The sequence below is a fragment of the Heterocephalus glaber genome, unplaced genomic scaffold (genome assembly GCF_053883595.1).
Source record: "Heterocephalus glaber isolate CG9 unplaced genomic scaffold, H.glaber_assembly_v1.0 deba00000122, whole genome shotgun sequence".
Taxonomy (NCBI): Eukaryota; Metazoa; Chordata; class Mammalia; order Rodentia; family Bathyergidae; genus Heterocephalus; species Heterocephalus glaber.
Window position 1 is genome coordinate 58,874,985 of NW_028258138.1, and position 71,657 is coordinate 58,946,641.

General features: G+C 42.9%; 2 protein-coding genes, 1 long non-coding RNA gene and 1 pseudogene across 4 annotated transcripts in view; 2 read left to right on the forward strand and 2 right to left on the reverse strand.

Annotated features, from left to right (window-relative positions):
- The first annotated feature begins 20,713 nt into the window (after positions 1-20,713).
- LOC106009770 (uncharacterized) lies at positions 20,714-43,447 on the forward strand. The gene is made up of 3 exons (XR_001183761.3): positions 20,714-20,864; positions 32,812-32,853; positions 43,283-43,447. It is a non-coding gene; the product is annotated as an uncharacterized LOC106009770 (long non-coding RNA).
- LOC101708118 (small ribosomal subunit protein eS24 pseudogene) lies at positions 27,421-27,947 on the forward strand (annotated as a pseudogene).
- Positions 43,448-44,524: 1,077 nt separating the features above from the next.
- On the reverse strand, positions 44,525-51,332 carry Dppa2 (developmental pluripotency associated 2). The gene is made up of 6 exons (XM_087215102.1): positions 49,966-51,332; positions 48,805-48,965; positions 48,666-48,719; positions 48,078-48,333; positions 46,635-46,830; positions 44,525-44,710 (listed from the first exon to the last, which is right to left on the reverse strand). The coding sequence occupies exons 1-6, from the start codon at positions 49,988-49,990 to the stop codon at positions 44,617-44,619; spliced, it is 786 nt and encodes a 261-aa protein (XP_087071228.1). The 5' UTR covers positions 49,991-51,332; the 3' UTR covers positions 44,525-44,616.
- A 13,738-nt stretch (positions 51,333-65,070) lies between these two features.
- The window catches only part of Dppa4 (developmental pluripotency associated 4), a 12,832-nt gene continuing 6,245 nt past the window's right edge, over positions 65,071-71,657 (reverse strand). For both annotated transcript variants that reach the window (XM_013073636.3, XM_004835757.3), the window contains exons 5-7: positions 69,894-70,197; positions 68,766-68,961; positions 65,071-65,548 (exon numbers count right to left, since the gene is read on the reverse strand). In XM_013073636.3, the coding sequence (XP_012929090.1) occupies positions 65,512-65,548; positions 68,766-68,961; positions 69,894-70,197 (537 nt within the window). In that variant the 3' untranslated portion in view covers positions 65,071-65,511. The remainder of the gene's footprint in view (positions 65,549-68,765; positions 68,962-69,893; positions 70,198-71,657) is intronic.

Consider the following 71,657-nt stretch of genomic DNA (forward strand, 5'->3'; position numbering starts at 1 on the left):
ATATGTCACTCCAAGCTCTTCTTGCCTTGAGGGTTTGTGTTGAGAAGTCTGCTGTGATTCTCAAGGGCTTTCCTTTGTATGTGATTTGTTTCTTTTCTCTGACTGCTTGGAGAACTTTGTTCTTCTGTTGTGTTTCTGGAATCTTAACAATTATATGCCTATGTGTAGATTTTTTTTGATCAAGGCTATATGGAGTCCTATATGCCTCACTTATCTGTATGTGAAGCTCTTTTCCCCTGCTTGGGAAGTTTTCTGCCATTATTTCTGTGAAGAGATTTTTTATGTCATCTCCACTCTCTCCTGTTTCTTCATTGAGCCCAATCAGTCTTATGTTATTCTTCTTTGCATCGTCTAGCAGCTGCTGGATTGATTTCTCATGTTCCCTTATAATTTTGAAGCAATTTTTCTTTTCCTGGTCACTAATTGCAATCTTATCTTCTATATCTGAAATTCTGTCCTCACATTGGCTCATTCTGCTGTGTAGACTTTCAATGGAGTTTTTCATGTCCTGGAAATCTATTTGCATCTGTTTTATGGATTCCATTTGTTTCTTATGTTGGGATTTCATCATGTTGCTGAGCTCCTCTCTAGATTTATTAATCATGTCTTGCACCATGAGCAAAATCTTTGCTGTTATCTGAGTAATTATTTCTGATTTCATTTTTTCCAGATCTTCTTTTGTTGCCAGTTCATTGGGTCCAGGTGATTGAGTATCAGAGTGTTCCATCTCATTTCCCTTTGGGATTGCTGTAGGTGTTCTGAAAGTCTGATTTTGAGACTTATTTATGTGTTTTCTCATTTCGACTGGGGAGGGGGCCTGTTAGCACCTGCACAGACTACCTCCTCTGAGCTGGGAGAGGTGGGACAGGGGCCAGGAGCAGTGGTAGGGATGGTGACCCAAAAGCCCTTTTCTGTGGGCTGGGAGCAGTGGGAGTGATGGTGGCTGGGAATCCCCTTCCTCTGGACCAGGACCAGCAGGACAGAAGGTGGCCCAAAAGCCCTTTCCTCTGGGCTGGGAGCAGTGGGAGAGATGGTGACCGGGAAGCCCCTTTCTCTGGACCAGGAGCAGTAGGATGGTGGTTCAGAAGCCCCTACCTTTGGGCCAGGAGCAATGGGACTCAGTACCTTGGTCTGGTGGTCTGGTGTCCTCTGCATCTTTGTAGTGTGGAACCAGGTGGCTTCCTGTTTGTAGCAGGGTGATTTGGCATGTTCTGTTCAACTCAGAACCTCAGTAGGGCATGCCTGTCCCTCTGTTGTTGAATCCAGGCTTTTCCTCCTGTGACCTCTCTGATGTAAACTTTGTCTGTGTCCAGTCTTGTCCCCAAGGGTCAGCTGCACATTCAGATTCTAGAGGAGACACCCAGTGCCTTGCTGTACAGTGTTTCTCCTTGTCTCTGTAAGAACAATACGGGCCATTTTTCTCTCCTCCAAAGCCCCTGTTCCCAGTCAGCCATTATAGAATCAGTTTTTGTCTCAAAGATTTCACAGTCCCCCATCCCAGCACCCACACAAGTTCTGCTGGCTGCCCCGGGGACTGTGAGTGGCTGGTAGACTTGGAGGCTATGGCCAACCTCACACAGAACCCTCCTGCTGTCCTCAAATGGAGCAGAAAGTCACCAGTTACAGCCACCCAGATTTTTATTTTATTTTTAGTGAACACATAGTAACTGTACAGGTGTGCAGGTTACCAATGTACTTGGTCGTTGTATTGTGGTACTGTGGAAGGAGCCTAGATCATTCATACTGAGCTGAATCATCAGCTTGTGTTGTTTTATTTTGGCACAGCATCTTGTTTAGTTGCCCCTACTAGTCTCATACATTTGCAATCCTCCTGCCTCAGCCTCCAGAGTAGCTGGGATTATAGGATTGTACCACTGTACCCAACTCATATATATACCTTTTTTTTCTTTGAGACAGGGTCTTGATATGTAGTGCAGGCTGGTCTTAAACTCACTGCTGGCCTCAAAGTCATGGCAATCCTCCTGCCTCAGCCTCCCAAGTGCTGGGATTACAGGTGTGTGCCACCACACCTGCCTTACATGTATACTTTTTAATATATATTTTCTATGGCATTTGACACAGCATCAGACAAAAACGAGATACACATTAAGTTATCTGTTGACTGATGAACATAATCTTAGTTCTCAGAATTTCTGACAATTGATCTACCCTGGATACTGCAAAATTTTCTTGGTGTAAAATTGCCTCTCCTCCCTCTTGCTCTAACTGGGCTAATTTTATTCTTCCTCAAAGCTCAGGACTGAGTTATTACTGGAAAAAAACTCATGGGAAAAAAACAAAAATGAGGTCAAAATTGCTTTCTGGGTCAGTTCCATTTTAAGAGTCTGTGGGGCACAATTTATCCTTGTGTCAGAGAGTTCATCCATTTAAATACTCAGAGGCAGGTTCTGTACGTCCATTAAAGCAGAGTTTCAACACAGTGCCTCCAAAAGAAAGAATGACATGGATAACTGGATGATTGTAAAGATGAGGAGGAAAAGAAACTGCAAATACAGATTTTGAGATCAACAAATGAATATGCCTGTGATTATTGGATGCTGATACATGTAGGCTAGGCTTTAATTGGCTATCCTTGTAGGCTATTCAACTCCCCATCCCCACAGTTCTCTGGAGCAGTAAGTGGTCAACATGCTTGGAATGATGTATCATAAAACTTTTGTATCATAACCCTTACGAATTTCACCTCAAACTGGAATTTATCTGTTAAGGTAGAATAGCAGAGTGTCTGGCTTGGCTTTATGCTTGAAGAAAGAGCTAATTAGGCTAAAGAGCTTAATAGTATCATTTACTATCAATGACTTTTATGTGCCTTTTAATTTTCTATAGTAACCAGGAAAGGACAGAATCAAACATTTATAAAAATCCACTCATTAGCCAGTCCCAGCACCCAGAAGGAAACTCCCTGCCTCCATCCCAGGCTCCTAGGGCAGTGAAGCTCAGCCAGTCCCAGCACCCAGAAGGAAGCTCCCCTGCCTCCATCCCAGGCTCCTAGGACAGAGAAGCTCAGCCGATCCAGCACCCTGAAGGAAGCTCCCCTACCTCCATCCCAAGCTCCTAGGGCAGAGAAGCTGAGCCAGTCCCAGCACCTGGAAGGAAGCTCCTCTGCTGCAATCCCAAGCTCCTAGGGCAGAGAAGGTGAGCCACCACGTGGGTGCCAGAAGCACCCACCCCACCTCCGTGGAAATGAGAAAACACATAAACAAGCCTCAAAAACAGACTTCCAGACCACCTACAGCAACCCCAAAGGGAAATGACATGGAACAATCTGATATTCAACCACCTGGACTCTCTGAACTGGCAACAAAAGAGGATCTGGGAAAAATGAAATCAGAAATAATTACTCAGATAACAGCAAAGATTTTGCTCATGGTGCAAGACATGATTAATAAATCTAGAGAGGACACAGATAAAAAAATAGAGGATCTGAGGAACATGATGGAATCCCAACATAGGAAACAAATGGAATCCATAAAACAGATACAGACAGATATCCAAGAGATTGAAAGCTCCATCGAAAGTCTGCACAGCAGGATGAACCAATGTGAAGATAGAATTTCACATATAGAAGACAAGATTGCAATTAGTGAGGAAGAAAAGAAAAATTGCTTTAAAATTGTAAGGGAACATGAGAAATCAATCCAGCAGCTGCGAGACGATGCAAAGAAGAATAACATAAGACTGATTGGAGTCAATGAAGAAAGAGGAGACAGTGCAGATGATGTAAAAAAAAACTCTTCACAGAAGTGATGGCAGAAAACTTCCCAAGGAGGGGAAAAGAACTTGACATACAGATAAGTGAGGCATATAGGACTCCAGCTAGCCTTAATCAAAAACAATCTACACATAGGCATATAATAGTTAGGATTCCAGAAATCCAACAGAAGAAAAAAATTTTACAAGCAGTGAGAGAAAAGAAACAAATCACATACAAAGGAAAGCCCATCAGAATCACAGCAGACTTCTCAATGCAAACCCTCAAAGCAAGAAGAGCTTGGAGTGATGTATTTCAAGCCCTAAAGGAAAACAGCCTCCAACCCAGATTGATGTACCCTGAAAAACTATCTTTCCAAATTGATGGAGAAATAAGATACTTTCAAGACAAAGAACACCTCAGGAACTTCATGAATACCAAACCAGCACTCCAAAAACTTTTAGACAATACCCTAGGAAAAGACAATGAAGATCACAACCCCAGGAAACCCAGCAGAATGTCCATTGGGCCTGGCAAATTAAACTCAAACAGGGAGAATCCAACAAAAAAGAAAAGTCATGACAAGGCTTTTAAAACTTTTGACTTCATCTTCCTAATGAGTGTATAATTCAATCTTATTATTGTACTGATTAGTATTTTTCTGATTCTAGAGTCGCACACCATTCCTTGTGCTATACTGCCTATTAATCATTTTCTTATGTCTACATTTTAATTGGGTTGTCTATTAATGAGCTCTAAGTATTCTTTATGTATTCTGCTCATAGGTTATATGTACTGGAAATATGGTCTGTTTAAGGACTACTTTTCATTTTAATGATGTTATTTAAAGTTCTAAATTTTGATGGAATCTCATTTATCAATTTTTTTTCTTTTATACATCATGTTTTTTGTATCCTAGGTAGTTCTTGCCTACCCTGAATTCATAAATATTTTCTCTTATAATTTCTTCTTAAAGTTTTATACTTTTAGGCTTTGTTATTTAGGTTCATAGATCCCTTCAAGTTATTTTCATGTATGGAAGAAAAGGGTTGAGGTTAATGTTTTATATATGGATACCAGGTGTTCTAGTGCCGTTTGCTGAAGACACTATCTCTTCCTCGGCTCTTGAATCGAGTTTATATTGTATAAAATGCTAATGTTAAATAATCTTTGAAAACTCAGTGGACCATATATGTGTGGTTCTATTTCTAGATTCGATGTTTTATTCAAATGATCTATATGTCTTTCCATACACCAACACTCCCTTGATTACTGTAGCTTTAGAAGAAGTCTTAAAATTGGGTACTAAACGTCTTCCAACACTGTTTTTGTCTTTGTTTTTGGCTTTTCTGGGTCCTTTGTACTCCTACATAACTTTTAAATTTCAGTATCCAATTCCTCATTTATAACAAGTATACACAGACCTGAATTTTTATATATACCTTGTGTTTTCTAATCCTGCTAAATTTAAATACAAGTTCTAGGGGCTTCTAGAGATTTCTTAGTATTTTCTCTGTAGTGGATCATTTCATCTACATATAAAGATTTTGCTTCTGCCTTGGCAATCCTATCCTAGTTTTGTCATTTTATTGCCAGACTATTTTGGTTTAGACCTATGTTTCAAAGTCTAGTGGACAGATGAAGAGTAGGCATATATGCCCTTGTTCCCCACTTTAGGGAGAAAGCATTGTATCGTCTCCATTCATAGAAGGATTTTTTGTTGGGAGTATGGAGTACATGTCTTTGATCTGTTGAGAAGGTTCTGTTCTACTTCTAGTCTCCTGATACCTTTTACCATGAACAGCTGTAGAATTTAGTCCAATACTCTTTCTCCAACTAGTGACAGGTCATATGGCTTTTTCCTTTCCTCTGTTAAAATGATGACTTTTGGGGGTGGATCTTCCAATGCTGAACCAACACTGCCATCCCTATAATAAAACCACTTTCTACATCCTGCCAGATCTGACTTCTAAGAGTTTGTTTTGTTAAACAAATTTCTATCTGTGTTCATACTTTTTTCTTCTATTATCTTTATCCAGTTTTAGGATTAGCACAATGTTGATTTCCTAAAATGAGGGGAGAAGTGTTCTTTCTTTTATCTGCTTTAAATATTTGATATAATTTATCAGTTAAAATGTTTATGAGCCTGCTGTTGTCATATAGGTAGCTTTTCAAGCTAGGAATATACTTTCTTTAGTATGTGCTATTCAAATTTTATATTTCCTCCAGAGTTAGTTTCCTTAATTTGTCTTCTAAGTTACTTCTTAGAAGTTGTCAAATTTATTTCAAAAAAGATTTTTGTAATATGCTTTCTATATCCTTTTAAATTCTGTAAAATCTGTGGTAATGTCTCCTAGATCTTAATATTGTAATTTAAAAAATGTATATTGTGTAACAGGAAGAAAAGGTCTAAAAGAGCAGGGGATATTGTGTAACAGGAAGAAAAGGTCTAAAAGAGCAGGGGAATTGGGAGGGGTAGGGGAAGGGAAAAAAGGGAAAGGAAAAAATATGAGAAGAGGAAAAAAATGGAAACAAGGTCTTTGCAAATAGGGAAGGTTGGAAGGGGTGAAGGGAGGGCAAGGGAAGGGGAAAAAAAGAAGAACCAAGAGACTCATGTAATGGTACAAGATCCTAATGATGAATGTAACTGTATTTTATACCTAAAATGTACCAATAAAGTTAATGGGGAAAAAAATTCCACTCATTAAATTTCTTTTCTGTCTTGTCTTTATTTTTTTCTTTTTAAATGCTAGGTATTGAACCCAGAGAGTGCTGAATTGTATTCCCAATCCTTTTTATCTTATTTTGAGACAGGGTCTCCCTAAGTGGCCCAGGCTACCCTTGAAGCTGTGATCCTTCTGCTTCATCCTCCCAAGTAGCTGGGATTACAGATGGGTACCACCATAGGACACTGTTCTTGTATCTTTATCTGTGTGGCTTGTGTGAAATTAGTTGCATTATATCCTGTGGAAGCTCTTCATTGTCACCTAAACTGTTGCTTAATTTCATTCTCAGTATACATTTTGCTCACTAACTATGTGCCAGTCACCTTTCCTAGGTACTGGGAACACAAAGTGCAGACTTGGTTAATGGTTCATGATGAACTTTCAAAGAGTTTTGCATTGCCATAGAAGTGGAAAGAAAGTTCCCTGAAGAGGAGGATGCGCTCTTATACATCTTTCTGCTCCTCAAGAGGCCAAACAGTGTATTTACTCAGTGGGTACTCAATCATTGCTCAAGAACTGATTAAGTTTGAAAGCCTTTTATTTTCTCAATTAAAGTTGGCAGCCAGAACTGGGGAGGAAGAACCCCTGGCTCTATTTCTCTTTTGTGGTTTCAGGTGCAGAGAGGTGAGTCTGTAAGAGGGTGGTCACAGGGAAGGAAGGTTGGTGACAGCAACATGTATACAGCCGCTGTGGTGGTCTGGAGCCAGCAAGTCATAAAGCTGAGTGTGCCGTGCAGCTCCTCACCCGTCAGCATGACAGACGGGGAACTATTATGGGTCAGCACTGATGGATGGGATTTGCTCAAAATAGCACAACACATTAAGCTCTTTGGGGACAATGGACATTTATCACTGATGATTAATCCTTTCATGAGTCCATTTTGAGGCTAACAGGGCTCTTTTCTCGCATTCATTCTTCTTTGTGTGGCAGGCCACAGTCCTCTCGTTCAGGAAATGTCCCCTTTCTGGGGCTGTGCTCACAGATCCTGAGATTTAACCATGGAGCGGCATGGAATATGAGTCCCACCTTGGAAGCCTAACCTACAGCCCACTTTGAAGTCTGTGGCTGTCCAGTAATTTCTCCTCCCATGAGGGGTCTGTTTTGCTTGCATGGTAAGAGAACACCTAGTACAAATTTCAGCATAACACTGGAAGGAATTAATTAGACATTAATAGATATTAGTGTATTTTATAGCAGTACATTAATGTATTAATTCTCAAGGGGCAGAAACTTCAGGAAGAGTGTGCTGAGGGAGCATGGGGGAGTTGCAAGGCCCTTGGCATATATCGAGACTGTCCTGGGGGAGGCAATGCCTGGAGAAGAATGAGACCATAAGGACACTGAGACCAACTGCGATGCTTAATTGTTTTTCTGGGTTAGTCCCTTATTCTAGCAACCCCTTAAGACCAGATTGTGCACACCTTAGCATCTCAGCCACACAGCACCAAGTGTGTTTCATAGACCAAAATCATCGTCATCATCCAGGGCCTCAAAAAAGCAGAATCGCAGGCCCCACTCCAGGCACACTGAACCATGGCCTGCATCTTTAAAATTTCCAAGGGTTCCAGGAGTCACGGTGCATGCCAGTAACCCCACCATTCTAGGAGGATGAGGCAGGCGGATCCCATGTTCAAGCCCAGTCTGGGCAATTTAGCAACTTTGTCTCAAAATAAAAAATCAAGAAGCAGGGGATGTAGCTCAGGGCCAAGTCCCTGTGTTCAACCCTCAGAACCAAACAAAACAAAGTATGAGTGACTTGAACATACCAGAAACACTGCAGCACTAGCAGTTAGTGCTTAGTGACATATGCAACATAAGAGCCAATACAGAGGGCCTGGGATGCAGCTCTTTGTACAGTGCTTGTCTACTAGGCACAAGGCCTTGGGCTGAACCCCCAGCACTTAAAAAAAAAATTAATCATGTGAGCCAGGCATGGTGGCATAACACCTGTAATCCTAACATTCAGAAGGCTGAATTAGGAGGATGGTAAATTCAAGGCCAGCCTGGATTAGCAAGACTCTACATCAAAAAAAAGGGAAAGGGGACTTGAAACTATACTACAAAACTGCTGTGATAAAAACAGCATGGGACTGGCAAAGAAACAGACCCAAGGACCAGTGGAACAGATTAGAAGATGCAGAAACAACTCCAGACACACTCAGCCACCTCATCTTCAACAAAGGAACCAAACACCCTCACTGGAGGAAAGATAGCCTCTTTAATAAATAGTGCTGGAAAAATTGCCAGAGATTAAAACTAGTCTGATATCTCTCACCATGCACTAAACTAAAATTGAAATGGATCAAAGATCTAAGCATTAAAACAAAAACAATAAACCGACTGGAAGAGAGGTTAGGTAGAACTCTTGAAGACATTGGTGAGGAAAAGATTTTATGAACAAAACCTTAGTTGCACATGAACTAGCACAATCAACAAGTGGGATCTCTTCCTATTAAAAAGCTTCTGCATAGCAAGAGAAACCATCAACAGTGTGAAGAGACAACCCACAATGTGGGAAAATATCTTCACCAGCTGTTCCTCAAAGTACTCTACTATCTAGAGTATATAAAGCACTTAAAAACCTCAGACCTCCCAAATTTAAAGACCTAATCCAAAAATGGGCATCTGAAATGAACAGACATTTCTCAAAGAAGTAGAAATAGCAAATAAATATACGAAAAAATCTTCAACATCACAGGTCATTCTAGAGATCCAAATGAAAAAAATGCTGAGATTCCACCTCACCCCAGAAAGAATGGCTGCTATCATGAAATCAACCAATAACAAATGCTGCTTGAGCTGTGGAGAAAGAGGAACACTTCTCCACCGTTGGTGGGAGTGTAGACTGGTGCAATCACTGTGGCAATCTGTATGGAGATACCTCAAAGAACTAGGACTAGGGGTCCCATTTGACCCAGGTATTCCCCTGCTGGGTATCTTCCCCAAAGAATTAAAAGAATCATACCACAATGATATATGTGCACACATGTTTATAGGGGCACAGCTCATAATAGTTAAAGCTTGGAAACAGCCCAAGTGCCCATCAATTGGAAATTGGATAAAGATGTGATTTTTTTTATAAAATGGAGTACTACTCAGCCATAAAGAGTGAGAAATTAGAGGCATTTATAGCTAAATGGATGCACACTGAGGCCATACTCAAGCAAAATAAATGGGGCAAATGTATAAATACTGAATAGTTTCTCTGGTGTGAGAAACTGAAAGTGTAAATAAGGATTAAAATGAATAACTGATAATGTGAGATAGGAAGAAAATGTCTAAAGGGGTAGGGGAAGTATAAGGGGTAGGGGAAAGGAAAGAAGGGAAAGGAAAAAATATGAGAAATGGAAAAAATGGAAACAAAGTCTTTGTAAATAGGGAAGGGTGGAGGGGGTGAAGGGAGGGCAGGGGAAGGGGGAAAAATAAGAACCAAGATACATCATGTACAGGTATAAGTTCCCAATGATAAATATAAATGTATAACTAAAGTACCAATAAAAGAATTTAAGGAAAACTAAATAAATAAAATAAAATAAAATGGAATACTGCTCAGCCATTAAGAATGAGAAATTAGAGACACTTATAGCTAAATGGATGCACATTGAGGTGATACTCTTAAGTGAAATAAATAGGACACACATGTGTAAATGCCAAATAGTTTCTCTGGTGTGAGAAACTGAAAGTGTTCATAAAGACTAAAAGGTATAATAGATAATGTAAAATAGGAAAAAAATGGGCTAAGGGGAAGGGAAAGTGGGAAGGGTGGGGGAAAGGAAAGAAGGGAATGAAATTTATATGAGAAAATTAAAAAATGTAAACAAAGTCTTTGTAAATAGGGAGGGGTGGAGGGGTGGAAGGGAGGGCAGGGGAATAGGAAAAAAATAAGAACCAAGATAGATTATGTAAAGGTACAAATTTCCAATTATGAATGTCATTATATTGTATACCTAAAATGTACCGATAAAATTAATAATAAAAAGGGGAGGGTTGAAAAAGATCAAAGCATATCATGTGCATATACTGATTTGCTGATATGAAACCCATTAATCATAATCAATATGGACCAAGAGCCAGGGATATAAGTCAGTGGCACCATGCCTGCTTTGCAAGAACAAGGTCCTGAGTTCCATCCCCAGTAGCAAAAAAAAAAAAAAAAAACCTGGACTAAGAAAACACGTGATGTGATCCCCTGTGATGGCTTTTATCTAGATGTCCCCAAAGCCTCATGCAGTCATGAGTGCATTCTTCAGGGGTGGCTGGATCTGGAGTGTGATCCTGGGATCAAGGGTATGTGATTACTAAATCAGTCCACTGATTGGTTTGGCATAGTTCTGGCTAGGATTAAGGGTGTGAGTGCTCCATGCACCCTAGAGCGGGTAGTCCACAGAAGATATAAGGGACAGGAAGTGTGCTCTTGCCTGGCTACTTGCCATGGAATATTTCTCCTCTGCAATATCCCTCTGCCATGCCACCCTACCTTGGAGCCAACCAACTGGACTGAAACTTCTCCAAACTGTGAGCCAAATAAACCTTTCCTCCTTTAACTTAGGGTGTCTGGGTATTTTATCTCAGCAATGAGAAAAGTAACTAAGACATTCCCATCAAAATCAATACATGTGTTAATTACCCTCAAAATATAAAAATTTAATAATTTGCAAGTAGATCAGGTACTTATGTCTGAGAAGATGTGATCCGCTGAGAGAGAAACATGAAAAGCAGACACTACTAGGGGCTGAAGTTTAGCTCAGCGATAGAGCACATGTTCAGCATTTGTGAAGTGTTTTATCCCCAGACCATAAAACCAGAAGCAAGGGAAGAGGAAGATAAAAGGAGAGCTGGGTTGAGAGCTGCACACTGAGGGGAGAGGTCAAGCATCCCTGTGTGGAGAAGCTCTAAAGTCTTAAGACTTAGTGAAGACTCAACTGGCCAGGGATTGGGGGTTGAAGTAGTGATTAATAATATATCACACCTAGGATGTGACTGCTGTGTGAGCAGACACCTTCCAAGCACCTCACATATGAATCTTATGCAGTGAATAGATTTATTTCACCTACTTCAGAGACAGGAAAAGCAGATTAACTAGTTAGCCCAAGGCTGCACCGCTGTTAAGAAGACACACTGGTGGAACGAGCCTGTGCTCCCGGAACTGTGGGGGGCTGAGGCAAGAGGACCACAAGTTCTGGCCCAGCCTGGGCAACTTAGCAACTCAAGGAGATCCTATCTCAAAATAATAAATAAACACTTGGCTGGAGATATAGCTCAGTGTAAAGGCCATGAGTTCAATTCCAAGTACTGAAAGAAAAACAAGGGGAAGGAGGAGGAAAGGAGGAAGAAGAGGAAGCAGCAACTGAGCAAGGGCTCCAGGGCTCACGCTCAGGCCTCTGGTGACTTTCTTGTAATCATACTCCCTATGAGCTTACAAACATCACTGAGCAAGAACAATTAACATCACACAAGGCAGAAGATTGTGTAAGAAATGAAAAGTGATTTTAATTTTCTACATGATTGTGCTGTGAATGGCATATTCATAGTCATAACAATGTAAATAGTAAATGTTGACCTAACTAATACACATACAGTGATTTTAAAACACTGGAGATTTTCACACTGGAAATAGGGAGAGGGGGGAGAGCTAAATCCTGTCTTTCATGATAGAAAGTTGAAAGGTTATAACGTGAAAAATCAAGAAGTAGCCATACAAATATATTAATTATCAATATATAGAGGCTAAAATCAATAAAGTCAGCTTCAAGTATTGAAAATGTGGAGGCGGGCCGGGGATTTAGCTCAGTGGTTTTGCCGCCTGCTGCACAAGCGCAAGGACCAGAGTTCGATTCCCAGTACAAAAGAAAAAAAGAAAAACCTTGGGGTGGGGATTTAGCTCAGTGGTTTCACCGCTTGCTGCGCAAGCACAAGGACCCAAGTTCGATCCCCAGCACCAAAAACAAAAACAAAAGAAAAAAGAAAAAACCTTTTGGGGCCAGGGATTTAGCTCAGTGCTTCCAGCGCCTGCCTGAAAAGTGCAAGGTCCTAAGTTCAATCCCCAGTACCAAAAAAAAAAAAAAAAAGAAAGAAAAAAGAAAATGTGGAGGCACACTTCTGTAACCCCAGGACTGAGGAGGCTAAAGCCTGAGGATTGTTGTAAATTTGAGACCAGCCTGGGATACATATTGAGTTCAAGGCCAACCTGTACTACACAGTAAGATCCTGTCTCAAGCAAAAAGAAGAAGAAGGAGGAGGAGGAGGAGCAGGAGGAGGAGAGGAAGAGAAAGAAGAAGAAGAAGAAGAAGAAGAAGAAGAAGAACAACAACAACAACAACAACAACAACAACAACAACAAGGGTCAGGGATTTAGCTCAGTGGTTCTGCCACCTGCCTCGTAAGCAGAAGGACCCGAGTTCAATCCCTGGTACAACCTGTGAAAGAAAAGTAAGCTTTGGGCAGGGAGCTGTCAGGCTGGCAAAATCTTCCCTGGCCCAGTAGGGGGCACTAGAGCCAGGATTAGAGGAGTATGGCATGGAGGAAGTTGGCCTTCAACTTTCCCACCACCTTGGTCAGTCACTAGGAAAGCAGTGACCCAGGCTTGGTACTAGCTGCAGCCTGGCACCTAAGAGCTCTGCTGAAAGAAAGAAAGGCAGTGAGTGCTTCCTTGAAGGAAAATTTGAACTGTGCCTTCAGTGTTGGTTATAATATATATTGTTTTCTTTTTAAAATAAAAGTAGAGCTACAATGGTCAGGTAGTAATGGCCAGGTACTCGTGTACTGCTGGTTATTTTCTCCTTACCTCCATTCTAGTTTTATGTGCATATTATATTAATATGAGTGAGGTTATCATCACATTAAAATTATTTTAATACTAATTCTACAACACGTGCATATGTGTTTCATACACAAAGACTAGGCCAGGTTCCAGTGGCTCTGGACTCGTTCCAGAGGAACCACAATTGCAGTTTCACTCATATCCTTTTAGACATAACCTGTAGATTAAGTGAATCAATACATGGGAACTGTTGAGAATGTTGCTTAACTCAAGCCAAATGCCATAGAAGCATTTCCTATTAGTAAAAAATAGTAGTAGAGGTTGAGTTGTTAATGGTGATAGTAGTGATTAGTAGTCATTGTAGCATACATTTACATCAATTTTCTCTTTCTCTCTGTCTTTTTGTCTCTGTCTCTCTGTCTCCGTCTGTCTCTGTCTCTGTCTCTGCCTCTATCTCTAACTCTATCTCTAACTCTATCTCTATCTCTTTCAACAGAGTCTAGCTATGTTGCCCAGGGTGGCCTGAAACTCCTGCTTCAACTTCCCAAATAGCTGGCATTACTTGTGCACACCATCAGCCCCCGTGGCATCCATGTTTTTATTTTTGTTTGTTTTTGTTTTTATCGTACACCTGTAATCCCAGCACTTAGGAGGCTGAAGCAAGAGGATTGCTGTGAGTTCAAGGCTAGCCTGAACTACACAGTGAGACCCTGTCTCAAAAAAAAAAAATCAATAAAACTCTGCATGCCTTGAATTAGAGCACTAAAGTGAGAAATGAGAAGTCTTGTGCTAATTTGATGTTGAGAAGAGGTAGGAGTCACATAATTATTCAACCTCATCTCTAGCTAAGTGTAAGTACTAGAAACTTACACCTAAAACACTCAATTGGTAAATCCAAGTGTGTTTGTTGGCAGAGATTTTCACAGGCAGGGCCATTAAAAGAGAATTAATTAAATCAGTTTCCCTAGAAAGGTAATTGCATAAAGACTCTGCTCAAAAGATGAGGAGATAACGATTGCTTCAATATTACCGTTGTATAGTGTACATTAAATTACAGAGCCATCTTAATTTCAATAACTTGCTGGATGTTGTTTATAGTATATCCCCACTTTATGTTAGTGTAGTGTTTAAGGAAAATAACTCTGGGTCCCAGGTGCTTGGTGTTTGGAATGGTGTCCATTTATAGCTGGTGTCCTAGGGTAGATAACTTATTTAATCTGAACTTCAGCATCCTCATCAGTACAGTGGAAGTGACAATAATGACCTATTTCATTAGGCTGTCATATCAAGTAAGTTAATGTCTGTGAAGGACTACATAAGGGTTTGCTACTATTAACCATGGTATGGCATATCTTATTTTCAGATGTAATCCAATTCTTGTTATGGAACATTTTTAATGCTCAGCTATGATTAAAATGTTTTCACTTAAATAAGCCAGATGTGGTGATAACAGCTGTAATCTTAGCACTCTGGAGACTGAGGCAGGATGATAGAGTTTGAGGCCAGCTTGAGCTATAGAGCAAGATCAAAGTGGACTGGGCTACATTGTGAGATCCTGTTACAGAAGAGAACCTTATCCTGATATGTAATCTCCAGCAATTTCTGAAGCCCTGAAACTACACTTAAAACCCCAGGTCATTCCATTAACAGGAAAGTTTTAGTTTTGGTACATTTGACAATACAGCCGAAGAGCATGGCCAAACTCTTCACACTCTGGTACACCTGACACCACGCACACTCAGAAGCACCACACAGGCCGCCTGGTGGCACACGCCTATGACCCCAGCTCCTTGGGAACATGAGGCAGGAAGCTGGAAGTTTCAAGGCTGTGCTGGACAGCTTCGAGGGCTAAGTGTCACTGTAACTGGACCGGCTTGAGGGATTAGTGAAGCACACTCTTTGGCTCATGGACTCGTGACCTTAGGCTCTAGGGCTGATCCCTGTCTGGCTTTGTCCCCCTGCTCTGCTTCCCACCACCATGAGGTGAGCAGCTCTGCCCCACGACCCTCTGCTAGGACATCTCCTTGGAGCCAGGAGCTAGCTGACCATGGACTGGAAACTGAAACCATGAGCAAAAAAACTGCTCCTCCTTAAGTTGCAAGTGTCAGATATTTTGTCCAGCAATGGGAAAACTGACCAACACAGCACCTAAGTAAGACCCTGTCTCAAAATTTGAAAAAAATAAACAGAGAGGGCTGGGGATGCAGCTCAGTGGCAGGGCTCTAGCCAAGCATTCATGAGGCCCTGGGCTCAGTACGCAGTGTAGGGTGTGGGGAGCACTACAAGCATATTTCCCCGAAGAGCACATTCCTAATGCTGGTGAATAGGTAACATTCTTGGAAGCGTAGATTCATTGACTACACTGTCCTAGGGGGATGTGATGAAGTGTAGGAATAGAATCTTGGCTTTAGGGCTGGGGATTTAGCTCAGTGGTTTCGCTGCCTTCTTCCCAAGTGCAAGGATCTGAGTTCGATCTCCAGTATCAAAAAAAAAAAAAAAAAAAAGAATCTTGGCTTTAGTTGAGCCAACTTTTGAAAGCAAGAAAGTTAGACAAGGATAGGAATCAGTATGTTTCAAGGATATTATGGAAGTTTTTTTATTTAAGAAGTCATCAAGAATTATCAGACATAGTGAGATAAGGAAGAGAAAAAAAAATTACTAATTTACACTGGGGTTGCGCCATTGCTCTAAGCGGCAGGTCTTTGGTTGCCATAGAAACTGCAACAGAAATTATGCCATCCCTCAATGTTCAGGTAGTGTACTGCACGGGCCCTGAAAGCCAATTGCCCGATAGGGGGCGCTCCTGAAACATAATTGCATACAGCAAAACAATCGCTTGGAGAAAATAGTAGTTGAGGCAGAAGTAGCTGAGGAAACCATAGACCCATGTGGTTTTTGGATAAGAAAGCCCTAATTCCTTAGATGCATTATCAGAATTATCAGGGAAGGGGTAATCGGACACACAGACTTCTTTTGTAGAATTCTCTAAGGAACATGAATTACAGTTATTATCATCTTGGTTGGACACTAAGAAATATTAACAGTGCAATCACCACTTTGAGGAAATGCTCTTGGTGAAAAGACAAATGTTTTGTCTAGTGTGAAGTTAAATTATAACAAAGGCATTATAATTGGGCCTCAGGATTCATTCCAGGAGGCAGGAGCGCACACACACACACACACACACACACACACACACACATTAAAGACAACAGAGGCTCTGCCTCTTTGTATAAAATGGCATAACTGCATGTACCCCACACAAACCCTCTGCATACTTTATCACCTGTAGAAACAATGTAAATGCTGCCTGTGTTGTTGCTAAACTACTTGTTCTGGGAATAGTGACTAATAAAAAGCCCGTCCATGTCCGGTACAGATGCAATGTTTTTCCCTAAGTATCTCTGGTTCACTGTGGGTTGAGCCCCAGGATGGGAATCTCTAGATAAGTGGCCAACTGCACAGACTGTACAGTAAGATTCCCAAACAAAGCCACCTACAGTGGCTACGCCCATAATCTCAGCACTCAGGAGGCTGATGCAGGTGGATTGGAGAGTTCAAGGCCAGCATGGACTATTCAGGGAGCCCCTGTCTCAAAACAACCAACCAACAACAACAAAAAGAAGAGCACAGCTCTCAGCTCTTCCGAGGAGTGCAGAAGTGAGCAGGGTTGCAGCAGGGAAAGGAGACTGGAGAAGCGGCAGAAAGCCTAGAAGTGAAGTCTGGAAGTGGGCAAAAGGGGCTGTGGGTGCTGTGTACTGGAGGAGCACAGCTTAGTGTGACCAGGGCCCTGGTTCAGTTCCCAGCACCACTCGGGTGACCACGAGCAGGAGCAGAGTGCTGCGCTGGGAGAACTGAAAAGGTCAAAGAGCAGCAGATCAGCAGCAGCTGTGAACGTCTTCTTACAACACTGGCAGGAGGAAGAAGAGAGGTTCAAGCAGGAAACCTAATGAGGGGGAAAAGCTCAGAATTCTTTATCTGACGGGACCTTTTAGGAGAAATCGCTACAGGACAGAGGAGACGAAGAGCTGTGTCCGTGCCTGGTCAACTCTTCCTCACTTTTCAAGGTTCTTGCTTGATACTGGCACAGTTGCTCCTCATTTTCCACACATTCTCCTCAGAGTACCAGAAACAGCTTCGGTTCGTGAAGGGTCTGTGTTGCTCAAGTGTTAGAGCCTGTCTCACAGGGCACCTGGCAAGAGGCAGCACTGCATTCTCACAGCTGGTAAATGACGAGACCAGTTTGACCGAGGCTCTGTTTAACTCTAACATCGAGATCCTTTCCACTATACCTGTACAACTACAAGCAATTGAAAGCTAGGTGTGGTGGTGCACACTATAATCCCACACTCTGGAGGTTGAGGCAGGAGGATCACTACAAGTTAGAGGCCAGCCTGGGCTACATAGTGAGACCCTGTCTCAAAAAAATAAATAAACAAATAAATAAAAAATAAAAGCTGGAGGCTGGGGATTTAGCTCAGTGGTTCCACTGCCTGCCTTGCAATCGGAAGTTCCGATCTCTGGGACAAAAAAAAAAAGTTGTGCTGGCGATTTAGCTCAGTGGCACCATGTCTGCCTGGCAAGCACAAGATTTGGAGTTTGATCCCTGGCACCAAAAGAAAACAAAACAAAAATTAAAGTGGTTGAAGAAGACATGCCATAAGAGCTTCGTCTTTCTGAAATTTAACAACCTGTAGGAATACTATGAATGGCTACATTTTAATGAACACCATTATGACACCTCCTTCTTTGTTAGTCATATCTGCTAGGGGAAAATCAAGGAAGACTGAAGATTGGAGAAGGTGCCCAGAAATAGAGCACTTGCTTAGCATTTATGAGGCCCTAGGTTCAATTTCAGCACTGCAGAGTTGGGGGAGCTCAAAACCTAGATCAGAAACCTAGCCCATGTAAATATCATGGGGTTTTGTTTGTTTTTTGTTTTTTGAGACAACACTGACCTTGAACTCACTATGTAGCCCAGGCTGGCCTGGAATTCATGGTGATCCTCCTGCCTCAGCCTCCTGAGTACTAGGATTACAGGCAGGTACCACTATGCTGGGCTACTGTTATCTACTTGAAAGGAAGTTTCAGTTTTCAAAATTAGGAATAAAACTTAACTCTATGGAAAATTTAGTAATTATATTTAGAGTTTTGAAAAGTGTACTTGGTTAACAGGAAAATATCTGAGGCATTTTCAGAATGCTTCCTTTAAATATATATAAAGTAAGTAGATGGAGAAGGAAGAGGAATAAAAAGGATTAAGATGTGGTATGGACATGCACCAACTCCTCAAGATGCAAGTAATCATTATGGGCTATAAAGACATACTAATAAAATGAAAATTTAAAAAAGAGTAAGATACATTATGTATGTGTAGCTAGTCCCTAAGATTAATGTAAATATTATGTACTGAATACAGTAGTCTCTACCCCCTCATTCATCAATAGATCCCCTTTCCATTCTCAAAAGATCTACCTCCTTGTTTCCTATTATTCATCTTTTCTTTTGGTTTTTATTTTAATTATCTATACATTGGGTTTCTCATATAAGAGAAGTTATGTTTATATGATATTTAATCTTATGTGTCTGACTTATTTCACTTACCATTGCAGTCTCAAGGTACATCCATTTTCCTATAAATGACTCAAATTTATCCTTTTTTATGTCAGAAAAATATTCCACTGTGTATAAATACCACATTTTCTTTATCCATTCATCTGTTGATGGCTATACAATGCCACCTTGGTTTATAAACTTAATTCGTTCCATGATTTTATTGGCTTTTTTCTTTTGTACCGGGGATGGAACTCGGGACCTTGCGCTTGAGAGGCAGGAGGCAGTACCACTGAGCTAAATTCCTGGCTCGTTCCATGATTTTAATTGCAAAATAAATTGATTGTGGGGCCAGGGATTTAGCTCAGTTGTTCTGGTACCTGCCTCGAAAACCCAAGGTCCTGAGTTCAATCTCCGGTACCAAAAAAAGCAAAAACAAACAAACAATAAATAAATCATGAACTGAATCAAATTTCCCCATAAGGTTCAATGTCACCTGATGTGGAGTTCATGAATGGAAACAAAATTTTGCCAAATGCTTCTGTTTGTGAATCAGACTATTTGTGAAAAGAAGCATTCATGAACTGAGGTATTACTATATAAACTGCTTCTAAGTTTTAAATTATGAGTTGTATTTCTATAAACATGGATATGCTTGTATCTCTGTAATATGATGTATTTATTTCTTTTAGGAAGATATCTATAAGGAGAACACCTGGTTCAAATGGAATTCCCAGTTCTAATTTTTTGAGGAATGTCCATACTGATTTCCATAATGGTTGCACTAATTTACATTCCCACCAACAACATAGAAGGGTGACCACTCACATACACGTGCATGTGCACACTCACCAGCATTTTTTAATTTGTTTTCTTTTTTTGAGACAGGGTCTCAATATGTAGTTCAGGATGGTCTTGACTCCATTATGTAGCTCTGGCTGGCCTTGAACTCACGGCATGCTCCTGCCTCAGCCTCCCCAAGTGCTGGGTTTATGCTCATGTGCCACCATGCCTGGCTGCTAGCATTTATTACTGTTTGATTTTTTTGATGATATTCATTCTTTTTAGAGTAAGATAGAATCTCAATGTTGTTTTAATTTGCATTTCTTTGGTGGCCAGAGGTATTAGCATTTTTTCATGTATTTATCAACCATTTTTTTTTCTGTGAAGTATGTATTCATTTCAGTTGGGTATGCTTAGTATTACAGAAAAATAATATAATTCTGACATCACATTCATCTGTGGGTTACTAACAGTAATATTTTTCAATTACTTGTAAATTCATTTGTAATACTTTTCAGAAGATAGATCACATGGCATTTTGCCTTCTTTCTCCTGATTTTCTGAAAATCTGACTGGAAACTAGACTGAGAAGTGTTCTTAATCATATTTGAAAGGAAATGCATATAAAAATTTGCCAACAAACCCATAAAGCATCTGTAGAAGACCATTTTAAGAGATTCCTAGCATCCATTTCTCTCAGGAGAAGACTGGTGTGTAGAAGATACAGCTCAGAGTATCTTCACCTTTATTCACAACGTGAGCTTTGAATTAATTCTCTACTTGAGAGACAAAAATACAGACAAACAAGTTACATCTGCTGTGCTTTTCACTTCCAGACTGGTCTCCTACTAACTCAGCTTTTGACTGTGGAAAACAACAGCACTAACCTTCTGTGGTCTGGGTTCAGAAGAGTCTCAATTTCATTAAACAAAAGGAGACTTGCAGTTCATAGGAACTCAGTTTCTCAAAAATAAGTAAATAAATAAAAACCCTAAGTTTAACTAATGAGAGCAAAGAAACAGAAACTTCCACACTGTCATGGTACTAATGCTGTAGTCCTGTGTGTTAGAGGACAGAGAAAATGGCCTCCATTTGTCCCCTCCCACCCACCCCCGCCACTGTGCTTGGCTCTAGAACCAGCTGTGGCCAGTGGCATGATGGGAAATGTGACTTCTTCAGAGGCGTGAGAAGCACAAGGACATGAACACTTGCTTTTCCTTCTTACAGGGAACCTTCTGGCCCCCTGGGAAGGACCTTGGGCTGACCTGCTGGGCCCTGAAGTCCATGTGCCTGAGCCCTGCTGATGTGGGACCAGCCTCTGCCCTGAGAGGTGAGCTCCCCCAGACCCTCCTGCTGTTCATCCCCAGCCACAGCCCAAGCCAGAGGGATGATCCGGGATTCTTTCCAGGGCTGTTTTGGGGCAATTCCAAGGGCAGCAAAAGCTAACTGATAAAATCAGTGATACAGATTAAGATTCACTTATGAAATGCAGCTAAATAAATCTTGTGGAAATTCTTGAAGTTTCTCTTTCACTTAATGTGTGGCAGGTAGCTTTCTATAGTAGAATCACCTCATTCTTTCTAATAGCCTCATTACATTCTGTGGTAACGTGATTTAACGTTCACTACCTGCTGTACGTTGGTTTAATAACTTAAGAATAATACTGTATAGGGCCAGGACCGGGGATTTAGCTCAGTGGTTTCTCTGCTTGCTGCGCAAGCGCAAGGTCCCGAGTTCGATCTCCGGGACCAAAAAAAAAGAGAGAATAATACTGTATAAAATCCTCCTCTTAAATCACAAGCACCCTATACCAAATTCCTTTCTGGGATAAGGATGAGCACTGTAATTAGCTCACTCCCAGCTCCCCAAAAGACTCAGCTGGGTCTGATGGCAAAGCCCAACCGACCTCCATTGCTGCTTGACAAAGTTCCAGCTGGGGGAAAGAAAGGGTGGAACACATCGTACCCTCATGTTTTATTTTTGCTTGCCATAATGTTTATAATTGTTACTCTGATCACAAGAGTCATTGTGTTTGTGACTAACAACAAACTCTCCATGAGGCAAATTGGCAATGATATATTGAAATCTGATCTGGCTCACAAGTCCCAAATTCCAGTTTCTCTTAGTTCTATTGCCACATCCACTCCTAAAGAAACCTCTCCTAAAACCCCCTCTGTTTCCCCACTACTATGACTCCCCCTCTTATTGCTGACATTCTTTTTACTAAAGGGGTCTTATGAAGAGATTGGAAAGACAGACTTTAGATGTAAGAAATAGTGGAAAATGGGAAATAGAAAGAACGTTAAGACAGGTAAATGCATTAAGGAGACAAGTTACTCAATATTTCTCAAAGTGCTATAAATATCTCCTGCTCATGGACTATGAACCCAAATGACATTTAGTTAAGATGAATAGAGGTAAAGAAAAATAGAGAGCTAATAGCAAACTATATTAACCATTGTGCAGTTTCTCAAGGGCCAGATGGCGACCACAAGTTTGACACTTAGTTGATTAAATCTTGCTTGTACCCCCGCTGATATAAAGATTTTGATTAAGTTACTTTCTGTTCTGTTTAGGTGTGGGTTAATAAGGGGACAATTGTAATTTTTAAATATGTATTCATGATGTTCAATGAAATGAAACAGCTTAGAGGAATTGTACTTTGTTTAACAAAAAAATAACCTTTACTTCAATAGAAATTGCTAAGGCTGGGCTGGGGATTTAGCTCAGTGGTTCTGGTGCCTGCCTCGCAAGCGCAAGGTCCCAAGTTCAATCCCCAGTACCAAAAAAAAAAACAAAACAGAAATTGCTAAGGCAATTTAAAATGTAAACATGTTCCACCCAATGCCTCCCAGCTATTGCTTAAAGATATAAAAATAAATCAGACCCTGAGATTTCTCAGAGAGAACCTGGACATTGCTTGTGAAGGTTCTTTTCTCATCACCGGCCCAAGACATCTCCCCTTCCTACCCTACATCGACTGCATATTGACTGCAGCTGGTCTGCGGCAGTCTGAGTTTCTGGTCACATTTGCAAGGAATGCATTTCCCCATACTGCTCAGAAGAGTCTATCTTCTAAGTTCAGTTATTTAAGTTTGTTTTCTCTTTGAGCCCTACATTGTACTAGACTCTTTTTGTTGCTGTTGTTTACCTCAATTTACTCTCACCACTCCTGAAATAGATGTATATTCAAAAATTCAACCTCACAAGATTGCACCAAATAATCATATTCTGGCCATTGAGCCTTATGATAACTATAGAACTTAAAACAGGTGCCAGGCATGGTGGTGCACACCTATAATCATAGCACTCTGGAAGCTGAGGCAGTAGGATTGCCATGAGTTGGAGACCAGCTACAAAATTTGTTCAAGGCCAGCCCAAACTGCATAGTGAGACCTTGTCTCAAAAAACTAAACAAAAATCCCTAGTACCATAAACAAAAGTTATATATCCTATTTACCTGTATGCAAGTTAAACATTGTTTTATCTCTTACATAAAACATACTTGAATAAACGAATCTGCCTTATTTAAAAGGTTGCCACAAAGAAAGAGCTTAAACTTTGCTGATTCATGTGGTGCCAGAGACTCTTGTCACTATGAATTTTTAGATTTTTTGTTTGTTTGTTTTTTCAGACACTATCTGGTTCTATTATTCCGGCTGGCCTTGAATTCAGTATGCAGACCAGGCTGGCCTCAAACTCATAGCAATCCTCCTGCCTCAGCCTCCCAAGGGCTGGGATTAACAGGCATGGGCCACCATGCTGAGTTTCTTTTTTTTTCTTCTTTTCTCTCTTAATAAATTTTTCACTTCTAGAAATTAAACTTTACGATCATGAGGCCAAGTGTCATATTGGAAGGGACAACTCCCAACTTCATCCCTCTTTCAGAGGAAAAGGAAATGAAGCAGCAGAGAAGGAAGCTTCTCATTGCCCCTCATGCCTCCACCAGTGCTCCGTGCTAGAAAATCCCATTCTGAGGAATTGCAGATTTATTTTTACTGATAAAGAAATTTTTTTTTATTTATTTATTTTTACTTTTACTGATAAATAAATTGCTGGTTTATTTTTACTTCAGAACAGAGAAGCCCAACTAGCGTGGAAAGCACTCAAGCACGCTGACTCACTTTCTTGCAGGTCCCTTCTGTCTGCTAACTCTCACAGGGGCAGAGTAGACCCCAGAGTCAGGGCCTTCTTTCCTCCTTCAGTCTCTGCGTGATGAAAGGCTGTGCTGAGCAGTGGTTCAGACAAAGACGCCCCTGATGCTGGCACAAAATCACGGTCAACATCGGCTGGGGGTAGAAGCTATGCTTAGCACACAGGGCCCTGGATTACACCTCTACACAAAAACAATAGATGATAGACAGACAGACAGACAGATAGATGTCAACAGACTTTGGGTTTATTTAGCCAGAAATTCTCCATTAGGTAGAACCTCTGTTCTTACCAGTTCCATGGCTCTCTATGTCTCTGTTTCTCTCTCTCTGTCTCTGTCTCTCTCTAGCCCCTCCCCCCCCTTTCTCTCTCTCTCCCTCTCTCTCTCATTCAACCTCCTTTCCTCTTGAGTGTGTCACATTCAGTCAAGGCCCGAAAGTATTTCTCTCTTGGATTCCTGCCTAAATAGTTTTCTTCTACTCTTCCTCTGGTCCTTCTCCAGAAGACAAACGAAACCAGTTCCCTGGTAGAGTTGTCTTTCCTTCAGCACAAACAGCTGCATTTCCAAACCGAGGAATGCATAGAAGTTGTTCCAGGGCCCTGTTTGTATTTGCATTTTCCTAGTGAGAAGGTGTATAAAGCTCATCAGTTTATTAAAATGGGTTTAGATCCCAGGAACAATTTAAAATCCATCCCATGGGAAAATTATGACCACCTCAGCTGATCCCCTACCATTATATATCAGATTCCAATCTTCTTGGAGTTGCTAAAATGAACCACATTCTACCCACTTTTGTGCTCATGTGCACTTCTCCCCATATCAAGATACCTTCAACTTCTCTTTCCCTCACCAAACACTGCCTGGTTCCCGGAAATTTCCTTTGGGAAATTTCCTTCCTTATTCCACCTGCTACTTGAAGCTCAGTTAGTTTCTTCCCGTGGGTTCTCATAACACCTTGATTAAATAGAGAGAGAGAGTCTGAGACTGAGAGACTGAAGACAAGGATTTTATTTTGGCGAGATGGAGAGACGACATTCCCACCCAAAGACATCTTACATCCAAATCTCTGGAACCCATGAATATGTTCTTCACTTGGCCAAAGGAACTTTGCAGGTGTAATGAAGTTGAAAATACTGGAATGGGAAACATGCCCCAGATTATTCTTGTGTTTCGAATATAACCATAGCATCCTTGTAAGAAGAAAGGAGGAGGCTCAGAGTCAAAGACAGGTGGCATGAAAACAGATTGGAGCAATTCAAAACAGGGGCCAAAACTGTGTAAAGAGGACAGGAACTGACAGTCCCTGGCCTCACTACAGAATGAAGCCCTTGTTTTAGAACTCTCAGACTCCAAAATGAAGAATAAGGTTGCTTTGTTGACCAAGAGTGAAATCAGTCTAGTTGAGAACAAAGGAAATAATATTTATTTGAGGTTAATTAGGATTGCAGTTCAGGAAAACAAAGATTCAAATGACCTTGAAAATGTTCTCCTAGCCAGGCATTATATACATCGAGTCCCAGCACCAGGGAGGCTGAGGCAGGAGGATGGAGAGTTGTAGGCAAGCCTGGGCTACATAGAGAGTTTGAAGTCACCTGGACTAACCATATTGTGAGATATTGTCTCAAAGAATGAATGAATGAATGAATGATAGGAGGGAAGGAAGGAGAAGGGAAGGGAAAGGAGGAAGAGAAAAAGAGGAGGGGTGAGGGAGGAAAGCAAAGTAAAGAAAAGAAAAAAGAAAAGGTGCTCCAGGAGTCCATAAAATGATGCCTGTATTTATGGATTTGCAAAGGGGTAGTAATTACATCACTCATTAGGAATTATGATTGTTGCTACTAACAAGAGTTGCCTTGTAAGAAAAGGATTGGGTGCAGTTTCACTCCTGGGTGTTTGAGGAGAAGTTCCATTGTGCAGGCCAAAGAGGTTAAAAAACATTTAAGTTTACATAAGGGGATAAGCAGGGGAGGGGACAGGACTGCAGTTCAGTGCAGAACTTCAGCTGCAGATGAAAAGCAGTGACTTCCTGGCCAGGCGTGGTGGCCCATGCCTGTAATCCCAGCACCCAAGAGGCAGAAGGCAGGAGAGGATGAGGCAGGATCGCTCTGTGTTAGAGGCCAGCCTCGGCTATATAGTGAATTCAAGGATAGCTGAACTACATAGTAAGACCCTGTCTCAAAAAAACAAAAAATAAAAATAAATTTTTAAATAAAATTCTTTTTGATATAGGGGGAATAGATGTGTTCCCAAACCTGTTAGATATCCAAAAAATGAGTTCGTGTTCTCTAAAATCAAAAAATGAATTCTAGGAACAATGGAGGCTAGGGGTGGGAAAAATTTATTGAGAGAAAGATAGCTTCTGTCTAAGAGAGACAGAAGAGGGACCAGAAAATGGGATGCCTGCTCACCCTGCTTCTGAAAGGTGTTTTATGGGACAAATCCACGAGGTGAGGAGGGTTCAAGGTGGGACAAAACTATAGTCAACTCCTGCTGCGCAAGCGCAAGGACCCGAGTTCGATCCCTGGTACCAAAAAAAAAAAACTATAGTCAACTAGTAAGATTACAAGTACAGTCACTTAGGTAATACTGATCCAATGGGAAATCACAAGGTGGGACAAAACCATGACCAACAAATAAGATTATAACAAGAATAGTCCCTTAGTAATATTGATTACATGGGGATCCAATGGAGAAGCAAGTCACTTAGCAAGTATACCAGGACAGCAAGGGGTCAGTCAGGGATCTTTCCTGGAAGGGGTGGGTAAGATCTTGGTCCCCTACCTAGGTGACTGATACCTATTTAGAATGTCAATCACTGCTATTCATCCCTAGGGGAAGCAGGTGGGTGTAGTAATTTCTCTTCTTTTTGCAATGTTTCAGTGAATGGGTCTCAAATGTCCTCCATGTTGGCTCCTCAAGTGCCAACCCTGTCTAAATGCCTACAAGATATCTAATTAACTTACATATCTACAATATTTTGATTCCATTTAAAGTGCTTGAACCAGTGATTCTTTTCCTTGACAGTTTCAAACCACAAGGTTCTTTAAATTTATTACAGTACCAAAAAAAAAGAAATAATAATGTACTTTGTGTCTTAGTATTCTAGGTCTCTGTCAAGAGCTGAGTTTAGAATAAATAAATAAATAAATAAATAAATAAAATTCCTGGAAGAATTTCTTTCTAAAGCTGAGAATGACTAAAGCTTCAACCATGTCAATTGCTCACTTTGAGACTAAACTAGGGAAACCAAGTACGGTGGTTCAAGGTCATAATCCCAGCACTCAGGAGGCTGAAGCAGGAGGATCACCAGTTTGAGGCCAGTCTGGACTACCAAGTGAAACCCTGTCTTGAGAACCAATCAAACAAAAGAAGACTATGCTGGAGCTGAGGGTGTAACTCAATAAGTAGTAGAGCACTTGCTTAGCATGCCTTGGCTTCATTTTTAGCAATGCAAGAAAAAAATAAAAAGACTAATCTAGCCACCTTAATTGTCAAAAACAATTTAATCAAACACTCCTTCCAGACTTCTTTTGCCTAATTGAAAATAATCTATCCTAACCTCTGGCCATCTTGAAGGAGCCAAGGTAGTGTTTTAAAAAACAAATTAACAAATATCCTGAACTACAGCTCTTTTTCCAAAAGCATATTTTTTAAGGACTGAACTACAAGTAACTTTCAACTAGACAAGAGGTTAGTTAAGAAGAGTATTCTGCTCTTTTCCTCCCTGGTTGCCTGAGGATCTGTTGCCATCATGAATGACATGGTAACTATCCAGACCCGGAAGTTCATGACCAACGGACTACTTCAAAGGAAACAAATGGTCATTGATGTCCTTCATCCCAGGAAAGCAACAGTACCCAAGACAGAAATTCGGGGAAAACTCGCCAAAATGTACAAGACAACACTGGATGTCATTTGTGTGTTTGGATTCAGAACCCATTTCAGAAGTGGCAAGATAACTAGCTTCGGCATGATTTATGATTCTTTGGATTATGCAAAGAAAAATGAAGCCAAACATAGACTTGCAAGACATGGCCTGTATGAGAAGAAAAAGACATCAAGAAAGCAGCAGAAGGAACAGAATGAAGAAAGTCAGGGGCACCGCAAAGGCCAATGTTGGTTCCGGCAAAAAGAAATGAAGTGTCTGGCAGTGAGCTGGAGATCGGAGAAGAGCCAAAGGAGTAAAGATTTTGCAGTGCCTGTCTGCAGTGACTGTGGGTTTTTCACGAGAAGATTAATAAACTTTAAAAACTTCAAAAACAAAAAAAAGAAGAGTATTCTGCCCTGGGAGGGGAGAAGGCTGGTGATCAGAAAGGAAACAAAAGAAAGCCACAATAGGGGCCTGGGATTTAGCTCAGTGGTTCTGGTGCCTGCCTTGCAAGCGCAAGGTCCAGTGTTCAATACCCTGTACCAAGAAAAAAAAAAGAAAGCCACAATAGCTGGGCCAGGGACCAAGGAAGAGAGGACAAGATCTCCGAGATGCAGGGAGACCAGGCCTGTAGAGGCTCACGGAGGCAGCCACAAGGGAGGACAGTGGGAAGCCTGGAAGTGAGATAGGATATTAGGGTGTGGCAAAGCTGGCTGGGAAAGATGTGACCTGTTCGTTATAAGACTCCAAAAAAAACACCCCAAAACATACTGGAGCATGATGGTATACACACCTATAATCCCAGCACTCAGGAGGCTGAGGCACAAGGATTGCTGTGATTTGGAGGCCACCCTGTTCTACACCAAGAGACTCTGTCTCAAAAGAAACAAATGAAAAAGATCTCAGAACATATTCGCAGAACAGTTCTCAAAGCCCTGGATGCAGACTCCTGGAGAACTCAAGCAGGCTTTCAACAGGATGGCCTAGACCACACATCACCCTGAGGCATGCAATCCCAGAACCTCCCCTGATAACCCAGATGTAGAAGTTCTTGTGGGTTTCCCCGAGATTGGAATAGCACGAAAGGATATGCTGATGCCATGAAGAACTTGCTATCATGGCATTCTTCATAGTAGCCTGCACTGCTTCCTCCAGTGTGACCTTTTATTGCTTTTTCTCAGTCCAAGTTTGCTCTGAAGAGAAAGTTTCTTCCTCACTCTTCACTTTTACTTTATCGAATAAACTTGGCTTGGCCAATGCTTTTTGCTTATTTTGTTCAGTTCTTTGTAAGAGACCAGAAGAACCTGGAATCTAACTCCAGAGGGAGAAGCAAGCAACCCAGAACCTGGTTTAATTGGTAAGCCACTTTTAGAAGCAGTCTACCCCATATCAGAAGGACTATGGAAGAGGTGTGGATGGAAGTGGCAATGTTCCATTTAACTTCTGATGTTCTTATTTTGAAGCAGGTGTTGCCCAAAGGCGAGGCAAGGGGCTTCACAATTCCTGACTTGAAACTATACTACAAAGCTACTGTAATAAAAACAGCATGGTACTGGCAAAGAAACAGACCTGAGGACCAGTGGAACACATTAGAAGATAAAGAAACAACTCCAGACACACTCAGTCATCTCATCTTTGACAAAAGAGCCAACCACCTTCATTGGAGGAAAGATAGTCTCTTTAATAAATGGTGCTGGGAAAATTGGGTTTCAATGTGCCAAAGATTAAAACTAGACCTATATATCTCACCATGCACTAAACTAAGATTGAAATGGATTAAAGATCTAAATATTAAAACAGAAACGCTGAACAGGCTGGAACAGAGGTTAGGTAGAACTCTTGAAGACACTGGTGTAAGAAAAGATTTTATGAACAAAACCTCAATTGCACAGCAAATATCACAAAGAATCAACAGCTGAGATTGTTGTGGATGAACGAGTTCGAACAATAAAGATGAGCCACATTCTGTGTCAGATTTGAGCCCGTTTATTATAGCCAGGGGCTGAGGGGGGCCAGCGCCCTAAAAAGTTTCCTTGGCAATGGGAACCAGTTTGCTTCCTCCTTTTAAATCATGCTTTCAGTTGAGGAGGGCTCGGGGGAAAGCAAGAGGAATCTTACAGAAACAGAATCATTCCAGGTTAGTGGGGGCACAAGGAAGTTTCACACACAGCAGGTGAGCTACAAAACATCCTGCAACTGCAGCAAGTTTACTGCCAAGCAGGATGTGGGGGTTTTGGGTGCCTTGTCCAACCACAAGCACTTTGTCCAAGCACAGGTACAAGCTGATGTTGAGGCACAAGAAGGAGTCGGGTTGGCTATCACAGGATTTCACCTTATTAAAAAGCTTCTGCACATCAAGAGAAACCATCAAGAGTGAAAAGACAACCCACAAGGTGGGAAAAAAATATTTGCCAGCGGGTCCTCAGACAAAGGACTGACATCTAGACTATAAAAAGAACTCAGAAAAATCAGACCCTCCAAATGCAAAGACCCAATCCAAAAATGAGCATCTGAAATGAATAAACACTTCTCAGATGAAGTAGAAACAGCAAATAGATATATGAAAAAATGTTCAACATCACTGGGCATTCGAGAGATGCAAATGAAACAATACTGAGATTCCATCTTACTCCAGAAAGAATGGCTGCTATCAAGAAATCAACGAATAACAAAGGGCTAGAGATTTAGCTCAGTGATGCTGAGCCTGACTTGCAAGCACAAGGTCCTGAGTTCAATCTCCAATACTGGAAAAAAAAAAAAAATCAACCAATAACAAATGCTGACGGGGCTATGGGGAAGAAAGAACCCTTCTCCACTATTGTGGGAGTGTCGACTGGTGCAACCACTGTGGAAATCAGTGTGGAGATTCCTCAAAAAACTAAAAGTGGAGTTTCCATTTGACCCAGCTATTCTTCTGGGTATCTTCCTGAAAGAATCAAAAGCATCATGCCACAGATATATGCACAGCTATATTTATAGCAGCACCGTTTATAATAACTAAATCTTGGATGGCCCTAATGCCTGTCAACTGGCAAATCGATGAGGAAGTTGTGTTTTTTTTACATGATGGAGTACTATTCTGTTATGGATGAGCTTGAGACATTTATAGCTAAATAGATGCACTTTGAGACCGTAGTCTTAAGTGAAATAAATTGAATACATATGTGTAAATACTGCATTGTTTCTCTGGTGTGATAACCTGAAAGTGGAAATAAGGACTATAATATACAATAGACATTGGGAAATGGGAAGTGTTCAAATGAGAAGGGGAACAAGGGAGGCAGGAAGGAGGAAGGGACAAAAAAGAGAGAAAATCTAAGGAAAAAGGCAAACAAACCTTTGGTACAAAAGAGAGGGGAATGGGGAAAAGAAAAGAAGAAGCAAGATATATCATGTACTGATACAAATTCCCTATGATGAGTGTTATCATTGTGTATATCTAAAATGTACCAATAAATGCTTTACTAAAAAAAAAAACAAAACAGGGTGTTGCTGTGTACCCTACCTAGGCTGGCTTTGAACTCATTATGTATCCCAGGCTGGGATCACACTCTGCAATCCTCCTGCCTCAGCCTCACAAGTTCTGGGTTTACAAGTGTGAGCCACCATGCCCAGCAAACTATTTAATTTTTTTTTTTTTGGTACTAGGGATTGAACTTGGGTCCTTGCACTTGCGCAGCAAGCTGCGAAACCACTGAGCTAAATCCCCGGCCCAACCTATTTAATTTTTTTTTTCCAACCTATTTAATTTTTGAGAATGATTCTCTGACTTTGTCACTAGCTAGCTTGGTACCCTGCTTTTAGTAGCAATGACAATTAAAACTAAACCACAATTTTACAGGAAAAAACTTTAGTTAGAAAGTACAAGAAAATAGTAAGGGACTTTAGCTGACAGAGATCAGTCTGTCTGTCCCTCAACAGAGAAGAGTTTGTAGAAACAAAGGGAAGGACCCAGCCTGAGCAATGAGAGGGCCTCTGATGCAGGGGACCAGACTGCCCACTAGTGCAGGCAAGAGGCCAGCTTTTAGGGGTGAAGGAGTGCTGGGGTCTCACTATGCAGTCCAGGCTGGGCTTGAACTCACAGAGATCCTCCTGCATCAGCTTCCTGATTGCTGGGATTAGAGGTGTGCACCACTCTGCCTGGTTTACACAGAAATCTTAAACTCAAGAGGTATTGAAGGGGAAAGGGGGGGAATGAGATAATAAAAAGAAGCAAGATATATCATGTATAGGTACAAATTCCCTATGATGAATGTGATCACTATGTACATCTAAAATACACTAGTAAATGTTTTGCTTCAAAAAGAAAAGGTGATCTTAAACTGTTCATTTCTTGTAGGAGATGGAAAAATAGTATACTTTCTATAATTGTAAACTTTGAATACACTATATATATATATATATATATATATATATATATATATATATACACACAATCTCAACCCTTAAAAAAAAAAATTGCAGCCAGGTGTGGTAGCATGTGCCTATAATTCCAGCACTCAGGAGGCTGAGGCAGGAGGGTAGCCACTAGTTCAAGGCCAGCCTGAACTATGTAGCAAGACCCTGTCTCAAACAAACAAACAAACAAAAAGAAACAATTGAAGATGCTAAAATTTTTCATCTTAAATATTTATTTGTTTTGTGGTACTAGGATTGGACCTATGGTCTTGTACATGCTTATGAGTGTTCTATCATGGAGCTACATTCCTAGTTCCATCTTTAAATGTTATTTTGATCTTCTTTAAATGTTTACTTTTAATGGTTTTTATTTTTATTTTTGTTTTTTAAAAATAATACATTGTGAAGCTGGACATGGTGGTGCACGCCTGTAATCCTAGCACTCGAGAGGCTGAGGCAGGAGGATTCCCTAGAGTTTGAGGCCAGCCGGAGCTACATAGTGAGTTCAAGATCATCCTGAACTACATAGTGAGACCCTGTCTCAAAAAAAAAAATGGAACAAAACCTCCCCACAAAAAATAATATTTTGTAAGCTGAAATAAAGCTTTCCTCCTTTAAAAAAGTAAAATAATATGGGGCCGGGGATTTAGCTCAGTGGTTTCGCTGCCTTCTGCGCAAGCACAAGGACCCGAGTTCGATCCCCAGTACCAAAAAAAAAAAAATCTCCTATATGCAAAAAAATAAAACAATATATTCCCTCCTAATGTAACTAAAGATGTGAATATTTAACTCTAATTCTCATCCACCAATATCTTCATTCATTTGTTTTTTTTCTAATTTAAACTTTCTCATGTTTTTCAGAGATTTGAAAGCAAGCTTCTTCCTCCTTCTGGAACATTATTGGTATAGTATCTACAATGTTCTATTTTTTCACTTACAAAAAGCTAAATATTTCAAATGCATTGATTCAATAATAATCCATTAAGTACCTACTATGTATTAGATTTAAGACAGTGATATGGGCCAGGGATTTAGCTCAGCGTCACCACACCTGCCTAGCAAGCACAAGGTCCTGAGTTCGATCCCCGTACTGAAAGAAAAAAAGATGTAGTGATAAAAATACAGCCTTTGAGCCAGGCACACACACCTGTAGTCCCAGCGTTCTCAGAGGCTGAGGCAGGAGGATCATAAATTTGAGATTAGCCTGGGCAATTTAGTGAAACCCTGTCTTAAAATTAAAAATAAAAAGGGCTGGGGATGCAACTCAGTGTGAAGACCCTGGGTTCAATCCCCAGTACTGCAACAAACAAAAACTGTCCTCTGCCTCCCAGAACTTGCCGGGGAGCCACTGAATAAGTAAATTATGATTTTCAGAGTCAGGGCAATTTGATTCCAATTCTGGATCTTAAAAGTATTAGTCCTGTTTTTTAGGCAACTAGTCGCTCTGAGCCTCCCCTTTCAGTAGGGCTCCCTTTTCTTCTTTTGGTCCAGATGGGATTTAGGAAGTCTTCCTTGACAATGACCAGAGATGGGAGCTGCCCTCTGCTACTGGCGCTCACTGAGCCCCATTCTCTGCTGCTGTCTGTGCCGGGTTCTATTTGTTCCTTGTGGCATATTTGTCTTCCTTACCATGTGCAGAGCTATGTGAAGGCTGGCCCATGTCTGTTTTTCCATTGGGATCCATCAGCTCCTAACACAGTCCTGAGCACATAGAAGTTACTGGAGAAGTCTTACTCTTCACACTGAGCCTAAACACACCTGTTCACATGTCCTTTTCTCACTGGGGTCAGGAGCCTCCTGTCCTCTGTCTTTCGGCAGTGCTGCTTTTCACTTGCCTGGCTCCCCTCCCATAATGTCAGTATAGATGGTGCTTCAGCCCCTTTGCACCATCACGGACAGACTAGGTCCTTTAAGGGTCGTTAGCACACCTTGAATGAACAAATGTAAAACTTGGTGGGAGCATAGCTCAGCATGATGCTTAGCATCAGGGTTCAGTGTCCCGGACCACCTTCTACCCTACAAAAAAGAACAAAATGAGAAAGAGACCTGGGGATGTGAGTGTAGTCCATGCTTTCTTATCATGTGCTAGGTTCTGGGTTTACTCTCCAGCACCAAGTAATAAAACAAGCAAGCAAACAAGCAGATAGAAGACCAACTGCAATGCTTTATTTTAGTGTCCTTTTAGGCCCTGACAAGGGATCTCTCTGGATGGGGCCAAATCTGAATTTGTCACTGTAGAATCCTAGTCATCATGATTCTACTTTGCAGATCACAAAGATTCACTCAGATTATCTCCTTCTCCATCTTAGTTTACACAGTCTGAAAGCACATCCCTCTTTCTATAGTACCGAGGCAAAACTGGAATTATAATACAAATAAAGAGTGGCTTCTCCTGATATACATTGATTTTTGAGGTCAAGAAGGATAGGGTCTTTTGTGTGCTACTCCAGGCAAAGAAAAAACAAAACAAAACAAAAAACCCAGAAAGAACAGAACTAATGAATAGACTGAAGTGCTAGACAATAAATAACATAGAGGCAGAATGGATTTTCTTTGGATTATTGAATTATCCTTAGTTATTTCAAAAATTAATGATATCATGTATTTTAATTCTGTGCTGGACGTCAGGCCAGAGTCTTTAGGCAAGAAATGTTCACACTGAGCAACCATTTATTAGTGACACTTTTAGAAGACAGATCTCATAGTGCTGCGTCCTAACTATTTTGCCCTTCAAGCTGAACTAAGCTTTCTACCAAGAAGGCTTCCAAATGACATTTAATCCTTCTATTCTATTCTCCCTGACAGTTCAGCCTCCCTCTAAAACAGACTGACTATTAGATAATTGTTCCATTAGCTATCATTAGTCCCATTTTAATTTTACAAAACATGTTGCAGGTCACAAACAAGCATATTCTGAGGCATCTGCTACAAAGTCTCTTTTATATGGATATGCACATGTCCTACTGTACAAAAATAATTAAAGATAAAAAAAAATATATTCTGAAACTTGCAAAATTCTGAGAGAACAATAAAAGGGTGAGGGGAGAGATATAGTGCTCCCTTGAGCAAAACAGCTTCCTCATCTGCCCTTCCTCCTCCCAGGGCTCTGCAGAAAACTGAGAAATTACAGACAGTTTGGTTTTCAAAAACTGGTGTGCAGGTTTGTAAGACCTAAATCATGAAAACAGCCCAAATGCCCATCAACTGATGAATGGGTAATGATATGAGGGTTTTTTTTTTTTTAGTTTTATTCCTGGGTTGATGCTTGTAATTGTTCATGGCAAGTAGCTTTATTGCTAGTATTTAGAACCCGTAAGAAATGACTTGTTCTCAGAGGTGTCTTCCAGGCATAGCTGGCTTTTGGGTTTTGAGTCTGTTGTAAGATCCTACCTCTTCAATTTATTGAGCATGAGAAGTTGCTGCCTATTTGGCCTACCCCCTGGTTCTTCCCCACTGACTCTGACAGTATTGTTTATAACCCTCAGGCTATCTCAGTCTCGGCACACCAGGAAGAACAACCGATTAGAATAACTATGTCACTGTGGCTAAAGTAGTACAATTAGCAATAACAATAGCATCCAACACAGCCTAGAAAATGACAAACTGTGGTAAATATTAATTTGCCACCGTTAACCACATGAACTAGATTTGTGCTTATGTAACAAAATCTAAAACAAACCAAAAAACTGTATATAATAAATATGCCCACAGTATGGCGATTTTACCCTCGGGAGAAAATTTAAAAGAAGCTAAGGGGAAAAAAATAGAGAAGTAGAAGAAAAGGAAGAGATTAGAAGCAAGGCTGGATAACAAAGGAAACTGGTGAAGAAGAGGGAAAGAGAGAAGGAAAAATGAAAACAAGAACACAACGGAACATGGGCCGGGGATTTAGCTCAGTGGTTTTGCTGCCTCCTGTGCAAGTGCAAAGACCCAAGCTCAATCCCCGGTACCAAAAAAAAAAAAAAAAAAAAAAAAAAAGAACACAACAGAACAACAACAACAAAACTGGAAGCAATGTTCACACTTATATAAAAACAAGAACAAACATCTTTTTGTGAAGCCGACAGCTCAAAGAACTTCGTTTCTTTGTTTGTTTTGTTTTTGGCCTATCCTGAGTAACTGCAGTGCTTTCTTAGGGATATGACAGAGCAAAGCTATTTTTCTCTTGGCTTTGGGCTGTATTTGTGCACTAAATCTTTACTCTAAAAAAAAAATGGAAACTTTCTTTAAAAAAATAATAAAATTAAAAAATTAAAACAAAAGCAAACAATCAAGAAAAAAGAAAACAGGGCCGGGGATTTGGCTCGGTGGTTTCGCCGCCTGCTGCGCAAGCACAAGGACCCGAGTTCGATCCCTAGTACCAAAAAAAAAAAGAAAAAAGAAAACAGCTGGGTTAGGTGGTACATACCTGTAATCCCTGCACTCAGGAGGCTGAGGCAGGAAGATTGCCATGAGTTCAAGGCCAGCCTGAATTATAGAGTGAGACCCAGACTCAAAAAAGAAAAAATGATGGGGTTGAGCATTTAGCTCAGTGCCACCACACCTGCCTGGCAAGCACAAGGTCTGGAGTTTGATCCCTAGTACCAGAAAAAAAAAAAGAAAAGGAAAAAAGAAAAAAACAAAACAAAAAATAAAAACAGGAAAGAGGAAAAAAAAAGTCCACTTCAAAGTGTGTCCCTGTAGTCACTGGTAGACAAAGTGGACAGAGTCCAGATCCATGTTGATCAATCCCAACAAGCCAGCTGTAGTGGATAATCCCAGTAAGTCTGCACCTTTAGTTATGAAGCTCAGGCTGGCTTTTGGCTATGAGGCTGGAACCCACTTTGTTCAGCCTGCAACACTTTGTGTGCCTCCTGCTGGCTTGAACTTGGCTCCTTGACCTCCTGCCAGGTTGAACTTGGTTCCATCTCACCCTGATGCAGCCAGACTGCAGCTGGTCTGAGTTCTAAACTCAATTGGCCCCTCTTCAAGATGGTGAATGGCCAATCCCCCTCTCCTACTTGATGTCTGAACCCGAATAACTCACCACCTGCTGTGTCCACTGTTCTGTTCCACTGCTGCTACTTCTCCATGGAGGCCTCTGGGGCCACCAGTAGTCCCTGTATGTCTGGAGGTTTGAGTTATCCTTCCCACGAAGTGAGTCACAGCTCAGGGGGAAAGCACCACTTGGCATCTCCTTCTTGGTTGAAGTCTCTCTCTTTGTTCTCCCCGTGGGCTTCAATTCTCACTTCAGATCCTTGCTAGCTCCCATGGACCCACTTCCCTCCTTATTCTCTTCTTCATGTCACTATATTCCAGCATCTGGACACCAAATCTCAGAAAGGCTGTTTACCTGCTCATTAGTACCACACTGTCTTCCCAGAAGTCCCCTCCCTGTTTTTTGTGGGAGGTTGGGTTTTTTGGTACCAGGAATCAAACTTGGGACCTTGTGCTTGTGAGGCAGGTGGCAGAACCACTGAGCTAAATCCCTGGCCCTTGTTTTTGTTGTTGTTGTTTTTTGAGACAGGGACTCACTGCAATTCAGGCTAGCTTTGGACTCTCTATGTTGATGTGTTTTTTTTATACAATGGAGTACTACTCTGCCATAAAGAAGGATAAGCTGGAGACATTTCTAGCTAAATGGATGCACCTTGAGACCATACTCTTAAGTAAAATAAATAGGACACATATGTTTAAACACCACATTGTTTCTCTGGTGTGAGAAACTGAAAGTGTAAATAGGGACTAAAATGTATAATAGATATTGGGAAATGGGAAGAAAATGTTTAAATGGGAAGAGGAACAAGTGAGACAGGAAGGGGGAAAGGAAGGAAGGGACAAGGATAAAAATAGAAGGAGAAAAATGGAAACAAAGCTTTTGTAAATAAGGAGGGGAAGATGGGTTGAAGGGAGAGAGGAATGAGGAAAAAAAAGAATAAGATATATCACGTACAGGTACAAATTCCTTATGATGTGTTATTATGTGTATCTAAAATGTGCCAATAAATATTTTGCTTCAAAAAGAACATTTAAAAAAATGATATGCATTTTCTTAGCTATGTGAATCTGGCAAGACTCAGCCTCCCTCTGCCTCAGAATTTTCATATACATACAGGGACAGCAGGAATACCTGCTTCAGGAGGTTTGAGTATGATTAAATACATGGTGCATGACACATTAAAAAAAGTACAGCTGCTGAACGTATGATGAACATGTGTAATCCCATTTAGGAGGGTCAGAAATTCTGGTCTAGCCTGGACAATTATCAAGACCATGTTACAAAAGTAAAAAGACAGGTGTGGTGGACCACATCTGTAATCCAAGCATGGGGGTGCAGAAGGATGACAAGTTTGAGGCCACATGGGGCTACATTTTTTTTTAAAAAAAGCTTAAATAAATGAACACATGGGGTTGAAGACATAGCCAAGTGCTTTTCCAGTATGTACTAGTCTCTGGCTTCAATTCTCAAAACCATCAATCGATCAATCAATCAATCAATCAATAAAGCAAGCCAGATGGTGTGATGCCTGCCTATAATCTTAGCACTCTGGGAGGCTGAGGCAGGAGGATCACAAGTTCAAGTCTTAGGTGGGCAAATTAACAAGACTCTGTCTTAAAAAATAAAAATGGCTGGGGATGAGACTCAGTGTAAGCACCCTAGGTTCAATCCCCAGTATCACAAAACAAAGAGAAAGAAAATTGAGATGATAATCACATACTTCCTCAATACAAATCATTGCTTAAATATTTTTACCTGTGAATACCTCAATTTTTGAGGTAAACTAAATAATTTTCTTATTAAACAAAGTCTTTGTAAATAGGGAAGGGTGGAGGGGGCGAAGGGAGGGCAAGGGAAGGGGGAAAAATAAGAACTAAAATACATCATGTAAATGTACAAGATCCCAATGATGAATGTAACTGTATTTTATACCTAAAATGTACCAATAAGCTTAATGGAAAAAAATAATAATTTCATTATTAAGTAGCCTGTTCCAGAAAATAGAAAAGATAACATTTCTAAACTTGTTTGCAGTACTGGGGATTGAACCTAGGGCTTTGTGCATGCTAGGTAAGTACTGTAGTCTGAGCTACAGTCCTAGTCCTTTAATTTTTTTTTAATTAAAAAAAAATTTGGGTACCGGGATCAAACTCAGGACCTTGGCACTTGGGCGCCACTGAGCTAAATCACTGGCCCTGCTAGCCTTATTTTAAAACAGGGTCTCACTGAATTGCCCAGGCTGAGCTTGAATTTATAATCCTCCTGTCTCAGCCTCCAGAGTAGCAAGCACCACTGCACCTCGCTTCTAGACTTTCTTACACTAGTAAAACTATTTATAGGTGGGCATGGTGGTACTTGGCTGCAGTCCTAGCAACTTGAGAGGCTGAGACAGGAGGATCACCAGTTTGAGGCCAGAGGAGACAAATGCAATAGCAAGACTCTGTCTCAATTTTTTTTAATTAATCTAAACATCTTTCATTTTAAAATCTTTTGAGGGGGCAAGGAGAAGGTGTGTAGCTCCGTGGCAGTAAGTTTGTTAGCATGTGCAAGGTCCTGTGTTTGATCTCCAGCACAACAAAACAAAACAAAGCAAAACTCAAAACTTTATTAATCTGTGAGGCTATAATGATACTCAGAAAGGACAAAGGATGAGGAAGCCTTGTTCCAGTAAAGGGTAGTGAATACAGGAATGAGGATCAATGGGAATTTGCAACCCTCAATGTGGTAATTGATTCAGACACCAACGACGTTGGAGACTCAGATCTTCCATTGAGGACAAGATGGTCACAAGGTGTTGACGAGTCACCCACAGCAGTTACAGATTCCAACGAGGGCACTCCAGTATCCACTATGGAATCTGGTGGTGACTGCTTTAACAGCATAAAGCATTTTGAATATATGAGAATCTGAGTTTTCCAACTCCTGATCCAAGGTGAAGCTCTGTATCCCGTGTGTGACCTGTTCCTCCCAACAGTATTAAACTGGGCTTCTCCTCTTAATTTCTAGTTTATGGGAAATATAGAAAATTAGCCAGCCCGGCATAGTGGTGCACACCTGTAATCCCAGCACTTGGGAGGCTGAGGCAGGAGGAGTGCTGAGTTCGTGAGACCAGCCTGAGCGACATTGTGAGTTCAAGGCCAGCCTGAACTACATAGTAAAACCCTATCTTAAAAAAAAAGAAAAAGAAAAATAGCCAAAGGACTCCATGAAGAAATAGACAGTCCAGATTGGCACAAGAAAAAAACCGAACTTTCTCTTCAAAAGGTCAATATTAAAAAAAGTCAATATCATTTTTTAAAAAATATTTTTGATTAAAAGTAAATAAAATAGAATCCCTGAAATTCAGTTGGACAGAGAATTTTTTTTCTCACTGTGTTCTGGGAGGCCTTGAACTCACTGGTAGCCCAGGCTGGCCTGGGAGGCTGAGGCAAGAGGGTCACCTTGAATTCCAGGCTGATATTGAGTCTGTGATAGCCAACCCCACTCCATGTTGGGCCTCAATGTCATTTTGTACCTGTGCTGGAACAAAGTGCTTGCACATGAACAAAGCACCCAAAACCCCCACATCCTGCTTGGCAGTAAACTTGCTACAGTTTCAGGATATTTTGTAGCTCACCTGGTGTGTGTGAAACTTCCTTGTACCCCCCACTAACCTGGAATGATTCTGTTTCTGTAAGATTTCGCTTGCTCTCCCCTGAGCCCTCCCCAACTGAAAGCCTGATTTAAAAGAAATCAAGGGCGGGGGATTTAGCTCAGTGGTTCCACCACCTGCCTCGCAAGCAGAAGGTCCCGAGTTTGATGCCTGGTACCAATAAATAAATAAATAAATAAAAGAAGAAATCAAAGTGCTTCCCATTGCCGAGGAACCTTTCTAGGGCGCTAGCCCTCCTCAGCCGCCAGCTATAATAAATGGGCATGAATCTAGCAGTGTGGCGCATCTCTGTTGTCCGAACTCACTCGTACCAGTTCAGAACTGGTTTGAATTGCATAACAAAATCCTGTCTCAAATAAGTAGATAATAACGAATCCAGCTGGGGTCATAGCTCAGTGGCAGAGCACCTGTGTGTTTAGTATTGGTTGTATTGTTTTCAATCTGTGTGTGTGTGTGGTGCTGTGGATGGAACACAGCCTTCACACTGAGCTACATCCTGGCACCAACCTCCCTTGTTTATAGATTTTGAGATGGTGTTGTACTAAGTCACTAAGTTGCCCAGGCTGTGCTTGCAATCCTCCTGCCTCAGCCTCCCAGAGTGTAGGGATTACAAACATGCACCACCCCACTCAGGTTCGATTCTTCTGGTTTAATATTCTCAGAAAGAAATGCAAGAGAGCTGTCAAGTGGAGACAAGTAGATTCCCATGAACACCTCAAAGTGGGCCTTCTAGGCAGTGTGGTCCTGAAAGTGATCAGCTTATTTAAGGTGCCCTAGTACATTCATAAAAATAGCCAGGCGTGGAGGAGCATGCCTGTAATGCCAGCGCTCAGGAGGCTGAGGCAGGAGGATTGCTTCGAGTTGTAGATTATACAGTGAGTTCAGGGCTAGCCTGGACTATATAGTGAGATCCTGTTTCAAACCAAATAAATAAAAATAAGGAGCTGGGGACATCAGTCAATGGTAGTCACAGGCTCAGCGTGTGCGGGGATCTGGGTTCCACCCCCAGTAATATTGGGAAGAAGCTGGCTATGGTGCCTCTCCTATAATCCCAGCACGGTGGAGGATCACATGTCAAGGCCAGCCTGGGCTACACAGTGAAATCAGAAGCCTGGGCTACAGATCTAAACCAGCAGAAAAAATTTAAAAATGAAATAAAGTAACTGGGATGCAGTTCTGTGGTAGAACACTAGCCCTCGCATACAAGAGACCCTGGGTTCGACCCACAGAGCAAGGGGAAAAAGAAAAAAAAAAGTGGGAAAGACCTGATGGATGCCTCACCTAGATATGGATGGCAGATAAGCATATGAAAATTGCTCCCATGTATGTCATTAGAAAACTGCAACTAAAACAATGACATGGGTACGAGAATGGCTCACATCACAAACACTGGCAGCAACAAATGCAGACCAGGATGTGGAGCTGAAGGAACCTTTTTTTGTGGTGTCTGGGATCAAACCTGGGGCCTGGCACTGTTAGGCAAGTGCTCTGCTGCTGAGCCACACCCCAAGCCCCTGGAGTCACTTTGCCAGACAATTTGACTGATTCCTGACAAAGATAAATGTACTTCCATCATGTAATCCAGCAACCTGTGCTCTTGACATTCACTCAAGTGAAGTTTATATGCCCCCCCGCCATAAAAAACAGGCACATGGATCTTTATAGCAGTTTTTGCTTTTTTTTTTTTTATTAATTTTGCGTTTTTTTGTTTTGTTTTTTTTTGAGACAGGGTCTCATTACATAGCCCAGGCTGGCCTTGAACTCGTGGCTATCCTCCTGCCTCGGCCTCCCAACTTTAAAGTTTTATTCATAATTCCCAAAATACGGAAGCAACCAAAGTGTCCTTCAGTAGTAAGTGAATATATAAACTGGAACATCCTTACAATGCAATATTATTCAGAACTAAAAATAATTGCTTTATGGAAAGGCAAAGAAACTTTACCAAGTGTGGAGGTGCACACCTGTAACCCCAGCACTCAGGAGGCAGAGGTTGAGGGATCAAAAGTTCAAGGCTACTCTGGACTCAGTCTTAACAACAAAAACAAAATCTTAAATGAATATTGTTGGGTACAAGCTGTTGAAAAGCCCCATGTTGTATGATTCTAATATTTGGCATCATCAAAAAACAAAGCCATGGAGATGGTCAGAGCTATGCTTCCCCTATTCTTCCCAGTGAATGAGGGGAGTAGACAAAGAATCAGGGAGTTTTAGGGCAATGAAACTCTTTTGTATGATACTATGTTGGGTGCACGTCGTCAAACATTTGTCAAAATCCACAGAATGGCTGGGCTTGTGGTGATCGCCTGTAATCCTAGCTACTTGGGAGGCTGCAGCAAGAGGATCACAGGTTCAAAGGCAGTCTAGTCTTAGCTACTCAATGAGATGCTGTCTCAAAAAATAATAATTTAAAAAGGGCCTACATACGCAGTAGGGTGGCCCTGGGCTTAGTCCCTCATACTGTAAACAACACACTAAGAATGAAACCTGATGTGAACCACACGCTTTTCTGCTCAACTTTTCCGTACATCTACACTGCTTTAAAATCTACTAATTACAGTGATGTTGAACATTTTTTCATATATTTATTTGCTGTTTTTATTTCTTTGTCTGAGAAATGTCTGTTCATTTCGGATGCCCATTTTTGAATTGGGTCTTTGAATTTGGGGGGGGTCTGATTTTTTTCAATTCTTTATATATTCTAGATAGTAGACCTTTGTCTGAGGTACAGCTGCTAAGAATTTCTTCTAGATGAAAACAACACTGAGATTCCACCTCATCCCAGAAAGAATGGCTGCTATCAAGAAATCAACCGATAACAAATGCTGGCGGGGTGTGGAGAGAAAGGAACCCTTCTCCATTGTTTCTGGGAGTGCAGACTGGTGCAACCACTGTGGAAATCCGTATGGAGATACCTCAAAGAACTAGGACTAGAGGTCCCATTTGACCCAGCTATTCCCCTACTGGGTATCTTCCCCAAAGAGTTAAAAGAATCATACCACAGCAATATATGTGCACCTATGTTTATAGCTGCACAATTTGTAATAGCTAAGGTTTGGAAATAACCCAAGTGCCCCTCAATTGGAAACTGGATAAAGATGTGGGGTTTTTTTATAAAATGGAGTACTACTCAGCCATAAAGAATGAGAAACTACAGTCATTTATAGCTAAATGGATGCATATTGAGGCCATACTCTTAAGTGAAATAAATAGGACACACATGTGTAAATATCAAATAGTATCTCTAGTGTGAGAAACTGAAAGTGTAAATAAGGATGAAAATGATTAAAATGAATAATTGATAATTTGAAATACGAAAAGGTCCAAAGGTGGAGGGGTGGCGGGAGGGGAAGGGGAAAGGGAAGAAAGGAAAGGAAAAATTATGAGAAAGAAAAAAAAAAAGAAATGGAAACAAAGTCTATGTAAATAGGGAAGGCTGGCGGGGGTGAAGGGCACATAGGTAATGGGGAAAAAAATAAGAACCAAGATACATCATGTTCAGGTACAAACACCCAATGATAAATGTAAACGAATTGCATGTAAAATGTACCAATAAAATGTACCAATAAAATTTTTTTAAAAATCTACTAATTACAAACCAGAGCCAGGCATGGTGGCACAAGCCTGAAATCCCAGCACTAGAGAGGCTGAGGCAAGAGGATCACTGCAAGTTTGAGGCCAGCTCCGGCTACATAGTGAGTTCATGACTACCCAGAACTACGTAGTGAGACCCTGTCTCAAAGAAAGAAAAAAATATACATATATATATTAATTACAACAAAACCAAAGCAAATTGCTTCTATATGGGTAAGTACTTAATAAGTCTGATGCTGGACACAAGGACAGATTCACACAGCGCAGTTGTCTAGAAGGCTCTGATTACCTTTGGGCTCTACCATGGACCCTGTAGAGACGAAGAGACATGAGTATGCGTATGCTTATGTTCTGTTTTGGACAAGAATGGGAAGGCAGAACACTTTTCTTTGCCTGCCTGCTTCTTCTCTGTTGCCTTCAGATCGGAGTGATACTTTAGCACTGATTAAGGAGGCATGTTTTGGGGTGATGTATTCTGGTCTCCTACAAGATGTTTCATTTTCTCTTCCATAATTAATTTTGTCATTATCTTCTTATTCCTATGAGACAAATAAAAATAAATGTAAAAAACTACTAGAACGTGATAAGCCATTCCACACCAAATCCTTTGAAAATCACATAAAATGAGGAGTCTATTTCCGAGTTCTTAAGCAGCTTTTCAACACCTACGGTTTGAATAAAAAGGAATTCATAGTAAACAAAGGAACACGACTGCACATTTATTCTCAGGCCTCAATCCCAGCACTCTGGCAAACTAAGGCAGGAGGATCACAAGTTTCAGGCAGGCCTAGGGCAACTTACACTCAGCAAGATCCTCTCTCAAAAATACAAAATACAATCGAGAGGCTGAGGCAGGAGGGTCACCATTTGTTCAAGGCCAGCCTGGGCTACACAACAAAACCTTGTCTCAAAAAAAAAAGTATATACATATATACATATACATATATATATGTATATATGTATATGCATATATGTGTGTGTGTGTATATATATATATATATATATTGAAAAAAATGTAGAAAGGGATGGACATGCTCAGCACCAAGGCCGTGTTCAATCCCCAATACAACAAAATGAAATACAGGGGTGGGGGGACAGATTCAGAGAGGGAGAAGGGAAAGGCGAGTCCCTTAAAAACTGCCTCAGGGCTGGGGATTTAGGTCAGTGGTTCTGGCGCCTGCCGTGCAAGCACCAAGTCCTGAGTTCGATCCCCGGTACCAAAAAAGGAACAACAACAAAAAAGAACTGCCTCAGCACACTGCTGTTGCCTCCTTCCTGGCCCAACAAGTGCAATTATCCAAAAGCCCTGTTTGTAAGGTCTCCACATGCTCAATTCCAACCTAACTACAGTCATACTTTTACTTCTATTGTCCCTTGCTGCCTACGCTCAAAGGCCACCAGTAGCCAGGCCTAGTGGCACACGCCTGTAATCACAGCACTTGGGGAGGCTGACACAGGAGGATCTCGATCTCAGGTTCAAGGCCAGCCTCGGCTACATAATGAGACCCTGTCTCAAGCAACAATGACAAAGGCACACAGGACAAGCTACAAGAGCTGTCCTGTCAGTCTCAACAGCATGGTCACCATCGGGCCAGACTGGTCCCCAGGAAGCTCTCTGGCCTCAGTGCTCACCATGGCAACCATCCACGCCCACCGCTTTCCTTGGTTGCTGAGCTCCCAGCCTCTGCGGTTCCTGTCTGCATTGCCACTTTCCACGGAAAAGCTGATTCTCAGTAGGGTTCTTCAGTATCAGTTCTTCACTCTTACCCACAATTTATATGCTAACGAGCCTCAGAGGTGCTCATCTCTGATCCAGGCTTTGCTCAGGATTCTAAACTCTCCCGGATGTCATGTTCTCCACTCACCCTTTCTCTACTTTGACAATACTGCATCCTTTATATGTGCATCTCCTAAGACTTGCCTCATTCCTCTAATTTTCTTCTTTTGCTTCCCTATTGTCTGTGTAAAACTGAAAACTGCTTTGTGCACAAGGGCAGTGTATGGTGTAAGTTCTCTTGGGAGCTATGTTGTCATTATTATATTCCCTAAGTGACAGACAGGAAAACAATGCCCTTTATATAAGCACAGACCCTTCCCTGTTCTGCTTCCCCCTCCCAGCACTCATTTGTCAATGCAAATATCAAGCATATTCACCTGTCTATGGTTTCTTTTTTCCTACTATCTTTTTTTTTTTTGCAGTACCAGGGATCAAACTCAGAAGACCTTACGCTTTGAAGGCAGGCGTGGCATCACTGAGCTAAATTTCCAGCCCCTTTTGGATTTTTCTTTTTTTTTTTTTTGAGGCAAGGTCTCACCTCCTAGTTCAGTGTGGCCTAGAACTCAAGACAATCCTCCTGCCTCAGCCTCCTGAGTGCTGGGGTTACAGGAGTTAAGTGTGCCCCCACAGCTGGCTGATTAGACATCTTTGCTGTGTGACCTGATGAGGAAGAGCTGAGGCATTACCTTTGCACACATTCAGGGCACAACATGTTATCTTCTGTTCCTGGGGATGGGAAGATACAGGCTGGTAACAAGAAAAGGGAGATCATCCTCCTGGGAGTGCTGGGGACCCAGGCGTGGCCCCCGCAGAACTGCAGACGCACCCAGCCCGCCATATTTGCAGAGAGGAGTTGGCCGTGGACCACGCACCACCTGCAACCTGGGGAGGGGACAGAGAAGCAGAGGTGAGCAGTGGGATTGAGGTGGCTCTCAGCAGCCCTGACAGACATTTTCAAGTTCACTCTGATATTCTAGTAACTAATCAATGGAAGAAGATGCATGGAAAATGTGGACTAAAAGATACTGTGGCGGGGTGTGGTGGTGCAGCTATGACCCCAGTGCTTGAGAGGCTGAGGCAGGAGGATCACCAAGAGTTCAAGGCCAGCCTGAGCTACACCACAAACAAACAAAAAACAATCCCAACACCAGAGAAGAAGAAAAAACGGTTAGATTTGGGATCTGTGTCCTGAGAAATATTTTTTTTTGTTTTTGTAGTGCTGGGGCTGACATCCTAGAGCATGGACTGAGCTATACCCCAGCTAGGTAACCTACCATCCCCACCCCCTTCAGTTCTGGTGATTGAATCCAGAATCTTTGCAATGAGCTATATCATCAGCCCCCCTTTTTATTATTATTTATTTTGAGAAAGAGTTTCACTTGAGTCACTAAGTTGACCAGACTGGACATGAACTTTCAATGCATCTGGGTCAGCCTCCCAGAGTGCTGGGATTACAGGCTTAAACCACCACCCCTTGGATGTATTTTTGTAGACCAGGAAACTGGGGATTGAGGCAAGTAACTTGGCAATGCCACACATCTACAATACCTTAAGAAAGCAAGAGGGGAAAGACCTCAGCCTCTTGAGTGCTGGGATTACAGGCGTATGCACCACACTCCACTACATGATTAGGTTATGCTGTCTTCCCAGCTTAGCAGTCTGTTTAGAGATGAGAAAGGGTTCACAACTTAAGCTGCTGGCTGAAGGATCTATCCCAAAAAAACTTGGCTACTTAAGCAGGGCATGGCAGTTTATGCCTGTAATCCCAGTACTTGGAAGGCTAAGGCAGGAAGATCTCTGTGAATTCGTGGCCAGCCTGAACCACATAGTGAGACCCTGTCTCAGAAAATCGAAACTTGGGCCAGAGATTTAGCTCAGTGGTGCTGTGGCTGCCTTGCAAGTGCAAAGTCCTGAGTTTGATCCCCAGTACTGGAAAAAAAAGAAAAAAGAAAGACAATCAAAACTTGGCTATTCATCAACCAAGGAAGAAATAAGCCCTATGTGAATCCAACTTCTGATCTATGGATATTTTAACTAACTCCTCTGCTTTTACCACCTTGCACTCTTGTAGTAATAAACAGTAGCCTCATTTCTCTGAAATAGGACTCTCACCTGAAGGCTCATCTTACCAGAGGCTTGCTGCAAGAAGGCCTCCACGGAACTAGGAATGGGACAGGAAGTCACAGCTTTGGGCTGACCGGCTTTCGCTGCTATTCTGGCCCAGGATGCCAACATGGACTCCTGAGCTGAAGACACCACTTCAACTACATTGGCTTCCTCCTCTTTCTTGCGCCTATCCAAAGGGTTCACACGCCTTTTCCTACCAGTCTTGCCTTTCTTGAAATTTAGCTGCACTTTAGTCTCTTCTAGTGTTCCAGGGATGTCCTGTAGAGGAAAATCAGGAGAAGTGCAATTTCCATAGACTTCCGTGTCTGCTTTACCATTCTTTACATGAACATCAGGAAAGGATTTAAAAGTAGTACTTTCTCAGTGTGCTGGTTTCTCAGGTGGGAGAAAAATGGGGTGTTATAACCCTGGGATGTAGCTCAGTGTAAAGACCCTGGCTTTGATCCCCAGCACCACCAAAAACTAAATTTTTAAAACGAAAGAAGGAAGAGAGCCCCTGCCTCAGAGCCCAACACACATGGAAACGTTAGCCAAGCAGAGCAGGACACCCCAATGTGAGCCACCTCCACAGGGTCACCCTTAAAACTCACACACTGCTGCTGGGGGTACGCGTGCCTCTGGAGCCTCAGGTAGACTTCTATTTTCTAAGGAGATTGAAAGGGCGAAAGGAGTTACAAGTTGACAAAGGTCTCCCATTTTTGCCCCAAACAGCTCCTCACTGGCACTCACCTGGCCGTCGGTACTCAGGTTAAACTGCTGGCACCAGCTCCGCAAGGTGTCCCGGGTCACCTGGTTTACCGGGGGCAAAGTGGTCGGCAAGGGAGGTGCTGGTGCTCTATACTTAGGTTTGGGGCACGCTTTGAGCTCTTCATTCATTTGGGGAAGGTGGACTGAGAAAAGAATGGAGCCAAAGCAGTAGTCATTTAACATTTGTAGGATTCCTTTATAGTTTTGCAAAGATTTTCTCACACTTCTCACAAACTGGTCTGCACATATATCCTATTACAAATGTGGTAACAGATTCAGGAATTAGAAGACTGTCCAAGATAACATAGCTCCTAAAAAGGCAGACTTGGGACTTAAACCAAACAGATTCTAAATTCCATGTTTTTTATATTACACACACCGGCTTGTTTTTTTGTAAATCTTGGCAACTACTTAGAGCATTACACTGTATTTCTCCTCCAAAGTGGCTAAATCTTGAACCAGAAATATCAGCTGTTCCTACAAAAATCCAAGTTACCATCCCTAAACCTACCCCAAGCCAACAATGCTCTACCATTGAGTAGCTCAGTGCATCTACCTCACTCTGCTCCACTCATCATTATTTACTTTATCTTGAAGTCTATCATCAGCCAGAAAATGAAATGTATCTGACGTCTTTCTATGAAGTACTGAGGATACAAAGTCCTGCACCACGATTTAAGGTCTGCTAGATATTTTATCAGTGATTATTCACCAAACAAAAACACTAGATCTTTTTTCAAAATCATTTAATCTTAACAAGAGGCAAGTATGTATTATTAACCTTCTTTCCCTCATTGCTGAGGGTCGAATGTGGGGCCCTGTGTGTGCTAGGCAAGTGCTCTATGGGAAGCTACACTCCCAGCCCATCCATCCATCAGTCGTGTTTTCATAGCAGAGACTGAGCTTCCTAGGTTGGGAATTTTGAACTGTCTGGCTGCCCCATAAAAATGTGCTCCTCCAAAGCACCCAAGGCCTATTTTGCATCTTAAAAGCGAGGCAGTGCAGTTCCGGAGACTGAGCGCTCCCACCACAAGTAACCGAGGTGAGATTTAAGGTGGGTGTTGCATAGTTAGAAGATAAATATGAAATATTTTACTTTTCCCGGGCTCCCCGAGTTGCTAACCAAGCAGTCTGTTCTCATACCTGCATTGCTGTTCCTGGAACTCATGGGTGTGATACTGTCATGTTGGAAATCTGCAGTTGATGAGATGCTGGATTCCTCATTGAATCCTTGTTCGAATTCCTCTGTTACTGGGATCAGGGTTAAAATCACATTTTCTTCATCTGCTTCCTCTTCCAAGAGATTACTCTGAAAAGAGAAGTCAGTCTCAGATTCTGGTTTGAGTCCACATAACTGCTAACTTTCAAGGCACAAAGAGTGAATAAAAACAGAGGAGATAGGGGATGGAAAAGCTCTGAGATTCTTGGAATGCAATGTGATTAGCAGAACTTTTGTTAGATAAAGGAAATAATGAGCAAACAGGCAAAAGCCACTTTACAAGTGTGTGATAAGAGAGAGAAAGAAGATAGGGTTTGAATTTGGAGGGTTTTTTCTCCTCTCCTTCCCTCTCCGTGAGCTAAAGCAAATACTTTCATGGTCTCTGAGTCCAAATCCAAGGTGTTTTTGCCACTCAGACTCCCACAAGACTCTGGGTTCAAGCTGGGGTCAAATCCACCGCACTTCTTTGTCTGCATATCCCTATAATCTGTAGGCTGTGCCCCTGTGCTTGCTGGAAACCCTTCAGTGGCTTCTCATTGCTATTCCGGTTAAAGACAAAAGTCAGAAGTCGGCTCCAGTGGTGGGCCTGGAAACTCCAGAGCAGACCAGGTCCTGGCGGGACAGAAGGCACCCATCTGGCTGGCTGTTACATTAGTAGGAATTACGCAGGCCCCAGCACGGAGTAGGCATTCAGCGGTAGGTTTGGGCTTGTTTTGTTTTTTGTTCTGTGGTGTTAGCGATGGATCCCGGGCCCTATGCGGGCTGTGCCATTGCTCTGCCCTGAGCGTTGTTTTAATGGTGAAATAAGCCAAAGGTAATGCAGAAAGCAGGTAAAGAGGAAGAACTCCCATTTGCTGGCTTTCTGTACTACACAGCCATCATGCTACATGCTAGGTGCTTTCCACATTTCTCCTACGTAGCTCTCCCAGTCTACTTGGAATAGTTTTCTGATTCTACGCAGGCAAAAACCAAGCCTCATTAAGGGAGCAAAGCCAGGGAAACCTGTCCGGGAGAGCGGTCCATAACTTAGCTCTTCCCCCAAGGTGAAAACCCCCTCCGTAGCCCATTGTAACCTGGCTCCCGAGGAGCCGCAGCCACGCCCCTCTCCCTGCCCCAATTTAAATTCAATGGCTTCCCATTACCCGCAGGCTCTTAGCTTGCAGTTAGCGATTTCTGCATTTGTATATCACTTCCCAAAACTTGTCTCTCCACTCCGGAGTGCCGGCTTAAAGTAACCCTGTGACTGCCAGTCACTATAAACCTAACCTTGGGCAGCTCCTCCTCTACCCCAGTAAGGGGTCCCTGTAAATACACTGCATTTTCTTTTCTTTACTTTTTTTTTTCTTTTTCTTTTTTGGTACCAAGGATCGAACTCAGGACCTTGCTCTTGCTAGGCAGACCTCTCGGTGCCACTGAGCTAAATCCCCAGCCCTGCAATTGCATTTTCTTGGTTTTCATCTCGTCCAAACCTCATCGTGAAACTAGGCTTCAAGGACATTGGGAGCTGCTTACTTTTTATCCTTGGGGGAGAAAAAACCCTAATTAGTCACTTTATTTTCTAGCTTTACCCATATTACCCATTTATTTTCCTTTTAAATCTTAGTGCTTCATTTCTTTACCATTCTTATCTTGCCCAGTGACAGCACTTGTTTTCTTACAAAATTAAATTTTTTTTTTCACAGAGTGTGAATCAAGTAAAAGAGAAGCAGCAATGTACAAAGAGGGGGTGCCAAGATGGGGATTTCTTGTACCCAGAACTTGATTGGTAGCAAAAAAAGAAAATGTAAGAGACCCAAAAAGACTTTGAGAGCACTTGGTGAGAAAAGAAACTATTAAAAAGAAAACTTACCTTCTGGCTGACACTGTGACTTGGGTCTGACATCTTCAAGGCCGCCCAGGAAAGCCAAATGCTAAGGACATCTGCGACTTTCACCTTTTCACCTGAGGGCCTCAGACTCCTTTTATAGGCAAATTTCTCCTTCTACTTCCTGTTACCCTGGGCTGTTTTCCTTCCCCCTCTACTTCCCCTCCCTCAGTATTTGACAATGTATGGTTTTATCGGTTTTATGAGCTGCTCTCTCTACCAGGTGACATTTGAATTCTAAGTAATTCATATTATTCCAAATGCCTTTTTAAAAAAAAAAAAACAACAACAGATTATTCTCTTCATTCCTTTAGGGGTGAGATTTGGGAGAATATTTGGAATAACAAAATCTTGCTGACAAATTCCAAGATCTGATTGAGCAAATGGAGTATTTTCAGAGTAGTGCTAGGTGAGAGACTCAAGGAATTATGAACAGGAAAGACACTGAAGCTGGGTGTGGTGGCTCACACCTGTAATCCCAGTAGTTGGGAGGTTGAGGCAGGAGGATTGATGTGAGTTCCAGGCCACAGTGAATTCAAGGCCAGCTTGGATTACAAAGTGAAATCTTATCTCAAAAAAAAAAAAAAAAGACATTCAGAAGATTTTAGGGAGGTTTTGTTTTGTTTTGTTTACATTTTGTGTTTTTTTGAGACAGGGTCTCCCTTGGTAGTTTAGGCCAGCCTTGAACTCACTGTGTAGCCCAGGCTAGCCTGGAGCTCACAGCAATCCTCTTGCCTCAGCCTCCCAACTACTGAGATTACAGGTGTGCCCCACCTCGCCCAGCTGTCATTGTTTTTGTTTTTTCCGATACTGGGGATCAAACTCAGGACTTTGTGCTTGAGAGGCAGGCACAGTACCAGTGAGCTAAATCCTCGGCCCCTGTCATGATATTTTATAACTGATTTATGGTCAAAGGTAGGGCACTCACCCACTCACTAGATTTACATTGTGGAGGACATGTCTTAGTAGGCTGGGAGTGGTGGCACACACCTGTAATCTCAGCACTTGGGAGGCTGAAGCAGGAGAACTGCTGTGAGTTTGAGGCCAGCCTGGGCTGCATAGTAAGTTCAAGGCCAGCCTGGACTACATAGCAATCTTGTTTTTAAAAAGAAAAATGTCATGGGCCAGGGATTTAGCTCAATGGTTTCTCCACCTGCTACACAAGCGCAAGGACCCGAGTTTGATCCCTGGTACCAAAAAACAAACAAAACAAAACAAAACAAATGTCTTGCAGGCCAGAGATTTAGCTCAGTGGCACTGCACCTGCCTTAGAAGCACAAGGTCCTCAGTTCGATCCCTGGTACTTGGAAAAAAAAGTCTCTTACATCTAGTTTTTGGGGCTTCTTGGTACTGGGAATCGAACTGGGGTCCTTGTGCTTACGCAGCAGGCGGCAAAACCACTGAGCTAAATCCTTAGCCCCTAGATCTGCTTTTAAACACAAATATTTAGCCAGTAATAATATTGGGGGGGAGCTGGTGCCACACCTGCTTCGCCAAGCACAGGGTCCTGAGTTCGATCTCCGGTACCAAAAAAAAAATATTGAGAGGGAGGAGAGGCTTGGTTACTATAACGGGAACAGCAAAGGCCAAACACTAAGTCCAGGGATAGAAAAAGGGCTGCACATGTTTGGGAACTGCTGGAGCACAATGCTGGAAGGTGAAGCCTCCAACAGCTGGTGAAGGCGATGGATTCCTAGATCACTCAGAGGAGCCAGAGCTTCTTTAGTGCCATTTGCCCACAATGCTGCAGAATGGAGATCCGGGCCCTTGAATGGACTTTCTCTGCATCTAGGAGAATACTCTATAGCCTCAGCCAGGGGGCCTAAGGTCAGTTTAATTTAGCAATGGGACATATACAGTGTAGTCTGCAAGGGCTTTCAGTCTATAGAGGAACTGCATGGAAATCTGAAGTAGGAGGCCTGCCCTAGACTTCTAAATGGTGCCTTTAGGGCTGGCTCCAGGAATCTGTATTCAGCAAGTTCTCCAGGTCATTCTTATGCTCCTGCACTCTGGAAGTATTGGCAGGGATCTGGATTTCTCCAAATGGCTTTGGAGATAGATAATGGTAGATAATGGCTCCTAATGACCTAAAGTCCTGGCTCTTCCCTTGCAGGATGGCCCAAGGAGACTCAGTCAAGAAAGCACAGGGATCAGCTACCCACCCGGTGTGGCCCTGCTGCTTTTGGGGGGTGGTGGTGTAGAGAAGCTAACTTGCTAGCCCAGGACCGGGAAACTAGTGCCTGGGCTGAGACTGCATGTCTACTGGGAAGATGATGTCATTACTGTATTTTCTTTCTTTAGAGCCTTTGTCACAATATAAGTTATCTTGTTCTCTTTCCTGAGTTTTCTCTCTCTCCCTCTTTCTATGGGGGAGGGGGGAGTGAACCTAGAATTACATACCTAGCCCTTATTTTTTCCATTTAATTTTTGTTTGTTTGTTTTGTTTGTTGTTTTTGAGACAGGGCCTCACTATGTAGCCCAGGCTGGCCTTGAATTCCCATTGATCCTCTGGCGGAGTGCTGGGATCACAGGTGTGTGCCACCATGCCTGGCTTGAACTCTGATTTCTGCTATGATATATCTCCCATTCCAAAAGCGGAGTTACCAGTAGGTGTATAGATCCCCGCTGTGCTTTGGAGACTCCAGAAATGATTCCTGTGTGAGTTTATAAAACCAGAGGGCCTCCCTGAGCAGACTGGGGAGAGGATTCCAGTTATTACCAGGCCTCTAAACTTTACTCTAAGGACCAGAGGCCGTGATCATCTGGGTTTCAGGGTCAGTACCGATTCTCACAATGTCTTCTTTCTCTTCTGAGTAATGCTCAGTGAAGTGGTGAATGGCTTGGGTCCCTTGAGGAAGGACGAGGGCAGTCACTACAGGAAACAGGTTGGTGGCAGCTCCTGTCCTTCCTCTCAGGGATCTTGTTACAGGGGTGAGTCACTGATCTGACACTGAAGCAGGTCTGGGAGCTGAGGGAGGGATCATGACTTCTTCCAAGGTGACCTCCCTCAGCTCCTCCTGCTCCATCCCTGACTTGTCCCGACTGCAGATGTTCAAGACGTCCTCCTTGGCTGCCCATGCACTGTGCCCCCGGGATGCCACCCTCTATAAACCCCCTTCACGGCCCCTGCAGCTGAAGCCCTTTGGCTGCCCTCCAGTCTCCCTGGGATTTCAGCCTGCTGGCTCCTAATGACCAAATGCTGTCACCAGGCTTTATACTCAGGGTCTACTGTCCCCAGAATGACGTTAATGCCCAGCTCCACAACTGCCTTGCCCCCACCCGCCCTGTCTGCAGAGGACCCTGAGCCAGCACCACCACTGGCCTCACTGAGCCCCAGGGATGCTCCTCTGGGGCAGTGTGGGACTGCCTGGGACACAGCCGTTCCAGCAGGCCTGTCTTCTTCAGCCTCTTTACTTTCTTCTCTGCCCTCTGCAGTGACAACGTGGGTATTTCTGCTTGGCTCAGTACTGGCTGTCGTCTTCTCCAGGCCCCTAAGAATCATCCTAGCAGGGAATCTGTGCCCTCTCTGGGATCCTTGATAGATGCTCCATCCGGTGCCAGAAGACAGTGCCCAAAGGCAGTGAATTCTTAATTCGCCATTGTATTCCAGCACCTTGGGTCAACTGTGCTCGAAACCTGTTGAGATTAGACTCTTGTGCCTGCCAGCACTGGGAGCTAGTTGCCAGGTCCCCTGGCGAATACACTTTCCTCTTGGCCAGTCCAGAACCCTCCTCTGGGGTGTGTGGGAATCGGCACTAAGTTATTGGCCTGGACCTGGCAGAGGAGCTAGATGGAGTTTCCGAGCCTGGTGCCCATCCCCGTAAGGAGGAGCGGCCCGGAAGCAGTGCTGACTGCTGGGAGCTGCAGACTCTGCTGCTCCAGGTTCTGGGAATCACGGTGGCTGCAGAGCCAGCACTGGCGCATCCCTCCCAAGTCCTCAACGTGGGTTCCAGTGCTAGGTCTTCCCAGCCAGGCTGCTGACTTCATTGCTGCAGACCTCCCTACCCCAGCAAGGAGATTCTGCTGCTGCTCAGCAGCGTTACACCCTGCCCTGTATTTTGGTATTTTGAGGCAAGTTCTCACTATGCAGTCTAAACTGACCTCTAACTTGCTATGTAGCCCAGGTTGCCCCTCAAACTTGGAGTCCTCCTGCCTCAGCCTCCAGAATAGCTGGGATTAGAGATGTGTACCACCACACTCAGCCTACCAGAACATTTTCTTTTTTCAAGATAGGGTCTTGCTATGTAGTGCAGGCTGGCCTCAAACTCAGTATATAGCCCAGGCTGGACTCCAACTCACAGCAATCCTCTTCCACCTGGCATATCAGGACATTTTTTCAAGTCACCTCCAGTGAAGTCTGTGACAACTGAACCATCATTGTATGGCAAAGATTATCTGTGCCTCACACGACCCAAGATGGTGTCTCCTCCTGTTCTCCTCCTCCTTCTTTTTTTCTTTTTGTGATACTGAGGATTGAACCCAGGGCTGGTGCACTATGCTACATCCCTAGCCTTTTTTACTTGAAACAGGGTCTTGCTAAGTCACTGAACTCCCCAGGCTGGACTTGAACTTGCCAGAGTTATATCCTGGTTGAATATATGGTGGTGAGTTTAAAGGTGGGACCCCCTTGGGGCTGGGGATGCAGCTACTAAGTGGCAGAGTGTGGCCTAGCAGGTGCAAGGCCCTAGGTTTAATTTCCACTACCACAAAAAGAAGGAGAAGGGGAAGAGGGAATAGGAAGAGGAGGAGGAGGAGGAAAGAGTCAACCAAGGAGTGGTACTGCCACCTGCCAATAGAAAATGAGCTATGTCTCCCAAATCTGAGGACTTGTAGGATCCATAACCATTTTTTTTTAAGGGAGCAATGCCTTTTATACCACCTGCTTCTCTAACCTATGGACTATTCAGCTTCGAGCAGTTTGTTCTGTGGCTTGATTTCTACCACTTTCCCACCGGAAGTTGACTAGACCAAGCTTGTGTGCTCTCAGAGGGCAGGCGTGGAGAGCCCCACGGAAACTCTGGGCCCCAAACTCCAGGGTGTTCCCCTTATCTTGGGGAACCACGCTGCCCTCTCCCTGGATGGTCTGCTCACCCCTCTCCTCGGCTGGTCTTCATGATTCCTCCGGATCACTCAGTGGTATCCAGGCCGGTGGCTACCTGGGTCTCCTTCCTCCTGCTCAGTCTTTGCAGAAATGTTGCAGGTCTGACCAACACCCAAATTTCCAGAGCGTATTTTGGCTGAGGTTCGTAGTTCTGCACTCAGGTCTCTAACCCGTGTCCAGAAGTGAGGGACAGCTCATTTTTCTTTCTTTTCTTTTTTTTTTTTAGCACTGCGGATTGAGTCCAGGGCCTTCATGCTGAGCTGTACACCCCAGCGCTTTTTCATTTCTTTTATCTTGAGACAGGGTCTTACTATAGGTCTCACTAGGTCACTAAGCTGCCCAGGCTGTGCTTGAACTTGAGATCCTCCTGCCCCAGCCTCCCAAATGCTGGGATTACCTGGGTACTGCACCACCATGATTGGTTCTACTACTATATTATTATTATTATTTTTTTTGGTACCGGGGATCGATCTTGGGTCCTTGCACTTGCGCAGCAGGCAGCGAAACCACTGAGCTAAATCCCCGGCCCCTACTATATATGTTTTGAACACATGTTCTCAGTAGTTCAAACAGGTGGAAGTGAGGTGGCATACAGAGAAACCGAGAATAATGTCTGCCCCTTGCTGTCCTTGATTCACACCAAAAGTCAAAATAAATCAGTGTGAGAATTCTGAGGCTGGGGACGAAGCTAAGTGGTGAGGCACATTCTTAGATGAGCCAAGTCCTGGGTTTGATTGCCAGCACTCCTAGGAAAAGAAAAGTTTAAGAACTGAATTAAGCCAGGGACGATGGAACATGCTTGAAATTCTAGCACTGAGGGAGGCTAAGGTAGGAGGATCATTAAGCTTGAGTCCCATCTGGCCAACTTAGCAAAAGCGTGTCTCAAAATAAAGAATAAAAATTGCTGGGGATGTAACTCAGTGGTAGGGTGCCCTGGGGCTTAATCTCAAATAATGGAAGAAAAAAAGGCTCATATTCTCAGGTTTGTTCTGGGGAAACAACATTAAAGAATAGAAGCTAAGAAAGAGTAGAGTAAAACAGTCACAGCCAGAGATTTAGCTCAGGGGTGCCCTGCCTGCTTTGCAAGTACAAGGTCTCGAGTTCGATCTCCGGTACCAAAAACAGTCACAAATTATGTGTATAGACCTCCAGTTTTTTGTTTGTTTGTTTTTTTGGTACCAGGGATCGAACTTGGGACTTTGCCCTTTCGAGGCACGTGCAGTGCGATGCCATTGAGCTAAATCCCCAGCCCTAGACCTCCAGTTTGTGCGGCATATTATATGTTTTTCTTGTTTTTTGGGGGTTTTTTTTGGTACTGGGGATCGAACTCAGGACCTTGTGCTTGTGAGGCAGGCAGCAGAACCACTGAGCTAAATCCCCGGCCCAATGCAACATATTGTATGTTTTTTCATTAACTACTACAATCCTGTGAGAAAAATATTAGGATGTTGCCATTTAGGTAACAAATTCTCAAGGTCAACAGCAATGAAAATCTCAGAGCTGACTATAAGAGCTCTCAGACTTCTTTTATTCTTGTTTGTTTGTTTGTGTTTTTGGTACTGGATTGAATTTGGGACCTTACACTTGTGAGGCAGGCAGCGGAACCACTGAGCTAAGTCCCCAGCCCTTTTTTTTTTTTTTGACAAAATTTCGCTCGCTCTGTAATTCAGACTGGCCTTGAACTCACAGCAATTCTCCTGCCTCAGCCTCTAGAGTGCTAGGATAACAGGTGTGTGTCACCACGCCTAGTAGTCTCAGACTTCTCACTCCTATAATCTTGTTTTTCTTTCTTTTTCTTTTTGTGTTACTGAGGATTGAGACAGTTTTGGTTTTTTTTTTGGTACTGGGGATCGAACTTGGGACCTTACATTTTTGAGGCAGGCACCAGAACCACTGAGCTAAATCCCCGGCCCATCCCTGCCTTTTATTTATTTTTTTTGGTTTTTTTGACAGTGTCTTGCTCTGTAGGTCCAGGCTGGTCTTGATCTCAATATGGAGCCCAGGCTGGCCTCGAGTTTGTACAATCCTTCTGCCTCAACCTCCTAAGTGCTGGGATTACAGGTGTGTGCCATTAGTCCCTGCCCCTGCCTTTTAAAAATCTTTTTTTTTTCTTTTGTTTTTTTGAGACAGAGTTTCACCGTATAATTCAAGCTGACCTTGAACTCATTGTGTAGTCCAGGCTGATCTCAAACTCACAGGGATTCACCCTCCTCAACCTCCTGAGTGCTAGGATTACAGACCTGTGCCCCCATGCCTGACTCACAAAATTTTCTTTCTTCTGAGTCAGGGTCTCATTAAGTAGCTAAATTGCCCAAACTGGGCTCTAGAGTTATTCTTGCCTCAGCCTCCAGAAGTGCGGGAATTACAGGTGTGTGCCACCACTCCCAGCTCTCTCCCTTCATCTGCGTAGGTCATTAACACTTCATCCTTGCCATCTTTTTTTGTTTTTGTAGCTCCCACTTATAGGCCAATTCATACTTGATCCTAGGTGGGTTATACTAACCATGTAAGACAATGGAGCTAAGAGCTGAAGCATAAATACTCAGATGACCATCGTCTTTGTTTCATGGTGTGGTACCCTCTACATGTATAACTCAGCTACTTTTTCTATCACTGCCTTCGTCCACTTTGCAGAACTCCTAACATACTTAGGTGCTTTCTTTTCTTTTCTTTTTTTTTTTTTTTGGTACCAGGGATCGAACTCAGGTTCAATCTAGGTGTTTTCTTACAGAGGAGCACATGTAGAGGCATTCTTCTTGCACGAAAGACAATTATTCCTCAGCTGGGGATACAGCTCAGAGGTGCAGGAATAAATTTCATATATATATATATATATATATATATATATATATATATATATGAAATATTTCTACTTCAAGGCTCAGAAAACACTACCCCAAAGTACTTGGAACTAAATGAAATTCAGAGGGCTTCAGAAATAAAAAGATCAGCCAGGCATGGTGACCCACATCAGCAGTCAGGAGGCTGAGGCAGGAGGACTGCTGGGAGTTTGAGGCCAGCCTGAAGTACATAGTGAGACCCTGTTTCAAAAAAAGAAAAACTAAAAGATTGCTTTAAATGTTCCTGCCTTTCTGTGTGAGGCCTACTCGCAAAGGAAAATCTTTGATCTTGTCTGAAATGGCTCATGAGACCATATCCAGAGGATCTTGCCCTGAACCCAAGGAAAAGAAGGAAAGAATCCCACAGAGAGAGGCCAAGAAAGTTCTGGACAGGCTTTGCCAGGTTTCCCCTTTGGTATCTTAGCATGGGTTCATAATCTTTTTTATTTCTTATTTTATTTGAGACAGGGGCTTACTATGTGGCTTAGGCTGGTGTGATCCTCCTGCCTCAGCCTCCCCAGGGGAGGGAGCTGGGATTCCAGGAGTGCACCTCTTTGTCTACTTAGTTCAAACCCTTTTATCCAGTCACATTTCTGCATATCAACCCATTCAATTCCAAACGTAAAAATAGATAAAACTAGGCACACTGGCTCAGGTTTGTAATTCCAGCCCTGAGAGAGGCTGAGGCAGCAGGATTACAAATTCAAGTTCCACTTGGGTAATTTACTGAGACCCTGTATCAAAAACAAACAAACAAGGGGCCAGGGATTTAGCTCAGTGGTTCCAGTGCCTGCCTTGCAAGCACAAAGTCCCGAGTTCGAGTTCGATGCCCGGTACCAAAACAAACAAACAAAACCCCAAACCCTGGTATGGCCATACATACCTGCCTGTAACCCCAGCACTCTTCGGGCTGAGGTAGGGATTATTGCTATGAATCCAAGGTCAGGCTGAACCACAAAAGAAAGCCTGTCTCAGAAACAAGCAGAAGTCTCTGAGTCTCCATGTCTGAAGTCCACATATCAATTAATACTTTGATTAAATTAATGCACTATGCTGTTTCTTTTTTTGGGGGGGGGGGTCATAGATCATGTTGGAAATTGAACCCAGGACCTCAGCCATGGCAAGCAGCTGCTCCGCCACTAAGCTGCATGCTTAGCCAAGATGATTTTTAGTATAAAAGATGATGGAGGAGCCAGACTTGGGGGCTCACATGAATCATCTATCCCACCACTGTGGAGACTGAGCCATTCAGGCTGTGAGTCAGAAGCTGCTGGGGCTACATAGCATGATCCTTCTCACAAAAAAGAGAATACAAAAGAGGAAGAGTATAAAAAAAGAGAACAGGGGAAGTGGTAATTAACTGATAATATCCATTTGAGAATAACGTGTTTTTTGTTTGTTTTGAGACACGGTCTTGCTACAAAGCCCAGGCTGGCTGCAAACTCATGGCAATCTTCCTGGCTCAGCCTCTCAAGTACCAGAGTGGAAGGCGCCAACATCTCCTAATTCGGCTGGGACCAAGTACACCATCTGCCCTCTGGCTGATCCTTTCTCCAATCCAGACATAAGGGTTTTCATATACAAACCTGAGATTGATGCTGGCTGAGTCCCTCAACTTCTAGCTTCCCTGTGCTTGTCAAGATAAAGGCAAGCAAAGGCCCTACGTTGTCTGGCCCTGCATTCCAGTCCGCCTCACCTGACACTGAACTTCCCTGGGGCTGCATCCCAGCCCTGGCCTTTCACCTTCTCCTGCACTCCCACCTCTTCAGACCTTTCTGAGGGAGGTGCCCTTTCCCTGCACTGCTTTCAACTTCTTGCCCTTCAGTCTGAGGTCACTCCAGTTTTTCATGAAAACCTTCTGTTAGGTGACCCAAAAGAAGAGTCACACCTTTGGAAATGATTTCAATCATCCATGCCATTCCAACTGAGTTTTCTTTCCTTCCTGATCTTTCAAAAAATTATAAATTTAGCAGTTTTCTTATTCTTCGGGTAGTGTCTGAAATATTGAGGGATTACTTCTGTCTACCTTTGGACTCTACATTCCAAACCAGGAGAGTCCATCGTGGTGGCACATGTTTGTAATCCCAGCATTTGGCAGGCTGAGGCAGGAGGATTGTTGTGAGTTTGAGACTAGCTTGGGCTACATAGTGAGTTCCAGGGCAGCCTGAGCTACATAGTGAGACCTTCTTATAGAGAGAAAAAAAGAAAAAAAGAGTAAATAAAAAATAAATAAATATGAAGAGGTGAAGATGGAGCTCAGTGCAAAGCCCCTAGGTTCAATCCCTAGTACCACACACATTTTTAAAAAAAAAGTGATTATGAAATAATACATTAAAGGAGTTTTTTTTTTAAAAAAAACAGGATCTTCCTATGTGCTTCAGGCTGGCCTTGGATTATGTAGCCCAGGCTGGTCTCAAACTCATGGCAATCCTCCTGCCTCAGCCTCCCTAGGGCTGGGATTATAGGTGGGGCCATCACACCTGGCCTCAGGAAAAAGCCAGAAAAGGCTCAGAATCTGACTTAGATTTCCCAAGGCTCTTTCCTTATATTTTGCTGAGTATGTTCCCAAGTTCTCGAAATTTCCAAACCTGCATATATTTTATATTTTACTAAACAATTGTTAACATTTTGTAACATTTCCTATGTATTCTTTTTGGGGTTTTTTTTTTGGTACCAGGGATCGAACTTGTGACCTTGCGCTTGCACAGCAGGTGCCAGATCCACTGAGCTAAATCCCTGGCCTATTATATACATGTATTCCACACAACCAAAATAGTTGTCACAATCAAGAAATTTAACATTGCTATAGTGTCATGTAATATCCATTCCACATTCAAATTCCCCCCTAATTATCCCCAAAGAAGCCTTTTAGCCAAGAGAATAAATTACTGTTATCTCTCTAACCAGGACTTTATTTATTGGTACCAGGGATTGAATTTGGGACCTTGTGCTTACAAGGCAGGTGGTGGAACCACTGAGCCAAATCCTTGGCTCTATTTAGGTTTTTGAGACAGGTTCACATGATGTAGTCCAGGCTGGCCTTGAAATCAAAGTGATCCTCCTGCCTCAGCTTCCAGAGTGCTGGGATTACAGGCATGACCCACAACACCCAGCCTTTAACCAAGAGCTTTTAAAAACCAGTGTAAGGCTGGGGGATAGTTCAGTAGTAGTGTTAGCCTAATAGGCACACAGTCTTGGGTTTGATCCCCAGCACGGCATTACAAAAATGGCACATATAACATATATGGTGTAATGTATACTTTGTTTGTTATTGCTTTTGTGGTACTAGAGATTGAACTCAGGGCCTTTTCAGAGTTACATCTGGAGCCCTCTTTTAAATTTTCTGTTCTGAGATAAGTCTTGTAAATTACCCATTCTGGATTTAAACTTGCCATCCTCTTGTCTCAGCATCCCCCACGACCAAATGCTAGGAATTACAGGTGTGTTCCACCAGGGCTGGTTGAACTATGTAATTATTATTTTTTTTTTGGTACCAGGGATCGAACTAAGGTCCTTCCACTTGGGAAGCAGGCAGTGGAACCACTGAGGTAAATCCCTGGCCCTAAACTATTCAATTTTTGAGTGCATGGATCTGTGATTATCACATGTGGTTATACCCAAGAAACAGCCACCCAAAACAATATCAAATTAATGGAAGTATAAACCAGGTGTGGTACAACGTTTGAAAATCCCAGCACTCTGGGAGGCTGAGGTGGAAGGATCTCAAGGTTGAGCCCAGGCTGAGCAATTCAGCAAATTAGCCAGAACCTGTCACAACATTAAAAAGGGTGGGAGATTTAGCTCAGTGTGAAGGTCCTGGGTACAATCCCTTGTGTCACACACAATAATAATAGAAGTGTAACAGGAATTTTACGTGGGAGAATAGAATGTGGAATAGAATTATTAATTTACTTCGTCTAAATGGAAATTTAAATTTAAGACTATCAGAAACAAAAGAAAGAAAAAGAAACAGACAACAGGGAGCCCCGGTGTGCTCAGTTCACCCAGTAATTATCTGAGACAGCGGGTATAATCGAGGCAGATTGCTCCCTTGTGATCAGATTCAATTAAGTCACCAAGCTATAGTGGACTTCAGCTGACCACTTCTGGTGGTGCGAAGTCTCATACATGGTTAACGTTCATGTAGCCAAAGTGTAATTCTTTTTTTCTTTAATTTTTAAATACATTTTATTTTATCCCATCCGCCCCAAGCCCTTTGCCCTCCCTATGTACAAAGGCTTTGTTTTCATTTTTTCTTTCTATTTCCACTTTTTTTCTTGTCCCTTCCTTACTTTCTCCCTCCAAAGTGTAATTCTCAACTACAAGCCCCATCTTGAAAGGATAAAATTTACTTGAGTATTTTTAGGGACATCAGCTTCATTTCAGTAAACTGGAGTCGTAAAGGCTGTCCCTCACATCCCCCTGCAACCCCTCTCTGTGCTGGGCAGTCCCTGGCCCACACCACCTGCCTGTCCGCTTCTGCCCAGGTCTTCTGCACCCAGCTCCCTGCAGGGTGGGCTCCAGACTCTACCCCCGGCCCCACACCACCGCTTGTGGGCAGAGATCTCTGCCCATCCAGATGGCATGGTGGAGAGCGAATTTCCTGTTCCTCTCCCCCCTTTTTGTTTTTTTGAGACAGGGGCTTACTGTGTACTCCAGGCTGGCCTTGAACTCACTATGTAGCCCAGGGTAGCCTTGCACTCACAGTGATCCTCCTGCCTCAGTCTCCGGAGTCCCTGTTTGCTCCCTCTAAACAGCAAGATAATTACAGCAGTCTCCCTGCCATTGAATTCATGAGGCAGGTGGGTTTCTCTAGTGCTCCCTGGGTCTCCAGGAACAGAGAGGCAAGCAGTGGGAGGTGGAGGAAGAGCATGGAGTCACGTCACCAGAACGCACACTGAGGGGGGAGACTGGACAGGAGACTAACAGTCTCCCGGAACACAGCCTCCTCTCCGAGATGCAGGACCCCAAGAGGGCAGGAGACCCTCTTCCTGGGCTCATGGGGATGCATACATAATCCCATAAAACAAAACAGAAGGAACATAAAAACCCAGGCACCAGGTAGGCATCCTGGGGTAGCCCATGATCCCTGAACTCAGGAGGCTGAGGCAGAGGGATTGCCAAATTGTTCAAGGACAGGCTGGGGTGAATAGTGAGTTCAAGACTAGTCCAGACTACAAAGCTGTGTCAAAAAACAAAGCAAAATCCAGACACTAGATTCAGTACATTATTTTATAATTACAGAAAGCAAATGCAAATCTACATGCTAACAGACAATTCCAGAATGCTTGAGGGTAGAGACCAAGTCTTTCAATGGGCTGCAGGGTGGGCTGGGACAGCTGCTGCAGCTGGCGGAGTGGCGAGGCAGGCTGGGGACCCACGGATGTCCCACCACCCAGTCAGTCTGCCCCTCAGGCAGGAGACGCCTCCTGAGCTTAAAGATGCCCCTGTGGAGGGCGTTGGTGTTTCCCTGGGTGCCGCCTGTAGCCGCATAGTTGCTGGGGGAGGTCCAACAGCTTCTCGGTGAGCTGGGCATCTTCAAGGGCACAAGGCTTTGGGTGTCCACTGGTCTTGGTCCCATTGCAGTTTTGTAGACTCACCACTCCAGGAGGGCAGGTGATTTAAGAAGCCAAAACATCAGAGAGGTTCCCTTTATCCTATCTTTCTAATCCCATCGAAGGCTCTTAACTAAGACCTTGTTCCTATAAAACAAGTGAAATGTTTGTTTTTAGTAAAAGGGAAACCAAGAGGAATTATTGATTTTCATTCTTTTTTTTGGTACCAGAGATTGTATTTGGGACCTTGCGCTTGTGAGGCAGGCAGCAGAACCACTGAGCTAAATCCCTGGCTCCCTTGACTTTCATTCCTTAACAGAGAACCTGGTGTGGTGGAGCACACCTGTTATCTCAGCATTCAGGAGGCTGAGACAGGAGGATTGGCATGAGTTTGAGGCCACCCTGGGCCACATAGTGAGGTCAAGACCAGCTAGAGAACTTGTCTCAAAAATAAAGAAGGAAGGGCCAGGGATTTAGCTCAGTGGTTTCGCCGCCTGCTGCTCAAGGGCAAGGACCCGAGTTCGATCCCTGGTACCAAAAAAGTAAATAAAGAAGTGCTGGGGAAAAGAATTAAAAGAATCATACCACAGTGATATGTGTGCCCATGTTCATAGCAGCACAGTTTGTAATAGCTAAACCTTGGAAACAGCCCAAATGCCCATCAACTGGAGACTGGATAAAGAAAATGTGGTTTTTTTAATAAAATGGAGTACTATTCAGCCATAAAAAATGAGAAATTAGAGACATTTATAGCTAAGTGGATGCGCATTGAGGTGATACTATTAAGTGAAATAAATAGGACCCACATGTGTAAATACCGACTAGTTTCTCTGGTGTGAGAAATTGAAAGTGTAAATAAGGACTAAAATGTATAATAGGTAATGTGAAATAGGAAGAAAAGGGGCAAAGGGGAAGGAAGTGGGTGGGCTAGGGGAAAGGATAGAAGGGAATGGGATTAATATGAGAAAATGGAAAAATAGGAACAAAATCTTTGTAAATAGGGAGGACTGGAGGGGTTGAAGGGAGGGCTGGGCAAGGGTGAAAAATAAGAACCAAGAGAGATTATGTAAAGGTGCAAATTTCCAATGATGAATGTCATTATATTGTATACCTAAAATGTACCAATGATTAGAATGAATAATCAATAATGTAAAATAGGAAGAAAAGGTCCATAGGGGTAGGGGTAGTGGGAGGGGCAGGGGAAAGGAAAGAAGGGAAAGGAAAAATGATGAGAAATGGAAAAAATGGAAATAAAGTCTTTGTAAATAGGGAAGGGTGGAGGGCATGAAGGGAGGGCTAGGAATGGGGAAAAAATAAGAACAAAGATGCATTATGTAAAGGTACAATTCCCAGTGAGAAATGTAATTGTGTTGTATACCTACAATGTACCAATAAAAGAATTTAATTAAAAAAAAAAAGGGCTGGGGATTTAGCTCAGTGGTTCCACCGCTTGCCTTGCAAGCACAAGGACCCGAGTTCGATCCCAGGTACCAAATAAGTAGATAAATAACCACGATCAGCCGAGCATGATGGCCTATGTCAGTTCCCGTACTCTTGAGAAGCTGAGACAGGAGGCTTGAGCCTATCCTGGGCAGCTTAATGAGACCTTGTCTCAATTTTTTTTTAAAAAGGTCTGGGTACATAGGCCAGTGCAAGGGCTCTGGGTTCAATCACCATTACCACCAAAAAAAACAAAACAAAGAAAAAGCTGGGTGCAGTGGTGCACACCTATAATCTTAGCTACATGAGGATTCTAGCCCAGCCTGGGCAACTTTGTAAAACTCCATTTCAAAATAAGAGGTGGGGTTGGGGGTCTGGGGATGTAGTTCAGTGGTAGAGCACTTGCCTAGTATGCATGAGGCCCTGAATTTGATCTCTAGCACTGCAAAAAACAAAAAAACCCCACACTATTCGGGCATGGTGGCACGTGCCTATAATTCCAACCCTTGGAGACTGGGGCAGGAGGATCACTTGTTTTGAGGCCAGCCTGGGCAACATAGGGAGGTTCTGATAAAAAAAAATCCTGGGCTACAGATGTAACTTAGTGGGCACTGCACCTGCTTCTGAAGCACAAGGTCCTGAATTCAATCCCCATTACCAGAAAAAAAAATTCTACTGGTTGAAGTCTCTATTTGTACTTTCAGGAAGTAGCTCCAATTACCTTCTCCTCCTCCTACTCAAGCAACATCAAATTATCTGCATCCTTTCCTGCTTTGAATCTCTCCTATTATCTAAGCAAGTACATTTTTTGTATCTCCTTTGGCTTCATTTGAGTAACTTAAGGTATTTCCTCCATGAAAATTCTTTTCAATGACTTCATATTCTAGGCTCATCCTTATTTTTTTTCCAGTGTTAGGAGTCGAACCTTATGCATGCTAGACAAGCATGCTATGCTCCTAACCTTTACTCCCAGCCCCCATTCCTTTTTGTTTTCTTGTTGTGCAGTTCAGGCTGGCCTCGAACTCCCAGCAATCCTCTTGAATCAGCCTCCATGAGTGCTGGAATTACAGATTACAGGTGTGTGCCACTATGCCTGGCTCCCAGACCCCATTCTTATTTAGAAATAGAAATCATTTGGCTGGGCCTGGTAGCATACACTTGTAATCTAGCACTTGGGGGGCTGAGGCAAGAGGATCACAAGTTGGAGCCCACCCTGAGCTACACAGTGAGTTCAAACCCAGCCTGGACTACATAAAGAAACCATTTCAAGAAAGAAACAGTCTGGTTTTTTTTTCTTGGGGGTGGGGTACCAGGGATCGAACTCGGGTCCTTGCGCTTGCAAGGCAGGCGCGGAACCACTGAGCTAAATCCCCGGCACAACAATCTCTTCTTTGGCGACCGTGGGACACAGCTCAGCAGTAGCTCACTTGCAAGAAACCTCTCCTTGATACCAGTCATCACTGTGGTCCAGATTTTCTTTTTCTTGCAGTACTGGGGACTGAATCCAGAGCCTTCACATTGAGATGCTTAACTACATCCCCAGCGCAACCCTCCCTTTGTTATATTTTTATTTTAAGACAAGGTCTCATTAAGCTACTAAAGTGCTCAGGCTGGGCTCAAACTTCCAAGCCTCTTGTTCAGCCTACCAGAATGCTGGGATCTGGCCAGCAGCATATATGCCAGTCCACCCTTATTAGGCTGGGGACTTCTTAAAGGACAGTGTTTCGGGCTGGTCATTATTTCTGTGCAGCGTGCAGTGTAGTTATTATGCAATGCTTGCTGGACCCGAGCTCTGCGTTTCCAGGTTCGACCTTTAAGCTCTTTTCCCTGGGGAGTTAGCTGAGCATTACTTTACTTGAAACTTTCCATGGTTATTAACAGGAATGCGACTTTTCCTCCCCTTGCGCACCCCAGAGCTCTGTACCTGCGGACACAGGTGGGGCACAGCAGGTTGTCCTCCAGGTGAGGTGGCGGGAAGGTGCCGGAGGGCAGCAGGAACAGCGCGTTCACGCGCCCCTTCTTTTCGGGCACCCAGGCCTGTCCCGCGTGGAACTGCAGCTGGACCCAGCCCCCCATGTCTGCGGGGAGACTGCACCCGTGCACCACGCACCACTTGTCACCTGCAGAAGGACAGGGATTCAGGACCAATTTTCCAGCACTGCGTGCCCGTCGTCAGGCAACTGATCGAGGTTTTTCCCCAGTGCCAGCAACTCCACCCTGCTGCCCTTTAAGGGAATTAAAAAGGCATTAGGCAGGGGAGGGAGCATAGGGGTAGAGCGCTGGCTTAGCAAGTCATGAAAGCCCTAGTTCCGTCCACAGCACCACAAAACCCAAACCACAGTAAGCGACAATGAAAGCACAACTTTAGACGCCTTCGTGGAACAGATCAAGGGTCTCAACTCCTAAAGCCACTGCATCCTGCAAAGCAGTTCCTGGTCTTCTTTCATTGCATTTGCTATAATGCTCATGACACATATGAATTTTGTATTATTAATCCGCTTTAGGAGGAAGAACTGGGGACTGTCATTTAAGAACTGCTTAATATCACTCACTCAATGCCAGGAGAACCTGGGCTCAAACTCTGATAACTGACTTTTTTTTTTTTTTTTTTTTGAGACAGGTCTCACTATGTAGCCCAGGCTGGCTTGAACTCATGGCGATCCTCCTGCCTCAGCCTCCCAAGCAAGGCCTGAGATTACATGCTCATGCCACCACACTTGGCTCTGAGAGCTGATTTTATTTTATTTTAATTTTTGGTACTCGAGATTGAACTTGGGACTTTGTGCTTGAGAGGCAGGCAGCAGAAACACTGAGCTAAATCCCTGGCCCCTAAACCTTGCTTTTTTATCCTTTAACTTCCTTAAAGAAGGGAGAGAAACGAAACCAAACGTATTGCTCTCCCTTCTGATGCCACCCAGTTTAAACAGAAATTCTCAAGGGCAGGGGTAGCTCAGCATGAAGCCCTAAGTTCAGTACTCAGTATTCCAGATAAACAAACATTTGAGGTGTGAGCAAGTTATCTCTCGGGCAGTGGGGCAGCGGGACCGCTTACCGTAGGCCTCTGTTGGGGGCTGCACTGTCTCCCTTCTGCTGGCCCCGGCTGCAATTCGGCCCCAGGAGGCCAGCACTGACTCTGGAGCAGCCGTGGTCATCATGCTCGTGCTGACTTCTTCGTACAGAGCAGGTGGCTCTTGCAGGGTGGCCAGCTGCCCTGCAGGGATCAGGGCCCCCTCAGGAAGGTCCGTCCCCACTGCAGACATTCTTCCCTTTGGACCTTCCAGGGACCTCTGCCTCTGTTTACCTGATGACTTGACCCTGGCCTCCTTGGATGTAATAGGAATGTTCTGCAAATGGGGCTAAACATTGGGGATAACATGATAACCGAGATTGAAATGCAGTCAGTGTGCAGGCGCACCCTTGTCATCCCAGCCCTGGGGGAAGCTGAGGTAGGAGGATCTCAAATTCAAGCCCAGTTTAGGATTACAGGTGTGGCGGCGCATGCCTGTGATCCCAGCACTCCGGATGCTGAGGTAAGAGGATTGCTGCCAGTTAGAGGCCAGTGTGGGCTACATAGTGAGTTCATGGCCAGTCTGAACCACATAGTGAGACCCTATCTTAAACAAATAAATATAATAAACTAATTAATTTAAAAAATGTAAAACACAATTCATTAAAACCATATTAGTTCAATGGTTTTGCTGCCTGCTTCCCAAGCGCAAGGACCTGAGTTTGATCCCCGGTGCCAAAAAAAACCCATATTAGTGAGCCAGTCATGGTGGCACACACCTATAATCCTAGCACTCAGGAGGCTGAGACAGGAGAGCCCCTGCAAGTTCAAGCCCAGCTTGGGCTACATAGTGAGTTCAGGGCCAATCTGAACTACAAAGGGAGACCCTGCCTCAAAAATCCTCCCCCAGAAAACACTAGAAGTATGACCTGAGGGTTTGAGGTTATTAATGAAAGGATACAAAGTTTCAGGCAGATAAAAGGAATAAATTTAGCCAGATGTGGTGGTGTAAACCTGTAATCCCAGAACTAAGGAGGCTGAGGCAGGGAGATCCCAAGTTCAAACCCAGCCTGGAAAATTAAGCAAGACCTAATCTCAAAATTTAAAAATGAGCTGGGCACGAAGCTCAGTGCCAAGGCCCTGGATTCAATCCCCAGCACCTCAAAAGAAAAAAGTCTCTTGCATTGTAGCCATAGTTGATGACAATGTACCATATTGCTTAAATTTACTAATAGATTTTAAATGTTCTTACCACAAGCAAATAAGTATGTGAGGCAAAGCACATGTTAATAACTAGCTCAATTTAGCCATTCCACAATGTACACATATTTCACACCAGTATGTGGCTAATATTATTGAAACAGAGTACAGCCCTAAAATCCCAAAACACTGGGAGGTTGAGGCAGGAGGATCAAAAGTCTGAATCCAGGGCTGGGGATTTAGCTCAGGGATGTCACTGCCTGCCTCTCAAGCACAAGGTCCTGAGTTAGATCCCCAGTACCTCAAAAAAAAAAAGTCTAAGCGATGGGGATATAGTTTAGGGCAAAGACCCTGTATTTGATCCTTTGTACTGCAAAAACGAAAAAACCAAACTCACAAACCAAAAGGGCTGTGTGGTATAGCTGTTCTTTTCTTAGAATTGGGGGTAAACTGGGCTTGGTGGCCTATCCCGCTGATGCCAATACTGAGGGAGGCTGAGTAGGAGGAGTCTGACTCCTATCTTGGAAATTTACTTAAAGTCCCTGCCTCAAAATCAAAGAGCTAAGGATGTAGGTCAGTGGTAGAACACACCTGGGTTTGATCCCTGGT

Coding starts and splice junctions, on each gene's coding strand:
- Dppa2 (XM_087215102.1), bottom strand. CDS start 49,990: ATGAGTTCCAGGAACAGCAATGCAG. Junction 48,966..49,965: donor TTCCAGGAACAGCAATGCAG/GTATGAGAACAG, acceptor TTCTTTTCTCAG/TCCACCTTCCCCAAATGAAT. Junction 48,720..48,804: donor ACCTGAGTACCGACGGCCAG/GTGAGTGCCAGT, acceptor CAATCTCCTTAG/AAAATAGAAGTCTACCTGAG.